The 60,354-nt window shown below is 36.5% G+C and overlaps 3 protein-coding genes across 3 annotated transcripts; all 3 read right to left on the bottom strand.

Annotated features, from left to right (window-relative positions):
- Window positions 1–5,516: 5,516 nt before the first annotated feature.
- LOC130470198 (uncharacterized) lies at window positions 5,517–6,686 on the bottom strand. Its single transcript, XM_056839838.1, has 3 exons — window positions 6,560–6,686; window positions 6,234–6,424; window positions 5,517–5,552 (listed from the first exon to the last, which is right to left on the bottom strand). Exons 1-3 carry the CDS (start codon window positions 6,684–6,686, stop codon window positions 5,517–5,519), a joined length of 354 nt encoding a protein of 117 aa, XP_056695816.1.
- A 458-nt stretch (window positions 6,687–7,144) lies between these two features.
- On the bottom strand, window positions 7,145–19,099 carry LOC130470197 (uncharacterized). The gene is made up of 12 exons (XM_056839837.1): window positions 18,722–19,099; window positions 18,329–18,604; window positions 18,119–18,241; window positions 12,652–12,713; window positions 12,445–12,526; window positions 11,085–11,150; window positions 10,902–10,967; window positions 10,705–10,780; window positions 10,542–10,606; window positions 10,373–10,465; window positions 10,191–10,271; window positions 7,145–7,485 (listed from the first exon to the last, which is right to left on the bottom strand). The coding sequence occupies exons 1-12, from the start codon at window positions 19,043–19,045 to the stop codon at window positions 7,285–7,287; spliced, it is 1,515 nt and encodes a 504-aa protein (XP_056695815.1). The 5' UTR covers window positions 19,046–19,099; the 3' UTR covers window positions 7,145–7,284.
- Window positions 19,100–29,657: 10,558 nt separating this feature from the next.
- Window positions 29,658–45,629, bottom strand: LOC110801235 (uncharacterized). Its single transcript, XM_056839836.1, has 5 exons — window positions 45,512–45,629; window positions 30,561–30,879; window positions 30,232–30,462; window positions 29,810–30,106; window positions 29,658–29,732 (listed from the first exon to the last, which is right to left on the bottom strand). Exons 2-5 carry the CDS (start codon window positions 30,861–30,863, stop codon window positions 29,658–29,660), a joined length of 906 nt encoding a protein of 301 aa, XP_056695814.1. The 5' UTR covers window positions 30,864–30,879; window positions 45,512–45,629.
- Window positions 45,630–60,354: the final 14,725 nt, after the last annotated feature.

Here is a 60,354-nt window from a genome sequence, read left to right as displayed (position 1 = left end):
GGAGTGGGAACATACGTGGAGAGGAGGAAGAAGAAGAGAAATGGAATTTTTCTCTTTCAAGGGCATTTTTGTAATTTCACAAGATTAGGCCAAAATTCTGAAAGTTGGTTTCTGTTTTTAGGAAATTAATTAGAATAGAAATGTTTAATTAAAACTAAGATTCGAGATAATCTTTTATAAAAATATCGTTAACGAAAAAAAATAAATTTAGTTTTCGAATAGAATAAGAACGTTTCGAAATTATTAAAAATCCGAAATAATTAACGAAATAACTAAAATAAATAGCTTAAGCTCGTAACTTTGAAATTAAATCATGGAATCTGAAAAATAATAAATCGTGTAATAATATTAAAAATTCAAGTGAAGTAAACTTCGTTAATTAAAATAAAGATCAAAATTAGGATTAAAAACGATTTTAAGCTAAGTACAAATCATTAAGCATAATTAATCGAGTTTTAAAAATTCGGGGTATTACATTGGGAAACCCTAAAGCTCGAAGTTGAGCTTAAGCGAAGCTTTCAGACCGTTGATATTAAAAAAATACTGGTTAAACCGCAAAGAGCATTTACAGTGCGGTTTGGTATGAGAATTACCAAATAATTGCACCAAATATGACTGCGAACTCCTAAAAGTATGACAATTCTTTCTAAAAAAACACAAAAATTAAAGTGTGTTACCCTAATTATGAAATGGAGTACGTTGTAGAGTAAGATTAGCGCTAGTATAAGCTAAGACGTTCACGTCATCTTTTTTATTAATTTTTTTCAATTAATCAGATTCTTGTTGAGACCCTTTCAGACTTACTTAATTTTTCCACTTCACCCCTCGTACTCATTCAAGACTCCTCAAACTTATGGAAATAATAAAATAAAAAAGAATAAATAATAATAATTAAGATTGAGTATACTGTTTAAACGTCTTAAGTAGAGTCTTGGAATTCCAAAGACTCTTGCTCAGACTTTTGTCATACTCTTCCACTTAAATGTGAGGTCTTAAGTTATTGCTCAGACTATTGCTCAGACTACCGCTAATGTAAGACTCACATATTCGAATTTCCCTCCACCATTTGTAATTTGTAATGCCCTCGTGTCTCATTCGGAAAAGAAAAAAAAAAGAAAAAAAAAAAGAAAAAAGTCACGGATTACAAATTTTACTGCTGAACCTATTGGTTGTGCACGTTTAACAAAAAATTGCAGTAATTAACACCTAAATACAGAATTCTAATCAAAAGATTAATAATTGTCGGTATGGGCCGGGTTGCCTGGTGTTGCTTTACAGTAGTCTAATACAATAAGAATATAAACAAGCAAATCACAAGGGAGATTTATTTTATTTTATCTTTAATAAAGAAGTAATTATGATGAGTCTTTGAATTGGAATCCAGGGTAATTAAGGGTTCAAATATACAATTACAAGACTACTTTAATAGTTTACTTTTTACTTAAACAAGTCCTTAATTATTGTTGCTACCCAGAAACACCTAGACAACCTTTCCAGAGAGGGAATCCCACTTATTTTGTTATAGCAAGTTTTGTAGCATTGCATTCTTATAGCCTTCTTATAGGTCACTTTTTATATCTTTATAGGCCGAAGTTGCTCTTAAAAAACCAACATATTCTATGTTGTTACTCCCTCCGTATTTTTTTAAGAGATACACTTGCCTTTTCCGGCCGTATTTATTTAAGAGATACACTTGCCATTTTTAGTAACTTATCAACCCCGCCATCTAATTAAATAATACATCTAATATACTCTATCACCCACCATCCTATTAAACAAATATTTTCATTAATCCACCCCACCCTCCACCCACCAAAATGACATGGTCCCCACATATTTAATTATTAAAATATCTATCCAACCCCACTTGCTTTATTATTTTATTTCATTCAATTATTCTTCTTAATACCCGTGCCCGACCAAGTGTATCTCTTAAAAAAATACGGAGGGAGTACCTATAAGTAAGATGCTCTTTTTGCCCCTAGGTTTGGTCCAGCCCAGCACGAAAAAAGTACGGCCCTACACGAACACGGTAAAAGTGCGAACTGGTATGAGCATGTATTCGTGTATTAGTGGGTTGTGGGCCGTATTTTTTAAGGAAAAACACAACAGATGCGCGACACGATCTGACCCGACACGACAAAACACGCTAAATTCAGTAAAACTACACATAGGAACAACGACACGTTGGTTTGGGCCTCTTTTTTTAAACTCGGCGGAGCCTGATATGTTGTAAGTGGGCTTGGCGTGAGCGATGGCCGTTTAGGCCATGACCCGTGACTCGACCTGAAGCACAACCCAACCCGACTCACAACTATCTTTAAGAGTCACTAGTAGAAAAAACCCTTATTACAGCGGGCTTTTAGACCCCTGTTGCAGCGTACATCGTATGCTGCAACTGGGGGGCCTGCAACAAGTCTGAACTTGTTGCAGCGTACAATGTTCGCTGCTAAAAGGTGTTTTTTGCAGCGTACATATGTATGTACGCTGCAACAAGTGCCAAAAAATTGGCAAAAATTTGGACTTGTTGCAGCGTACATATATATGTACGCTGCAAAAGACTCAACTTTTTGCAGCGTACATTTATTTGTACGCTGCAACAAGTCTGAATTACTCAACTTTTTGCAGCGTACATTTATTTGTACGCTGCAACAAGTCTGAATTTTTGCGAAATTTTTTTCCCTTGTTGCAGCGTACAACATATATGTACGCTGCAAAAAAGCACTTTTGGCGGGAAAATTCTAATTTTGTTTAGGGATACCTAGAGTGCCTTGCACCAAATATAGAAACCTGTCAAAACAATAATAGAATAACGCAACCTGTATAACAAATATAAAAACAACAACTGGAGTTTTGTATATATCCCAAAACCAAAAGTGCACATACCGATACATTTAAATATATTTACGTTCCAATTTCAACGTACGCATACATTTTAACATAAAAGATTGTTCTATAACATCTAAACCAACACGATCAAGCGCCCTCAGGTCAATAATAAATACTTGGTGGTAAAAAACTTCGCCCATTGCTCACGAACCACATCAATTTCCTCACTAGCATAAGGCGCAGTCCTCGGAGTATAGACCTTACAAAAACAAAAATTTGATGGAGCATTAGATCGATTAAATGCAAATGAAATGTCACATTTTAACATTCAAGCAACTAATGACAATGTATTAATAGTCTAGAATACGAATCAATTAGTTACTTACCTCATCTAGCCGGCCTTCATAGTCATGTTGTAACGTGACTATCTCTAACATGAACTTCATAACGTAATAGCCACACTCAGTTCCGCCGATTTGTTGAGCACACTGATTAAGAAACATAATACTTTATCTTGCAAGGCCAATAGTTAATAAAAACAAAGCAAAAAGCTAATTAAGAAACATGTTATACCTCTATATGAATGGGTTTACACGACTTAAAACTCGTTTTATTCGGACAATGCCCACCATTGCACTTGTACACTTGGTATGCCCTAGAAAATTAACGAAACATGGGTACTCATGAATATGATTTTGGCTTAGGTTTCTTAAAGACTAATGTAATTTGTAAGCAAAAGAACTTACAAACTCAAGATTCCCCATGCATAATCTGTTCGACGTGGATCTCTAGCAGAATCGAAAATATATACATAACCTCTACGTAGGTCCATCACGTATAAATTCCAATAATTTCTGTATAATTTATAAATGATATATTAAATATTTAATAACAATAATAATTAATATTTTATATGAAACTTATATAATATAACACACTTACTCTTGATTATATGGGATTAAAAACCAATTAGTTAGGTTAGGATTACCCATCTTCTCCTTTTCAATTTCAGCTTGGAAAATCTTTTTCAAATACATTGTTGGCGCTCCAGGGTCGGCCTTGATTCTAGTGCTTGACATAATCTCGGGACAAATGAACGAAATCCGAGACATTTCAAATGATTTGGCATGATCGTGCAATAAACACCTACAAAATAAACAAGATTACACTATTAAGATCGATAAAGAGAAAAAACTTCAAAGAAATAATAGTTATATTAACAACAATAAAACATTTAATTACAATATGTAGACTTGGATCGCTGAAATGTTTAAGCACGCCCCGCGAAGGAACTCTCCTATATCAGACGCAGTTATGTATGTTTCTTGATCAAAATCCGAGTGCCAAACTGAGGCCGCCAATGGGATGGTAGTATTATCATATATATCATCAGGCGCCGAAGTCATGATAAACTGCAAGTATTTGCATGACGGGCCAAGACCTTGAATTGCATCGTGTACAAGTCCCGCTTTCTTGCTTTTGGTGGTTGATTCTTGTGTTTTACGATCACAACTACCCACGACCTCTAAGTTGGACTTAGGCTTAGAATTCGACTTCTTTGGATGCGAAAATTCCTATAACAATAGTCAATTAACATTAGTCATGTAATAAGAATCAAATGAGTCCTTAGGTTCTTTAGTTCAAAGTTGGGAGCGAAAATGTCATTTTAGCTCTATATATGACCTATAACGACCCAACGAGCCTTAAATGTGCATAAATAGGTTCGAATGAGTTTTAGAAACTTAAAACTATGCATATTAGTCATGTAAGAAGAATCAAATGAGTCCTTAGGTTCTTTAGTTCAAACACTACAAAAAAACGCGGCACATTGTGACGCTTTCTGGGTCAAATTGCGACGGAAAATTGTGTCGCAATTTCACATAGCGACGCTTTGAGAGAGGGTCGCTATTTTCATTGCCGCTATTTACCGACGCTTTAGAGCGTCACAATTTGCAAAATATCTATGTATTTCGCCGCCACTATTTGGGATATAGGGACTCTATAGATAGTCGCAATATTTAGACTGCAAAAAGCGTCACTATTTGCACGCTTATAGACACATTTCTCAGCCACTATAAACCATATAGAGACGCTTTAGACACCCGAAATATATAGACTCTCATTAGAGTCCCTATATGTTTACTTTCGTTCAAGTTCTCCTCATTCCCTCCAAAATAATTTAGACCCTTTGGAGCGTCACAATTTGCATCATATTATTTTTCATATATACATAATAATTTAGACACTTTGGAGCGTCACAATTTGCATCATATTTTTTTTCATATATATATATATATACATAAATTAATCTAAAATCATGAATTATCTATAAAAATATATATCGACCATAGATAATCATAATCAAATACAAGTATTAACTTACTACGTACATTATCTTAAAGCAATATATATATATATATATATATATATATATATATATATATATATATATATATATATATAACGTCATGCTATGATATACATTAAATTAATTAGCAGAGTCTAGTCAAACTGGAATAAAAGCGATATTTTAAAACAAAAATAACTTTCTAACTGGCATTATCATTTTTTCTACAAGATAGTCCAAAACTAAATAAAAACAACTTCCTGGCTACGAACAAACTAATTACCAAGTAAACCTATCTTTATGCTAGCGTAGCTTCAAGATAACGTGTTCATCTCTTGATCTACATTTTACTATTACCACTTGAATCATCAATAATCTGCAAAGAAAATTTAATATGTCAAATATATATACAAAGCATGATGAACATATTTTAAAATCAAGGGAAAATTAACAGTAATCCTAACCAGGCTTGATCCTAACTACTAGAGGACTTCTCAAAATAATACTAACTATTAATCGCCCCTTCCCAAATAGTTCTAAGCTTGTAGCATGTGGCTTTGGTGGTTCAGCTATTAATCTCTAGGCAGCAACACAAGTCTCAGAATATTTCAGCAGATAGTCTAGAAAACCAAATAGGTTTGGTCAGATGGAAAAACGATATCTTAGAGAAATTTTACATTTTATAAGCTAATAACAGTACAAGGGAGCACTACAAGCAATCAAAAGGATTTTAAGCAGGTTGGTAGGCTGACAATTTAAACCAAATAGACAATGTAGAAAAGGACTGTTACCAGGATGATAACTCCTTTGGTCTATTAAGTTGATGTACACATGCCTCTGATGGAGACTTGGAATGTACAAGCCGCTGAAACTTGTCCGACAATTCTTGATAAGGTTGAATCTCTGATGGGTGTACACGAAGAATTGCAGTCTTTTAGTGCTCCATCTTTACTTCTGAACAATTTAGGTTCTCCTGATTTCATTGAAATATGCAAATAAAAATTACAGCTGAAAATATAACAAACGTTTCTGCAACCCAAGAACTTATACAACATACTTCAATTGCTGAAATTGCTGCTTCCCTGCAGATCGAAGATATGTCAGCACCAGTACAACCTTCAGTGAGATGAGCCAGCTCGCTTACATCAACATCAAAACCGCAAGGCATTTTACGCAAATGAACATGAAATACGTCAACACGATCTGTTTCACTAGGGGGTCCAACATATAGGAGTCGATCAAACCACCCTGTTCAATAACCGGGTCCAAAATCAGGAAAATATTTAAGAAGTTGGTAACATGCAGGATAAAGAAAAAAAAAAAGTAAATTTAACCAAAAAAATTACTCATATTTGTGTATCAGAGAGAGCCGCAGAAGATCACCTGGTCTAAGAAGGGCAGGATCAATCTTGTCAGGACGATTTGTAGCAGCAATAACAGTAACATTAACTCTTCCATGTAGACCTAGAAGAAAGCAGGTCTTCTTAGGGTTCCAGACATCATATGACATGAATAAGAAAAAACATTTTCGGACCATACATAAGTCTAGTTTGCTTCACTTTTAATTGACACAATTTCCATCATTGCACCATGCCACCACTTAACATGAGGGGGCCTTAAATATACTCCAAGATTGTAGATATCTTCACATGGTTCTTTCAAGTTCACTAATAGATATTGAGTGTAAAATAAGGAAACAATCCAGTTCCAATAAGAATGCAAACCCAAAGGAAAACTGAAGAAAGGCGTAAGGGTACAGATTAAAGAAAGCAACAAAACAGCAAGAAGACAACAGAGGGTAAATAGCTAAAACAGCTTTACGACAAAGTAACACTTCCAATCTATTAAATAATGATACTGCTACTAGACCCACAAATAGCTTACCATCCAATTCAACCAAAAGTTGACTCATGACCCTATCTGCAACTGAAACACCATCACTTTCCTTTCCACGGATGACAACAAGATTGTCTATTTCATCAAAAAATATAACTGATGGCGCGTTAGCTCTTGCTTTGGCAAAAAGAGATCTAACAGCCTTCTCAGATTCATCAACCCACTTGCTGAATAACTCTGGACACTTGACAGCCAGAAAATTCAGTCCTGCCTCAGAAGCTACAGGACGGGCCATGAGCGTTTTGCTGCATCCAGGGGGGACCAAACAACAACACTCCTGTTGGTGGGCAGGTTCCAATTCGCTCGAATGCATCCTGGTGCTTTTGAGGCCACTCAACAGCTTCCATCAATTGTGCCTTCACTTCCCATGTCCACCCATCTTCCCACTTGACCCAAGGGATCTCAAGAGTTACCTGCAGAAGAAGAATGTAAAAAAGGAAAGAGATTAAACCATACTTCATACAATACTTTGGGGGTTGAATTATAAAGACCAAAAGAGATTGATTGTAAAAATGTATATGATTTAGACTCACATGACCTTCTTTCTGCTAAAAGCAGCAGGCAGCTCCCTCGACCATTACTCAACTTTCTCTCTCATAACAACCCCATGGTACTATAGAATTTTACCGGCGCATAAATCATATTATATAATTTTACCATCGCATAAACCATCCACACTTTTTGGTTTACGTTAATAAACAAGCACAAATACATAAATGCTTTCTCTCGAGCTATGTACCCCTCTCCATTGGTTTTCCATTCGAGGGAACTTGGAGGCCTGCACGGTATTGGTACAGACTGGAAAGAAAGACGACCTGATTGTGGTAGATAACACTGGCCTCACTCCAGCGCAATTGGCTGCTGAAAAGAATCACAGACAAGTTGCCTTTTTCCTTGTACGCCTTGCATTCTAAACTGGTTTCCTTACGTGTGAATTACATTTTGATATGGTGAAAATCTTCTTCATACATTCTAATGTTATGTTTATAGGAGTCGTTGATTGCAGATGAGCTATTTGAATTTTATTCTTTCTAGTAGGTCGTTGACTCTTCTAAAAATCATGTTATCTTCTCTATATCATTATTAGCCAAGGCTATGCAATGGTGTGTCAATTTGGTGAATTCAACTCGTTTTTCTGTTTGCTAGTTGCACTATCAAGGATTCCTGAATCTGTTGAATTCAAATTAAAATTTGTTTGGGATTTCAGTAATTGTTGTTTTGTTCAAGTCCCATGTGTATCAGGATTGGTTTGTTTAAAAACTTAGAGGTGCTAAGAAAGTAAGAAGAGCTGAAAACGTGTACTTGTGTACCAGGAGTTGGTTTCCTAATTAGATTAGGTTTAGTCTTCTTATTTCAGAATCTTTTTAGGGACTAGGTATTAGATATGTAATTTGTTAAGGAGGTAGTGAGGTACTAGGACAGTTTATTAAGATTATTTCAGCTCTTTGCTTGTAATTTTCAGATTTTGAGATAAATATTCAGGAAATTTTTCAAAAATTCTTTTGTGGAAGGAGAGACTTTTAACTAAAGAGTCTGTTGTAAATCGGTGAGTAAAACAAGATTAAATACACTTGTGGGCCAGTGAAAACACTGAAAATTAGATCAGGTAGATTAATTGCATTTAGTGAGTGAAGCTCATATAATCAATCTAAACCCTTTCTAATTTGTACCTTAGGGGAGTAAAGCCTTTGAATTCCTAGGGTTTTGGCAGTTGAGTAAAGATTGTTATAGATCTAACAGCCTTCTCAGATTCTGCAATGTTCAGGTCAGCTGTCAACATGGCTGCTAAAACTTTTGATTTACATGGAACTTCAGGTTGTAGGTTTCTGCTAGTTGTTAAGCTACATCACCTGGGGGGGGTCGGACTTTCCTGTGAATTGGTCAGGTGCTATGCATATTGATCTGCTATTTTCTCAAATTTTTGTTGGCCACAATACCATATTGATCTGCTATTTTCTGGCTCCTACCAACCTTGTTTAGGTATAGAGTTTTACTTTGCAATTCATTTATTTTTCTGATCGATCTGTATGTTTCTTCTTGCAATTCTGTTTTGTGAGTCGTCAGTATTGTAATTCATTTATTTTGCTGATCGATCTGTAACTCTGTAAGAAAGGATTGAGATGTTTCTTGTGAAACAAAAAGGCTTTGTTAGTGGATCAACTGCAATGCTTTCTCATGGTTGATGTATTTTTCCATGACCTTAGAATCCAGATGGGAGTAGTATAAAGTGAACATGCTTGAAATATTCTGATAAAACTTAGTGAAGTAGAAGTTCTAGTAATTCAAGAAGAGTACAGAGGAAAGATAACTTGACTTATCAAATTTATTTGTCGGAGGTTGTGAAACGTCTATCAGAACAAACACAATTGGATGGAGGTTGGAGTGGAGTATGTGGTTGATCTTTATTGTCAAAATGGTATTTGGCTGGGAGGTGGGTTTTGATGGGAAACCATTGTGGATTTTGACCATGATATTTTCCTTATATAGGTAGTAGAAATACATTTGGTGATGGTAGGCATTGTTAGTTGTTATTTTATCTTTTGTGTAGGATATGAGAATTTAGTGCTTCAAATTAGGCTGGACATAGAGTGAAGAAACCACTAGCTGATCTGCATTGTGGCGGTCTGTGTGTCCGTGTGTCCCGGTCCAAATTTCGAGTGACATAGGTTGTGGTTTGGAACAGGGATAACTTTTGGAAAAGTGTTTATCACTTTTGGCTAAAGCTAATGAAAGCTCAAGAACTCAAATTTCTGATCTGATGAACATTTTTTTTTGTGTTGTTGGTCAAGTGAATTAATCAATTCTCTTTAAGTAGCGCAACTCGCCTCTGCCCTTGCTTATTTAATCAGATAAACAAATTGAGTCAGATTTGGCTCATTGGTTTAGTGATCAGTAAGACAAAGTACTGTTAAATTATGAAATCTAAAGAACATTATATATAGTATTTTGTTGGCCCGTATATGATGTGATTTGTTAATGTGTGTGAGTTGTCATATACGAAGTATTTAACAAAATGAGTTGAGAAAACCCTATAAGATTAGGGAGTTGTGTTAAGACTTATGGATTCACAAATTTGACACAATCAGCTGATAACATATAACAAGGGTAGAAGTCTTACCGTTACAGAACGTAGATACCTCTTTTGAAACAAGTCAAACATATTAGCTTTGGGCATCTTTTCGAGTTCTTCTATGTAATCCTGTCAATTGAAAGTCGTAATGTGCAAATATGAGTAGGCCACTTCAGTGCTTGAGTATAATAATAGTCAAATTGAAAGAACCAGCTTAGAACAACTAGTACTTGAATCTCAGCAGCCTCATGGGTTATATCTGCATCCTTGCCACGAAGTTTCTGAAATGCAGCTTCAAACTCCTTTTGAGATCCTATTTTCGCCTGTATTTACTTCGATTTGATATGATTGTTCCAATTGAATTTTATACCTAATTTTGAAATGATTCTGTATGCTTACCATCCATCTTGGAGATTCTGGAATGAAGCATAAACCCAAAAGCAGAACAGCACATGGAACAAGTCCTGCATTATATGGCTAGTAAGTCTCTTGCTACAAAGTCTAAGATTTTTGTTTTAAGTAATCAAACTCAGCAATGAACTCCTTTTCCCTAATTCTTTACCAGTTAATGCTAAAGTCCTCCATGATAAAACTATCCCTATTATAAACGCCACTGAGACGCCAGTACAGATCATGACCTACAATAGGAGAAAATAGTGTAAGTCTATGCAAAAACCGTAATAATATCATTATTAAAATTTGATATGGTAACTGCAAGAATTTTTAGTAAAACATGAAGTACAACAGTTACAAAAATACCTGGTTTAATGTTGTAAGTGCTCCTCGGAGATTTACAGGTGATATTTCCGCAATGTAAACAGGTACCTGTTGATTTTACCATATCATGTTGGCTAGCACTTCAATGTAAAGCTGCAAAAATGTGGCCATTGAACAGAGTTTTTTTGTCTAGAAAGATGGCATATAACTCCAAAGCATACATACCACATAGGAGAAGGCACCCATTCCATATCCTCCTGCTAGTCTTCCTATATCCAATGCTAAAGAACCCTGGTTAATTTACGAGAAATTTATAGATAATTTATTTCTTTGAAACAGAAATTCAGTACGGATTAAAGAGGTTAATAATATTTGAAGCTGAACCTTGGAAAAATATATGGAAAACCATCCTCCCACACAGAAAGCAGAATACAACTAGTTTTGGGATGTTTTCTAATTATTTTTGTGATTTTAAAGGAACTTTTCGAGGAAATTTGGGCTTTTCTTGAGGTAATTACAACTCATTGCATAACGTCATACTGAGGTAATTACATCTCATTGCAGAACGTCATACTGGGAAAATAAATGTACCTTAACTAGCAGTAGCATCTAAGTCTAATGAAATTACCTAATATCTAGAGTCTAATCTCTTGTTAACTGATTACTTTGCTTTTGTATTACTAGTTAAGGTAAATTTATTTTCCCAGTATTCACAAATATTGCAGAGTCTAGTTATATACAGCTTACCTATTGTGGGTTAGGATAACCTATCAAAACAACAATATGCATTTATATTCAGTCAGAAATCACCAAATGCAAGAAAAATCTTGGGAAATTCAACCATATAAGATGTTATAAACAGGAGTAAAATATAAAAAATCACATCCAATGAAACCACCCACAAACTAATCGGTTTGATTAATAAGAGGTCGGAGGGGGAATACCCAAAACAAATTCACGGGCCATAGTATTGGCTTTAGTAGCTAGCAACGTTGAAATTGAGAAAGATAGTAAAGCCTAAACCTTCACAGGATGCATTTGCAAAAGCACAATTGGCAATAAGAACATAAATGTAGAGGCAACCCGGATAACAACACAACATACCGCACAACAGTCTGCAGTTACCAACACCACCGCAATCGCAGAAGCTCATCAACAAAAATCCCACCCAAAACAGAGAATAAAAATTAAAGGGGTGGAAATTTAAGCTACGGTTCTATGAAAAACTCGGCCAACGCAAATCACAACTGTGCAAGTGAATTATTATTGATGATTTTGTAAAAGCATTGAAATTTAAACAGCAATTAAACAACAACATCAGCATCTCTGTTGTAATAAGCAGAAATATAAAACAACTAGAATCTATATGCAATATAAATGACTAAGAAAACCAATAGAAATTAAAAAGTAATTAAAATACAGCCTTGATCGAAACTAACTACATATTAACCCTAAATTAAAACATAAAAACAATATGTTGAATTCTTGCATAAATCTGTTAAATTGCAAGAAAATTACTATCAGTATGAATTAAAAAAAATCAAACACACAAATTCCGCAGATAAAAGTAAAAAAATAAACAAACCTTCAAGAATTTCTTGATTGAATTGGGCGAATCTATCTGAAAAAACAAACTAGCTGTAATTCTACAACCCACGAACGAATTTCTCCAGAAAAAAACACTAATTTATAGATGCTTGAGATGGTTTTGTTTGGGCAATTATGAAGACGAATTAACCAGCTGGGATTTCAATCCTTAAATATTGAGAGGAATGAGATTATTGCTACAAACTGTGGACGAATTTGAGGATTTACCGACGAAATTGAGGGGATTCCGAAAGCTTGAGCGATTCTCTAGGAATGTTTCAGAGAGCAGTTGATTGTTGAGAGTAGAGAGCAGTTGATTGTTGAGAGTGAGGGTTTAGTCGGTTGTTTGAGGGAGAAAATCGTGGAGCAGGGCGTGGGAGCAGGGCGTGGGAACAGAGTTAGGCGGGATATCTTTTTGGCGAAAATATTTGGCGAAAATATTTGGCGAAATATTAACACGTGGGTTTCACGTGTTTTTTATGGTAAATAACGACGCTTTAGTGTGTCGTAATATATTGCGACCCTCTAAACCGCCGCAATTTGCAAAGTAGTATTCGCGCCCCCAAAATCCTTGCGACCCTTTGTTACACCGTCACAATTATTCCGTCTACATATGTATCATTTTCCTGTAGTGAAAGTTGGGAGTGAAAATGTCATTTTAGCTCAATATATGACCTATAACGACCCAACGAGCCTTAAATGTGCATAAATAGGTTCGAATGAGTTTTAGAAACTTAAAACTATGCATATTAGTCATGTAATAAGAATCAAATGAGTCCTTAGGTTCTTTAGTTCAAAGTTGGGAGCGAAAATGTCATTTTAGCTCTATATATGACCTATAACGACCAACGAGCCTTAAATGTGCATAAATAGGTTCGAATGAGTTTTAGAAACTTAAAACTATGCATATTAGTCATGTAATAAGAATCAAATGAGTCCTTAGGTTCTTTAGTTCAAAGTTGGGAGCGAAAATGTCATTTTAGCTCTATATATGACCTATAACGACCAACGAGCCTTAAATGTGCATAAATAGGTTCGAATGAGTTTTAGAAACTTAAAACTATGCATATTAGTCATGTAATAAGAATCAAATGAGTCCTTAGGTTCTTTAGTTCAAAGTTGGGAGCGAAAATGTCATTTTAGCTCTATATATGACCTATAACGACCCAACGAGCCTTAAATGTGCATAAATAGGTTCGAATGAGTTTTAGAAACTTAAAACTATGCCTATTAGTCATGTAATAAGAATCAAATGAGTCCTTAGGTTCTTTAGTTCAAAGTTGGGAGCGAAAATGTCATTTTAGCTCAATATATGACCTATAACGACCCAACGAGCCTTAAATGTGCATAAATAGGTTCGAATGAGTTTTAGAAACTTAAAACTATGCATATTAGTCATGTAATAAGAATCAAATGAGTCCTTAGGTTCTTTAGTTCAAAGTTGGGAGCGAAAATGTCATTTTAGCTCAATATATGACCTATAACGACCCAACGAGCCTTAAATGTGCATAAATAGGTTCGAATGAGTTTTAGAAACTTAAAACTATGCATATTAGTCATGTAATAAGAATCAAATGAGTCCTTAGGTTCTTTAGTTCAAAGTTGGGAGCGAAAATGTCATTTTAGCTCTATATATGACCTATAACGACCAACGAGCCTTAAATGTGCATAAATAGGTTCGAATGAGTTTTAGAAACTTAAAACTATGCATATTAGTCATGTAATAAGAATCAAATGAGTCCTTAGGTTCTTTAGTTCAAAGTTGGGAGCGAAAATGTCATTTTAGCTCAATATATGACCTATAACGACCCAACGAGCCTTAAATGTGCATAAATAGGTTCGAATGAGTTTTAGAAACTTAAAACTATGCATATTAGTCATGTAATAAGAATCAAATGAGTCCTTAGGTTCTTTAGTTCAAAGTTGGGAGCGAAAATGTCATTTTAGCTCTATATATGACCTATAACGACCCAACGAGCCTTAAATGTGCATAAATAGGTTCGAATGAGTTTTAGAAACTTAAAACTATGCATATTAGTCATGTAATCAGAATCAAATGAGTCCTTAGGTTCTTTAGTTCAAAGTTGGGAGCGAAAATGTCATTTTAGCTCAATATATGACCTATAACGACCCAACGAGCCTTAAATGTGCATAAATAGGTTCGAATGAGTTTTAGAAACTTAAAACTATGCATATTAGTCATGTAATAAGAATCAAATGAGTCCTTAGGTTCTTTAGTTCAAAGTTGGGAGCGAAAATGTCATTTTAGCTCTATATATGACCTATAACGACCCAACGAGCCTTAAATGTGCATAAATAGGTTCGAATGAGTTTTAGAAACTTAAAACTATGCCTATTAGTCATGTAATAAGAATCAAATGAGTCCTTAGGTTCTTTAGTTCAAAGTTGGGAGCGAAAATGTCATTTTAGCTCAATATATGACCTATAACGACCCAACGAGCCTTAAATGTGCATAAATAGGTTCGAATGAGTTTTAGAAACTTAAAACTATGCATATTAGTCATGTAATAAGAATCAAATGAGTCCTTAGGTTCTTTAGTTCAAAGTTGGGAGCGAAAATGTCATTTTAGCTCAATATATGACCTATAACGACCCAACGAGCCTTAAATGTGCATAAATAGGTTCGAATGAGTTTTAGAAACTTAAAACTATGCATATTAGTCATGTAATAAGAATCAAATGAGTCCTTAGGTTCTTTAGTTCAAAGTTGGGAGCGAAAATGTCATTTTAGCTCTATATATGACCTATAACGACCAACGAGCCTTAAATGTGCATAAATAGGTTCGAATGAGTTTTAGAAACTTAAAACTATGCATATTAGTCATGTAATAAGAATCAAATGAGTCCTTAGGTTCTTTAGTTCAAAGTTGGGAGCGAAAATGTCATTTTAGCTCTATATATGACCTATAACGACCAACGAGCCTTAAATGTGCATAAATAGGTTCGAATGAGTTTTAGAAACTTAAAACTATGCATATTAGTCATGTAATAAGAATCAAATGAGTCCTTAGGTTCTTTAGTTCAAAGTTGGGAGCGAAAATGTCATTTTAGCTCTATATATGACCTATAACGACCCAACGAGCCTTAAATGTGCATAAATAGGTTCGAATGAGTTTTAGAAACTTAAAACTATGCCTATTAGTCATGTAATAAGAATCAAATGAGTCCTTAGGTTCTTTAGTTCAAAGTTGGGAGCGAAAATGTCATTTTAGCTCAATATATGACCTATAACGACCCAACGAGCCTTAAATGTGCATAAATAGGTTCGAATGAGTTTTAGAAACTTAAAACTATGCATATTAGTCATGTAATAAGAATCAAATGAGTCCTTAGGTTCTTTAGTTCAAAGTTGGGAGCGAAAATGTCATTTTAGCTCTATATATGACCTATAACGACCCAACGAGCCTTAAATGTGCATAAATAGGTTCGAATGAGTTTTAGAAACTTAAAACTATGCATATTAGTCATGTAATAAGAATCAAATGAGTCCTTAGGTTCTTTAGTTCAAAGTTGGGAGCGAAAATGTCATTTTAGCTCAATATATGACCTATAACGACCCAACGAGCCTTAAATGTGCATAAATAGGTTCGAATGAGTTTTAGAAACTTAAAACTATGCATATTAGTCATGTAATAAGAATCAAATGAGTCCTTAGGTTCTTTAGTTCAAAGTTGGGAGCGAAAATGTCATTTTAGCTCTATATATGACCTATAACGACCCAATGAGCCTTAAATGTGCATAAATAGGTTCGAATGAGTTTTAGAAACTTAAAACTATGCATATTAGTCATGTAATAAGAATCAAATGAGTCCTTAGGTTCTTTAGTTCAAAGTTGGGAGCGAAAATGTCATTTTAGCTCTATATATGACCTATAACGACCCAACGAACCTTAAATGTGCATAAATAGGTTCGAATGAGATTTAGAAACTTAAAACTATGCATATTAGTCGTGTAATAAGAATCAAATGAGTCCTTAGGTTCTTTAGTTCAAAGTTGGGAGCGAAAATGTCATTTTAGCTCAATATATGACCTATAACGACCCAACGAGCCTTAAATGTGCATAAATAGGTTCGAATGAGTTTTAGAAACTTAAAACTATGCATATTAGTCATGTAATAAGAATCAAATGAGTCCTTAGGTTCTTTAGTTCAAAGTTGGGAGCGGAAATGTCATTTTAGCTCTATATATGACCTATAACGACCAACGAGCCTTAAATGTGCATAAATAGGTTCGAATGAGTTTTAGAAACTTAAAAATATGCATATTAGTCATGTAATAAGAATCAAATGAGTCCTTAGGTTCTTTAGTTCAAAGTTGGGAGCGAAAATGTCATTTTAGCTCTATATATGACCTATAACGACCAACGAGCCTTAAATGTGCATAAATAGGTTCGAATGAGTTTTAGAAACTTAAAACTATGCATATTAGTCATGTAATAAGAATCAAATGAGTCCTTAGGTTCTTTAGTTCAAAGTTGGGAGCGAAAATGTCATTTTAGCTCTATATATGACCTATAACGACCCAACGAGCCTTAAATGTGCATAAATAGGTTCGAATGAGTTTTAGAAACTTAAAACTATGCCTATTAGTCATGTAATAAGAATCAAATGAGTCCTTAGGTTCTTTAGTTCAAAGTTGGGAGCGAAAATGTCATTTTAGCTCTATATATGACCTATCACGACCCAACGAGCCTTAAATGTGCATAAATAGGTTCGAATGAGTTTTAGAAACTTAAAACTATGCATATTAGTCATGTAATAAGAATCAAATGAGTCCTTAGGTTCTTTAGTTCAAAGTTGGGAGCGAAAATGTCATTTTAGCTCTATATATGACCTATAACGACCCAACGAGCCTTAAATGTGCATAAATAGGTTCGAATGAGTTTTAGAAACTTAAAACTATGCATATTAGTCATGTAATAAGAATCAAATGAGTCCTTAGGTTCTTTAGTTCAAAGTTGGGAGCGAAAATGTCATTTTAGCTCAATATATGACCTATAACGACCCAACGAGCCTTAAATGTGCATAAATAGGTTCGAATGAGTTTTAGAAACTTAAAACTATGCATATTAGTCATGTAATAAGAATCAAATGAGTCCTTAGGTTCTTTAGTTCAAAGTTGGGAGCGAAAATGTCATTTTAGCTCTATATATGACCTATAACGACCCAACGAGCCTTAAATGTGCATAAATAGGTTCGAATGAGTTTTAGAAACTTAAAACTATGCATATTAGTCATGTAATAAGAATCAAATGAGTCCTTAGGTTCTTTAGTTCAAAGTTGGGAGCGAAAATGTCATTTTAGCTCTATATATGACCTATAACGACCCAACGAACCTTAAATGTGCATAAATAGGTTCGAATGAGATTTAGAAACTTAAAACTATGCATATTAGTCGTGTAATAAGAATCAAATGAGTCCTTAGGTTCTTTAGTTCAAAGTTGGGAGCGGAAATGTCATTTTAGCTCTATATATGACCTATAACAACCCAACGAACCTTAAATGTGCATAAATAGGTTCGAATGAGATTTAGAAACTTAAAACTATGCATATTAGTCATGTAACAAGAATCAAATGAGTCCTTAGGTTCTTTAGTTCAAAGTTGGGAGCGGAAATGTCATTTTAGGTTCGAATGAGTTTTAGAGGGTTTACCTTGGATGCTAAGTCTGTTGTCTTCTTTTGGGCCGCTAATACCGTTGTCTTTTTCTTGGAGCTACCATCCCTCTCTTTAGAAACATTAGACTTGGACTTCTTTTTAGGAGGTGAAGTACAATCCTTTAAAATTCAACAAAAACAAGAGTAGGTAAGATGTCGAATGTGCTTGCGTGAACATATACATTCTAAACAATAAAACATATATACCTCGACGTCTTCGAAAATCACTAAGTGTATGGGCCATTGCACAAAACTACCCAGAGCACCGCCTAAGTTAGTGAAACCATCTCCTGTAGGTACCGGAAGAATATCATCAACATGTCCGTCGTAAACAAAATCAACTTGGACTTTATAGTGACCAGGCTTCATCGATGTAAAATGTTGGGGCAATGCACCATCTGAGGGTTGTACCATACCATCCGCCACGACAATGTTGTTGCCTGAAACTTTATCCTCAAGGGCAAGACGACATGGAGTCCTTTCCTTCATAAACAAAGGTTTCAATGCAACTTTGTAAGTGATACAGATTATTAAGTAAATGTCAACTAAAAACATAAAAGGATCAAGCAACTATGTTAAAAAAGAGTGACTACGTCGTACCTTTAGCTCGCGTGGTTGCGGCACTAAGATGTGACGAGTGGTTCTTGTAGCACTAACATCAAGGTCAACTCTGGCAGAATCATTTAAGTGGAGGTCATCAAGTATCGGGGTAGAAATGGAGTTTAGTTGTCCTGTTTTTAACAAGGTGCTTAGTTGCTTTTGGAGGGCCTCTGCCACCCTTTTCTCTACCCTTTTCTCTAATTCACCTTCAAACTCCTTTTTCACAGAAGCTCTGATTGATTCGTAATTTTCTGATGAAGCTTCACCATGGTCACTTCTACTATGTCGAATACACGGACCGAAAGCCTTTTTGATACCAACCATGCCACCTGTTCCCTTGACACGCCCACGATGATCTTTTTTCCCTATAGCTTTAGTGAGGGCTGATGGAAATAATGCCCTTGGTCCAAGTATGCATTCTATGTTAAGTCTAATAAATGCGGTTCAGTATTAATTAACAAGTTAATAATTCAGTGAGATCAAGTGAGCTGAATGCCTAGCTAGAGGCCGCTTCAGTTCAAGTGGAATTAATGATATTAATCCACAGCTTACTCTTGACTGAACCCGTAGGGTCACACAAATAGTACGTAAACGGATCAATTATTTAATGGCATTAAATACTCTATCTATGGATATTCGGAATCAACGGATCTTGGTTTCAGTGGGAGCTGAGATCGTCACAGGCAAGAAATGAATACTCCGGAAACGATGATATTACCGGAAACGGAAATATGGATCGTATCGGAAATATAAATATTATCCAAGTCGTAGATGTTGCCGGAAACGGAAACATGGTACGTATCGGAAAATATTATCGGAAATGGAAATATTACCAGAATCGGAAATATTGCCGGAAACGGAAATATTGTCAGAATCGGAAATATTATCGGAATCGGAAAATAATTCCGGAAACGGAAATATTAAATATTTGTTCGAAACGGAAATTAATTCCGGAATCGGAAATGTTAAATATTGTTCGTATCGGAAATGAATTCCGGAATCGGAAATTTAATCGGAAGCGTATCATACGAATAAGCATCGGACGAGGCCTGCCGGACGAGGGCCCAGCACGAAGCCAGGCCATCGCCCAGCAAGCCAAGCGCGCCACACAAACAGCCACGCCAGGCCCAGCGCAAGGCCAGGCCCAGCAGGCCGTGGCAGCGCGCACAGCGCGCGCAGCGCGCGCGGGTGCTTGTGTGGGCTTGTGGCTCGCGCAGGCCTCGCTGCGTGGGCTGCTGCTTGCACGCACGCATGGGCGGCCCATCGTGGCTGCCGTGTGTGTGTGCGTAAGTGTTTGTGTTCGTGCACGTTTCCTAAAACGTGCAGAGTTCGGTTAATGATTAAATTCCTAATTCTATTTGATAAATTAATTAAATTAGAGTTCTTGTAGGATTCTAGGTTTAATTAATTTGTATCTGAATAGGATTCCAATTCCCTTTCCATAACCCTATAAATATGTGGCCTGGGTTCACAATTTAGAACGAGTTTAAAAAAGTATTCAAAGTGAGTTTTTGAGAGAAAAATTCAGCCACACATCTTGCTCAAAAGTGCCGAAAATTCTAGTACCTTAAGGGCGATTCTAGTTGGTCAATCTTAAGGCGGATCCGGACGTGCTGTGGACTATCTACGGAGGGACGACACTTGGAGTCCTAAAGACTTGTTCTTCTTCGGTTCGGGCGCAGCTAGGGAGGGCACGCAACAAAGAGTATGCATCTAAATTATGCTATATGATTATGTGTAAATAATATATAATCCTGGGTTAATGGTTGTTTCCGCATGATTTATGTAATATCATATGTATCATAACCTAACAGTGGTATCACGAGCCCCTTATTATTTTCATAATCTAAATTGCATGAACATGGTTAAATATTACAAATTTGCAAGAATTAAAAGGGGTGATTAATTTTCGTAATTGTTAATTAATTGCAAATTGCGTTTATTTAATTATACGTACGCAGTTTTTCGGCAGTTTCTTCGTTACTCATCCAAATCGAGTGATTTTTGTGTCAATTCCGCATGTAAAAGGCATTCTAAAATTTTGACAAAAAAAGTATTATTCTGCCGAACCCAGAATTCTCAAATTCGAAGCCTAACTATGACTTTTCGAAGGTTTTAGTTTTTCGAATGCAAAATTTCGTAAATTTAAGATGTTGAATTAAATATTTGCGATTCTTGTTGATAAATCTTGAATTTTTGATTGACCTACTGCATATGTTTAACAAGTTTGAATGCCTAGCCTTGTTAATTATGCAATCTAATTTGTAATTATGATTAATTTGTTGAAAATTAGAATAATTTAGAATTAATTTGATTTTCATAATTAATTATAATTTAATTAGAAACCTATGATTAAAAACCACCATAAAAATTGTAAATTTATGATAAATTTTAAAGTTTTATGACCTAGACTTGAATCCATGTAAATCGGAAATCAATTGGATAATAAATTTTCGATTTTTCGCCCTAAAATTATGAAATTAATAATATTTATTAATTTGTCATTAATTTTATAAATTTTAAATTTTTTTTATGCGATTCGTTCATATAACTTGCACGCACAAAGCAATGGACGCTTCGTGTTACCCTTAAGGGGTGTTGTATAATGCGGGCATGCGACGACGAGCAAGGGAGCTCGTCGCCCGTGCGGCACGAATGCAATGAGCAAGGGCGTAGTGCACGAGCACCAGGCAGCAGCCCTGCCTTGTGTCGTGGGCCACAAGCAATGGACGAATGGGCATGGGCGAAGGGCGAGCCAAGGCAGTCGCGTGTGGGCAGCAAGCGAGCTGCGCCACAACGCGCACTGCCTCGCGCAAGAGCGCGCAGCCTCGCGCGCAGCGAGCGCAAGCTCGCGTGCCACGAGCGCTGCGCCCAGCGTTGCTCGCGCGCACAGCGAGGGATGTCGCGCGCCCAGCGAGCGATGGCTCGCGCGCACAGCGAGCGATGTCGCGCGCCCAGCGAGCGATGGCTCGCGCGCACAGCGAGCGATGTCGCGCGCCCAGCGAGCGATGTCGCGCGCCCAGCGAGCGATGGCTCGCGCGCACAGCGAGCGCTGGCGAGCGCGCACTGCGAGCGATGGCTCGCGTGCGACGAGTGCTGGCGCGCGCGCAGCAAGCACCACAGCGTGCGATGGCTTGCGATGGAGATGCAGCAGCTATGCGACAAGCGCATGGGCTGCGCGCATATGGCCAGCAATGGCTGTATGCGTGCGGCCCATGGGCGTGCAACGCGTAGGGTGTTTGCGTTACGATTAGATCGCTTTGAATGTTTAATTTGAAAATTTCAGTTCACGTAATTTTAATTAATTTTAAAATTAATAATTTAAATTAGTTTCTTGGATTTTAATTTTGAATATTGTAATTATAATAAATGTTATTTATTCTAATTATTTTACTAAAATTAAAATCATGAATTAATTTAAATACGACTGAAATTAAATTAAACTTTTGGATTCAATTATAAATTCATATGAGCTTTAAATTTTAATTAAATTTGTATGTTTCCGGTTAGACTAGAAATACATTTTTATGTTTAAAATTAGTAAAGCATATGAATTTATTGGTTTAAGTGGGAGCACTTTTTAGTCATAAACTCTTGATTAGGTCTACAAATCCTTAAGGTTAAAACAACTTGATTAGAATTAATAAGGACTGAATAATTGGTAGATTATTGGTGCCCTTGATTAATTGCTGCAAATATTTACGTGATGCATAATGTGTTTTACTAACCAGCTATGTGGGCCATTCATGATAATGAATGGGTGAATGGTATATATGTTGTATATGTACTGTTTTGCAGGTTATGAAGTGACTAGTATGGCCCAAATAGGATAGAAAAATATGGTCTGCGTACCATTAATTTGAATGTAATTGGTCTAAAGTACCAAAGTTATTTTTCAATTCAAATATGGTCTGCGAACCATCAAATAGTTGTAATTAGTTATAGCTTATCCTATTTGAAGAAAATGGTGCCTCCCACGGAGATTTTCAAGACGGACTTTGAAGTCAAAGCTTCAAGATGAAGTCGGGCCATACTAGATCACATTTAATCTTATGCATGTTTTAAGTTATTTATTGCTTTTAAATATGTCTTAAAATGCATGAGATCAAAAGCTTGATTATGTTGCATGATTAAGGATTTTAGTTCACTTAAAATCTAACCAACATAGTAAGAGCCTTAAGTTCCAAACTTAAAAATTGAGTTAAAAGGTGCCATGCCAAAATATACACTTGCTTGGATATCCTTTACATCAATCTAGTAATAGTTTTCGCTCAGCGAGGTGTTACTTATTGGTCCTAAAGGGGCAAGGTACACAAACAATTGTGAGTACATGTTAGTTTTGGTGAAACTCAACGATATAAGTAAGGAGTCCTTTTATGTCGTGGCAAAATCGATAGGTTTACCTAATAAGTTCTTAGACGTACCTATCAACCAAGAATAGTTTCTAGACTATTAGCAAAAGGCTTTTGCTTACCTAAGATGTTCTAGGATTAAGTCGACAAACTGTGCTTAGTTCTTCAATGATTTTAGGATCTTGGAATCATTTTATTCACACCTGCCGGAACACATAATTTGAATAAAATGCTTAATAAACATTGAATTATGCATGTATGCTAGAATTTAAAGTTTATTAAGAGAAACTGTGAATGGTTATTTATTTGTTTATTCTTTTCAATTGTAGTTTTTAATATGGCAAACAACAATTCATTCAACATTCTATCAATTCTCGAAAAGGAGAAGTTGGACGGGAAAAACTTCCTTGACTGGCAAAGGAACTTGCAAATAGTTCTTATGCAGGAAGAAAAGGAGTATGTCCTAGATGAGGCGATGCCCGAAGCTGCAGGCGACGGGGTCACTCAGGCAGCCCTCAATCGTTGGATTGATGCCAACAAGGATGTGAAATGTCTAATGCTCGCCACCATGAGTACGGATCTGCAGAAAACGTTCATCAACTCAGATGCTTTCACAATCATCAGTGAGTTGAAGAACATGTTCCAAGATCTGGCTCGAGTCGAAAGATTCGAGACTCATAGGCAAATTCTTGAGACCAAGCTTAAGAAAGGCGAGCCCGTAAGTCCACATGTTCTCAAAATGATTGGACTCATTGAGAATATGAGTCGGCTGGATCAGCAATTTTCTCAGGAAATGGCTATAGACACCATCCTCCATTCTCTTCATAGCGGGTATGATCAGTTCAAACTGAACTACAGTATGAATAGTCTGGACAAAACGCTCACTGAGCTTCACGGTATGCTGAAGACCGCTGAAAAAACGCTCAAAAGTGATAAGCAGGATGTGCTTATGGTGCGTGGGGGCAAGTTCAAGAAATCTGGAAAGAAGAGGAATGCTAAGAAAGGTGGTAACAAGGCCAGCCCAACTAAGCAAACTGGCGCCAAATCTGCAAAGAGGAAGGTCAGTCAACCCACTTCTGAATCCGAATGCTTCTACTGCAAGAAGAAGGGGCATTGGAAGAGAGATTGCTTGAAGCTAAAGGAAGATCAGAAGAACGGAACAGTCGTTCCATCTTCAGGTATTTTCGTTATAGACTGTATACTTGCTAATTCAACTTCTTGGGTATTAGATACAGGTTGTGGCTCACACTTATGTTCCAATCCACAGGGACTAAGAAGAAGTAGAAAGTTAAGCAAGGGTGAAGTCGACCTACGAGTGGGAAATGGAGCACGGATTGCTGCATTAGCTGTAGGAACTTACTATTTGTCGTTGCCCTCCGGGCTAGTTTTGGAACTGGAAGAATGTTTCCATGTTCCAAGTCTTACTAAAAACATCATTTCAGTTTCTTGCTTAGATGCTAAGGGATTTTCCTTTTTAATAAAAGACAATAGTTGTTCGTTTTATTTTAAAGAGATGTTTTATGGATCTGCTAGATTAGTCAATGGACTTTATTTATTAGATCACGACAAACAAGTATATAACATAAATACCAAAAAGGCCAAAAAAGGATGATTCAGATCTCACCTATCTGTGGCATTGTCGATTAGGCCATATAAACTTGAAACGCTTAGAAAGACTTCAAAAGGAAGGAATTCTAGAGCCATTTGACTTAGAGGATTATGGTAAATGCGAATCATGTTTACTTGGCAAAATGACAAAGCAACCTTTCTCTAAAGTTGGAGAAAGAGCAAATGAACTATTGGGTTTAATCCATACAGATGTATGTGGACCAATGAGTACAAATGCTAGAGGTGGTTTCAGCTACTTTATCACTTTCACTGATGACTTCAGTAGGTATGGTTATGTCTACCTAATGAAGCATAAGTCTGAATCCTTTGACAAATTCAAGGAATTTCAGAGTGAAGTAGAGAATCAATTAGGCAAGAAGATTAAAGCACTGCGGTCTGATAGAGGCGGTGAATATCTGAGCTATGAATTTGATGACCATCTGAAAGAATGTGGAATTCTATCAGAGTTGACTCCTCTTGGAACACCACAATGGAACGGTGTGTCGGAACGGAGGAACAGAACCTTGCTAGACATGGTCAGGTCAATGATGGGTCAGGCCGAACTTCCATTAGAATTTTGGGGACATGCACTAAATACAGCTGCACCCACTATAAATAGAGCTCCGTCTAAAGCTGTCGAAAAGACTCCATACGAATTATGGTTTGGAAAGCCTCCAAATGTGTCTTTTCTTAAGATTTGGGGATGTGAAGTATACGTCAAACGATTAATTTTAGACAAACTTCATCCAAAATCTGACAAATGTATCCTTGTGGGCTATCCAAAGGAAACAAAGGGGTATTACTTCTACAATACATCTGAGAACAAAGTGTTTGTTGCTCGAGATGGTGTCTTTTTGGAGAAAGATCACATTTCCAAAATGACAAGTGGGAGAAAAATAGACCTCGAAGAAATTCGAGTCGAACAACAAACTCTAGAGAATGCTCAAGATGACATTCAGGATGAAACTCAGAGATCTTTAGAAGAATCTGGTGAGAATCATGGTCAATCTAGAAATGTTGCCCCGCGTAGATCGCAAAGATATAGATCTCAACCGGAAAGGTACTTAGGTATTTTGACGAACGAGAGCTATGACGTTCTATTACTTGAAAGTGATGAACCTGCGACTTACAAACAAGCTATGACGAGCCCTAGCTCCAAGCAATGGCAAGAAGCCATGCAATCTGAATTAGACTCCATGTCTGAAAACCAAGTATGGGATTTGGTCGATTTGCCAGATGGCTACCAAGCTATTGGAAGCAAATGGGTTTTCAAACTGAAAAAGGACAAGGATGGGAAACTTGAAGTTTTCAAAGCTAGATTGGTTGCAAAAGGTTACAGGCAAGACCACGGTGTGGATTACGATGAAACCTTTTCACCAGTTGCAATGCTAAAGTCTATTCGAATAATGTTAGCAATCGCTGCATATTACGATTACGAAATATGGCAGATGGATGTCAAAACTGCTTTCTTAAACGGCGTTTTAACAGACACTGTGTTTATGACACAGCCTGAAGGTTTTGAGGATCCAAAGAATGCTAAAAAGGTATGCAAGCTAAAGAAGTCAATCTACGGATTGAAGCAGGCATCCAGGAGCTGGAATATACGTTTTGATGAAGCAGTCAGTGACTTTGGTTTCATCAAGAACGCAGACGAATCTTGTGTATACAAGAAGGTCAGTGGGAGCAAAATTGCTTTCCTAGTATTATATGTCGACGACATATTACTTATCGGAAATGACATTCCTATGTTGAACTCTGTCAAGATTTGGCTTGGGAAATGTTTTTCGATGAAGGATCTAGGAGAAGCACAGTACATATTGGGCATCAAGATTTACAGAGATAGATCTAAAAGGATGATTGGACTTAGTCAAAGCACTTATATCAATAAGGTGCTTGATAGGTTCAAGATGGCGGACTCCAAGCGAGGCTACCTACCCATGTCTCATGGAATGACTCTAAGCAAGACTCAGTGCCCAAAAACACTTGATGAGCGTAGACGAATGAATGGGATTCCATATGCATCATTAATTGGTTCAATAATGTATGCTATGATATGTACACGCCCGGATGTTGCGTACGCACTCAGTGCTACGAGCAGATACCAGTCAGACCCAGGAGAGGCGCATTGGACTGCTGCCAAGAACATTCTGAAGTACCTGAAAAGGCACAAAGATGACTTCCTGGTCTATGGTGGAGATGATGAATTAATTGTTAAAGGCTATACGGACGCAAGTTTCCAAACCGACAAAGATGATTTCAGATCACAGTCTGGGTTTGTCTTCTGCCTCAACGGAGGAGCAGTAAGCTGGAAAAGTGCTAAGCAAAGCACCATTGCGGATTCTACAACTGAAGCGGAGTACATTGCTGCACATGAAGCAGCAAAGGAAGCTATATGGCTAAGGAAGTTCATAGGTGAACTTGGTGTAGTCCCCTCCATTAAAGGACCAATAGCCCTGTATTGTGATAATAACGGAGCTATTGCACAGGCAAAAGAGCCTAGACACCACCAGAGAGTCAAGCATGTACTTCGTAGATTTCACCTTCTACGAGAGTTCGTTGAAAGAAAAGAAGTCGAGATAAGCAAAATTGGAACTGATGACAACATATCAGATCCATTAACTAAACCTCTGCCGCAGGCGAAGCACAACTCGCACACTGCAGCTATGGGAATCAAGCATATTGGAGAATGGCTTTGATGTCTCTGTTTAATGTTTTAAAGTTTTAGAGTTTAAATCTTTGTAAAACATTATTGGTTAATCATTCACAATAAATGAAAAGAATTCATTTTTCCATTTAATTTGTGGTTTATTAAATGATGAGTCCCTTCAATTTGACGATATATTCAAGATAGACTGTCAGGACCAGTCCCGTGACTAAGAAATGTCTATCAAGTGAACTTGAAAGTCAAAAGTTGAAAATAGTCCCTAGTCGGAGTTTTCTATAAAATTGGACGCATAGAAAACGTTAGACGATTAGAATGCAAGATGACTAGTAGTTCTGTTTCTTGAACTATGTGGACATGGCAATGTCATAATCATTTGCATAGATACTTACTTTGGGAAGACTAGTATCGGACAAGACCTATGAAACTTTACTGTAAGAGATGAAAATCTGTCATAAGTAAATTTCATTAAATTATTAGACACTAAATCCTCAATACCTGAGTGATTTGAGATTACTTGTTTGAGAACTGGTTGCTTTGGCGTTGACCAACCGTCGCACCGTAAAAGGAGGCTATAAAGGCAACGCTCAGGTAATCACCTATCAAACGAAGCCTAATCTCAAGATCGCAAGATTGGGATTGTCCTCCCATAAATCGGGATGAGATGCTTAAAAGTTGTACAAGGCCACTCGGAGAGCTAGAAACTGTGAAATGCATGGCCGTGCTCGGATGAATCATAGGATATGATTATCTGTTTATTTGATCAGTTGAACTCTGAAACCGAGGAACACCTCTGGACATAATAAGGATGACAACTCTTACCTTATGTTCAAGAGCAAGCATCGAGCGACAAAGGAATTAGGAAATGCACACTTGTCCCTAAGGACAAGTGGGAGACTGAAGGAAATAATGCCCTTGGTCCAAGTATGCATTCTATGTTAAGTCTAATAAATGCGGTTCAGTATTAATTAACAAGTTAATAATTCAGTGAGATCAAGTGAGCTGAATGCCTAGCTAGAGGCCGCTTCAGTTCAAGTGGAATTAATGATATTAATCCACAGCTTACTCTTGACTGAACCCGTAGGGTCACACAAATAGTACGTAAACGGATCAAGTATTTAATGGCATTAAATACTCTATCTATGGATATTCGGAATCGATGGATCTTGGTTTCAGTGGGAGCTGAGATCGTCACAGGCAAGAAATGAATACTCCGGAAACGATGATATTACCGGAAACGGAAATATGGATCGTATCGGAAATATAAATATTATCCAAGTCGTAGATGTTGCCGGAAACGGAAACATGGTACGTATCGGAAAATATTATCGGAAATGGAAATATTACCAGAATCGGAAATATTGCCGGAAACGGAAATATTGTCAGAATCGGAAATATTACCGGAATCGGAAAATAATTCCGGAAACGGAAATATTAAATATTTGTTCGAAACGGAAATTAATTCCGGAATCGGAAATGTTAAATATTGTTCGTATCGGAAATGAATTCCGGAATCGGAAATTTAATCGGAAGCGTATCATACGAATAAGCATCGGACGAGGCCTGCCGGACGAGGGCCCAGCACGAAGCCAGGCCATCGCCCAGCAAGCCAAGCGCGCCACACAAACAGCCACGCCAGGCCCAGCGCAAGGCCAGGCCCAGCAGGCCGTGGCAGCGCGCACAGCGCGCGCAGCGCGCGCGGGTGCTTGCGTGGGCTTGTGGCTCGCGCAGGCCTCGCTGCGTGGGCTGCTGCTCGCACGCACGCATGGGCGGCCCATCGTGGCTGCCGTGTGTGTGTGCGTAAGTGTTTGTGTTCGTGCACGTTTCCTAAAACGTGCAGAGTTCGGTTAATGATTAAATTCCTAATTCTATTTGATAAATTAATTAAATTAGAGTTCTTGTAGGATTCTAGGTTTAATTAATTTGTATCTGAATAGGATTCCAATTCCCTTTCCATAACCCTATAAATATGTGGCCTGGGTTCACAATTTAGAACGAGTTTAAAAAAGTATTCAAAGTGAGTTTTTGAGAGAAAAATTCAGCCACACATCTTGCTCAAAAGTGCCGAAAATTCTAGTACCTTAAGGGCGATTCTAGTTGGTCAATCTTAAGGCGGATCCGGACGTGCTGTGGACTATCTGCGGAGGGACGACACTTGGAGTCCTAAAGACTTGTTCTTGTTCGGTTCGGGCGCAGCTAGGGAGGGCACGCAACAAAGAGTATGCATCTAAATTATGCTATATGATTATGTGTAAATAATATGTAATCCTGGGTTAATGGTTGTTTCCGCATGATTTATGTAATATCATATGTATCATAACCTAACAAGGGCATCCTCACCCTGTTCGAAAGAAAGATTTCCTTTTTCCTCTTCTGCGATGTACTCTAACTGCCAATTAGGAAAGTAAAATTACTTTATATTCTCTAATCAAAGCAAGTAAATATTAATTAATTATCACTACTTACAGCTTTTGTTGCGATTTCAACAACTTCTGTATCGTTCGGGTCAATTTCCCACTTTCCCTCTTTATTTTGTACTTGATGGGCCAAAATCCACTCCTTTGATCTGTATTTTCTAACTCTATTAACATTTGAGGTCACTGATGAGTTCACCGAGGAGCTACTCGAGATAGGTAAAGCTGCATCTGGTGGAAGTCGTCCATCCTTTATCCAATCTAGTCGCTTTCTATTATAACCCTTTTGGCCGGTGCGATGTGGGTTCTTGTTGCATGATGCACTTTTCCTCGCCTTTTCACTACGAAGCTGTCAAAGACAACATAAAAAGATGGAAATAAATGTTTTTTCTGATAACTTTTTGTCCTAGAACCAATGTCAGTTTGCTACATGAAAAACTCTTTAAGGACAAGTTAAAGAAATATTATCATTACCAATGACTCTGGCAGGAAATAATGTTTAACAAAAGTCTTCCAATCATCCTCTGTGATATGGTTGTAGACATCCCAAGGCATCTTGTTTGTTTGATTTTTTGGCTTCTTTTCCTTCATAGTTATCCATCGGCGCACCAACTTGCTCTTGAAACAACTAAATCGTTTCGCCACACAAGAATGAAAATATTTCTCCCTCGAATGATTAGAATCATCAGTAATGTGGAACATAAGCTGTTAATAATTAAAAAAAGTTAGATTATAAAAATAGTATTTAAATCAAATTAAATAATCCCTAAAATATACAAATCAAGTTAATATTTTCTGCTTACCTTAGTCTCCTCCCAAAACCCCTTCTTGGTTTGCTCATCTACCTTTGGATATAATGGGACGTTAATATTAATTCTAGTAGCACAACTCCCAACTTGCTTCCCGTATTCATGAGACCATTGTCCATCGGGGACATTATATACATTATACTCAAGGAACATAGGCTTAGCGACTTTAACACCTTTTGACGGACCACGGCCTTTAATGGTCTTTGTAATCGTACTAACATCTTGTGATTCGTCACCCGTTGTGGGAGTCTTGCCACCTTCTGATTCATGCCTAACAACAATTTGGTTTTCATTCATCGTACCTATGTTGTTCCTGCATCAAGTAAAACATACAGAAGGGTGGTTACAAAATGTGCGCGCAGCAGCAAATCAGTGCACTAGCATACAGAAGGATATCAGATCAGTGCAGATATCACAGATCAGATCAGCACTGATCAGTGCAGATCAGATCAGCACTGATCTGCACTGATCAGATCTGCACAGATCAGTGCAGAACAGATCAGCACAGATCTGATCTGCACTGATCTGTGCTGATCTGCACTGATCTGATCTGCACTGATCTGTGCTGACCTGATCTGCAATGTTCTTTGTCATTCTTGGTGTGTTTGTTGAGGCAATATGAGAATGCAGGGCAGCTAACTCATTCTATAAACAAGTTCTATTAATCTAGTATAGTACGGAGTAGTATGTAAGTTAGATCGTAAAATGAAATTACTTGATTGAGTTTCACTTAAACTCAAGCAACAATGATTAAGAAACTTAATGAGGAAATCTGACAATCTCACTTCTCTTATATCATGAAATCATATACTCATATGAGATAAGTCTAGAAAACACCACTTATGCTAAAATGAGGCATTTTCGCTCCCAGCTATGAACTAACGAACATAAGGACTCATTTTAACCTTTTAAATGATTAATATGATTAATTTTAACTTTCCAAGACTCGATCCGATCTATTTATTCACATTAGAGACTTGTTTGGTCGTTGTGGTTCATATTTATGATAAAATGAGGCATTTTTGCTCCCAACTATGAACTAAAGAACCTAAGAACTCATTTTTAAGCTAATATGACACTTTCGCTCCCAACTTTGAACTAACAAACCTAAACACTCATTTTAATCCTTTTAAATGATTAATATGATTAGTTTTAACTTTCCTAGACTGAATCCAATCAATTTATGCCATTTGAGACTTGTTTGGTCGTTATGGTTCATATTTATGCTAAAATAAGACATTTTCGCTCCCAACTTTGAACTAACAAACCTAAACACTCATTTTAATCCTATTACATGACTAATATGCATAGTTTTAAGTTTCTAAAACTCATTCCAACCTATTTATGCACATTTAAGGCTCGTTGGGTCGTTATAGGTCATATATAGAGCTAAAATGACATTTCCGCTCCCAACTTTGAACTAAAGAACCTAAACACTCATTTTAATCCTATTACATGACTAATATGCATAGTTTTAAGTTTCTAAAACTCATTCCAACCTATTTATGCACATTTAAGGCTCGTTGGGTCGTTATAGGTCATATATAGAGCTAAAATGACATTTCTGCTCCCAACTTTGAACTAAAGAACCTAAGGACTCATTTGATTCTTATTACACGACTAATATGCATAGTTTTAAGTTTCTAAAACTCATTCCAACCTATTTATGCACATTTAAGGCTCGTTGGGTCGTTATAGGTCATATATAGAGCTAAAATGACATTTTCGCTCCCAACTTTGAACTAAAGAACCTAAACACTCATTTTAATCCTATTACATGACTAATATGCATAGTTTTAAGTTTCTAAAACTCATTCCAACCTATTTATGCACATTTATGGCTCGTTGGGTCGTTATAGGTCATATATAGAGCTAAAATGACATTTTCGCTCCCAACTTTGAACTAAAGAACCTAATGACTCATTTTATTCTTATTACATGACTAATATGCATAGTTTTAAGTTTCTAAAACTCATTCCAACCTATTTATGCACATTTATGGCTCGTTGGGTCGTTATAGGTTATATATAGAGCTAAAATGACATTTTCGCTCCCAACTTTGAACTAAAGAACCTAATGACTCATTTCATTCTTATTACATGACTAATATGCATAGTTTTAAGTTTCTAAAACTCATTCCAACCTATTTATGCACATTTATGGCTCGTTGGGTCGTTATATGTCATATATAGAGCTAAAATGACATTTCCGCTCCCAACTTTGAACTAAAGAATCTAAACACTCATTTTAATCCTTTTAAATGATTAGTATGATTAGTTTTAACTTACCTAGACTCAATCCAATCAATTTATGCCATTTGAGACTTGTTTGGTCGTTATGGTTCATATTTATGCTAATTTAGTCAACTAAGGTTAATTTAGGTCAATTTATTCAACTAAGGTCAATTTAAGCCCGCTCGTTTTGATTTAGGTCATTCTAGCTCAAGATTAGGAGACATGTTAATTAGCGCAACACTAGGAGAAAACGCACAACTCACCAAAAGTAAATAAGAATTAAAGATGTGGAATGCACTGATCTGTGCAGATCAGATCAGCACAGATCAGTGCTGATCAGATCAGCACTGATCTGTGCTGATCTGTTCTGCACTGATCTGTGCTGATCTGATCTGCACAGATCAGTGCAGATCAGATCAGCACTGATCTGTGCTGATATGTTCTGCACTGATCAGATCTGCAGAACAGAACAGCACAGATCAGTGCTGATCTGATTTGCACTGATCTGTGCAGATCAGATCAGCACAGATCAGTGCAGAACAGATCAGCACAGATCAGTGCTACCCTCATCTGATCTGCACTGATCTGTGCTGATCTGATCTGCAATGTTCTTTGTCATTCTTGGTGTGTTTGTTGAGGCAATATGAGAATGCAGGGCTGTTAGGTTATGATACATATGATAATACATAAATCATGCGGAAACAACCATTAAGCCAGAAATACATATTATTTACATATAATCATATAGCATAATTTAGATGCATACTCTTTGTTGCGTGCCTTCCCTAGCTGCGCCCGAACCGAACAAGAACAAGTCTTTAGGACTCCAAGTGTCGTCCCTCCGTAGATAGTCCACAGCACGTCCGGATCCGCCTTAAGATTGACCAACTAGAATCTCCCTTAAGGTACTAGAATTTTCGGCACTATTGAGCAAGGAATGTGACTGAATTTTTCTCTCAAAACTCACTTTGAATACTTGAATTAATCTCTGAAAATATGTGACCCTAGGCACGTATTTATAGAGTTATGGAAAGGGAATTGGAATCCTAGTAGGATACGAATTAATTAAACTTAGAATCCTACAAGAACTCTAATTAATTAATTTATCCTTTTAGGAATAGGAATTTAATCATATACTAATTCTAATAGTTTTAGGAATCATGCATGAACACAAACTCACACACACACGGCAGCCACAAGGGCCGCCCATGCGCGTGCGTGCGAGCAGCATCCCACGCAGCGAGGCCCACGCAGCCGTGGCCTTGGCGCACGCTGGGCCTGCCTTGCGGTAGGCCTGGGCGCTGCCTTGGCTGGGCTTTTGGCGCGTGTTTGGCTTGCTGGGCGATGGCCCGACTTCGTGCTGGGCCTTCGTCCGGCAGGCCTCGTCCGATGCTAATTCGTACGATACGATTCCGATTAAATTCCCGGTTCCGGAATTCATTTCCGATACGAACAATATTTAATATTTCCGATTCCGGAATCAATTTCCGTTTCGAACAAATATTCAATATTTCCGTTTCCGGAATTATTTTCCGATTCCGATAATATTTCCGATTCTGACAATATTTCCGTTTCCGGCAATATTTCCGATTCTGGTAATATTTCCATTTCCGATAATATTTTCCGATACGTACCATGTTTCCGTTTCCGGCAACATCTACGACTTGGATAATATTTATATTTCCGATACGATCCATATTTCCGTTTCCGGCAATATCATCGTTTCCGGAGTATTCATTTCTTGCCTGTGACGATCTCAGCTCCCACTGAAACCAAGATCCGTCGATTCCGAATATCCATAGATGGAGTATCTAATGCCATTAAATACTTGATCCGTTTACGTACTATTTGTGTGACCCTACGGGTTCAGTCAAGAGTAAGCTGTGGATTAATATCATTAATTCCACTTGAACTGAAGCGGCCTCTAGCTAGGCATTCAGCTCACTTGATCTCACTGAATTATTAACTTGTTAATTAATACTGAACCGCATTTATTAGACTTAACATAGAATGCATACTTGGACCAAGGGCATTATTTCCTTCAGTCTCCCACTTGTCCTTAGGGACAAGTGTGCATTTCCTAATTCCTTTATCGCTCGATGCTTGCTCTTGAACATAAGGTAAGAGTTGTCATCCTTATTATGTCCAGAGGTGTTCCTCGGTTTCAGAGTTCAACTGATCAAATAAACAGATAATCATAGCCTATGATTCATCCGAGCACGGCCATGCATTTCACAGTTTCTAGCTCTCCGAGTGGCCTTGTACAACTTTTAAGCATCTCATCCCGATTTATGGGAGGACAATCCCAATCTAGCGATCTTGAGATTAGACTTCGTTTGATAGGTGATTACCTGAGCGTTGCCTTTATAGCCTCCTTTTACGGTGCGACGGTTGGTCAACGTCAAAGCAACCAGTTCTCAAACAAGTAATCTCAAATCACTCAGGTATTGAGGATTTAGTGTCTAATAATTTAATGAAATTTACTTATGACAGATTTTCATCTCTTACAGTAAAGTTTCATAGGTCTTGTCCGATACTAGTCTTCCCAAAGTAAGTATATATGCAAATGATTATGACATTGCCATGTCCACATAGTTCAAGAAACAGAACTACTAGTCATCTTGCATTCTAGTCGTCTAACGTTTTCTATGCGTCCAATTTTATAGAAAACTCCGACTAGGGACCATTTTCAACCTTTGACATTCAAGTTCACTTGATAGACATTTCTTAGTCACAGGACTGGTCCTGACAGTCTATCTTGAATATATCGTCAAATTGAAGGGACTCATCATTTAATAAACCACAAATTAAATGGAAAAATGAATTCTTTTCATTTATTGTGAATGATTAACCAATAATGTTTTACAAAGATTTAAACTCTAAAACTTTAAAACATTAAACAGAGACATCAAAGCCATTCTCCAATATGCTTGATTCCCATAGCTGCAGTGTGCGAGTTGTGCTTCGCCTGCGGCAGAGGTTTAGTTAATGGATCTGATATGTTGTCATCAGTTCCAATTTTGCTTATCTCGACTTCTTTTCTTTCAACGAACTCTCGTAGAAGGTGAAATATACGAAGTACATGCTTGACTCTCTGGTGGTGTCTAGGCTCTTTTGCCTGTGCAATAGCTCCGTTATTGTCACAATACAGGGCTATTGGTCCTTTAATGGAGGGGACTACACCAAGTTCACCTATGAACTTCCTTAGCCATATAGCTTCCTTTGCTGCTTCATGTGCAGCAATGTACTCCGCTTCAGTTGTAGAATCCGCAATGGTGCTTTGCTTAGCACTTTTCCAGCTTACTGCTCCTCCGTTGAGGCAGAAGACAAACCCAGACTGTGATCTGAAATCATCTTTGTCGGTTTGGAAACTTGCGTCCGTATAGCCTTTAACAATTAATTCATCATCTCCACCATAGACCAGGAAGTCATCTTTGTGCCTTTTCAGGTACTTCAGAATGTTCTTGGCAGCAGTCCAATGCGCCTCTCCTGGGTCTGACTGGTATCTGCTCGTAGCACTGAGTGCGTACGCAACATCCGGGCATGTACATATCATAGCATACATTATTGAACCAATCAATGATGCATATGGAATCCCATTCATTCGTCTACGCTCATCAAGTGTTTTTGGGCACTGAGTCTTGCTTAGAGTCATTCCATGAGACATGGGTAGGTAGCCTCGCTTGGAGTCCGCCATCTTGAACCTATCAAGCACCTTATTGATATAAGTGCTTTGACTAAGTCCAATCATCCTTTTAGATCTATCTCTGTAAATCTTGATGCCCAATATGTACTGTGCTTCTCCTAGATCCTTCATCGAAAAACATTTCCCAAGCCAAATCTTGACAGAGTTCAACATAGGAATGTCATTTCCGATAAGTAATATGTCGTCGACATATAATACTAGGAAAGCAATTTTGCTCCCACTGACCTTCTTGTATACACAAGATTCGTCCGCGTTCTTGATGAAACCAAAGTCCTTGACTGCTTCATCAAAACGTATGTTCCAGCTCTTGGATGCCTGCTTCAATCCGTAGATTGATTTCTTTAGCTTGCATACCTTTTTAGCATTCTTTGGATCCTCAAAACCTTCAGGCTGTGTCATAAACACAGTTTCTGTTAAAACGCCGTTTAAGAAAGCAGTTTTGACATCCATCTGCCATATTTCGTAATCGTAATATGCAGCGATTGCTAACATTATCCAAATAGACTTTAGCATTGCAACTGGTGAAAAGGTTTCATCATAATCCACACCGTGGACTTGCCTGTAACCTTTTGCAACCAATCTAGCTTTGAAAACTTCAAGTTTCCCATCCTTGTCCTTTTTCAGTTTGAAAACCCATTTGCTTCCAATGGCTTGGTAGCCATCTGGCAAATCGACCAAATCCCATACTTGGTTTTCAGACATGGAGTCTAATTCAGATTGCATGGCTTCTTGCCATTGCTTGGAGCTAGGGCTCGTCATAGCTTGTTTGTAAGTCGCAGGTTCATCACTTTCAAGTAATAGAACCTCATAGCTCTCGCTCGTCAAAATACCTAAGTACCTTTCCGGTTGAGATCTATATCTTTGCGATCTACGCGGGGTAACATTTCTAGATTGACCATGATTCTCACCAGATTCTTCTAAAGATCTCTGAGTTTCATCCTGAATGTCATCTTGAGCATTCTCTAGAGTTTGTTGTTCGACTCGAATTTCTTCGAGGTCTACTTTTCTCCCACTTGTCATTTTGGAAATGTGATCTTTCTCCAAAAAGACACCATCTCGAGCAACAAACACTTTGTTCTCAGATGTATTGTAGAAGTAATACCCCTTTGTTTCCTTTGGATAGCCCACAAGGATACATTTGTCAGATTTTAGATGAAGTTTGTCTGAAATTAATCGTTTGACGTATACTTCACATCCCCAAATCTTAAGAAAAGACACATTTGGAGGCTTTCCAAACCATAATTCGTATGGAGTCTTTTCGACAGCTTTAGACGGAGCTCTATTTATAGTGAGTGCAGCTGTATTTAGTGCATGTCCCCAAAATTCTAATGGAAGTTCGGCCTGACCCATCATTGACCTGACCATGTCTAGCAAGGTTCTGTTCCTCCGTTCTGATACACCGTTCCATTGTGGTGTTCCAGGAGGAGTCAATTCTGATAGAATTCCACATTCTTTCAGATGGTCATCAAATTCATAGCTCAGATATTCACCGCCTCTATCAGACCGCAGTGTCTTAATCTTCTTGCCTAATTGATTCTCTACTTCACTCTGAAATTCCTTGAATTTGTCAAAGGATTCAGACTTATGCTTCATTAGGTAGACATAACCATACCTACTGAAGTCATCAGTGAAAGTGATAAAGTAGCTGAAACCACCTCTAGCATTTGTACTCATTGGTCCACATACATCTGTATGGATTAAACCCAATAGTTCATTTGCTCTTTCTCCAACCTTAGAGAAAGGTTGCTTTGTCATTTTGCCAAGTAAACATGATTCGCATTTACCATAAACCTCTAAGTCAAATGGTTCTAGAATTCCTTCCTTTTGAAGTCTTTCTAAGCGTTTCAAGTTTATATGGCCTAATCGACAATGCCACAGATAGGTGAGATCTGAATCATCCTTTTTGGCCTTTTTGGTATTTATGTTATATACTTGTTTGTCGTGATCTAATAAATAAAGTCCATTGACTAATCTAGCAGATCCATAAAACATCTCTTTAAAATAAAACGAACAACTATTGTCTTTTATTAAAAAGGAAAATCCCTTAGCATCTAAGCAAGAAACTGAAATGATGTTTTTAGTAAGACTTGGAACATGGAAACAATCTTCCAGTTCCAAAACTAGCCCGGAGGGCAACGACAAATAGTAAGTTCCTACAGCTAATGCAGCAATCCGTGCTCCATTTCCCACTCGTAGGTCGACTTCACCCTTGCTTAACTTTCTACTTCTTCTTAGTCCCTGTGGATTGGAACATAAGTGTGAGCCACAACCTGTATCTAATACCCAAGAAGTTGAATTAGCAAGTATACAGTCTATAACGAAAATACCTGAAGATGGAACGACTGTTCCGTTCTTCTGATCTTCCTTTAGCTTCAAGCAATCTCTCTTCCAATGCCCCTTCTTCTTGCAGTAGAAGCATTCGGATTCAGAAGTGGGTTGACTGACCTTCCTCTTTACAGATTTGGCGCCAGTTTGCTTAGTTGGGCTGGCCTTGTTGCCACCTTTCTTAGCATTCCTCTTCTTTCCAGATTTCTTGAACTTGCTCCCACGCACCATAAGCACATCCTGCTTATCACTTTTGAGCGTCTTTTCAGCGGTTTTCAGCATACCGTGAAGCTCAGTGAGCGTTTTGTCCAGACTATTCATACTGTAGTTCAGTTTGAACTGATCATACCCGCTATGAAGAGAATGGAGGATGGTGTCTATAGCCATTTCCTGAGAAAACTGCTGATCCAGCCGACTCATATTCTCAATGAGTCCAATCATTTTGAGAACATGTGGAATTACGGGCTCGCCTTTCTTAAGCTTGGTCTCAAGAATTTGCCTATGAGTCTCGAATCTTTCGACTCGAGCCAGATCTTGGAACATGTTCTTCAACTCACTGATGATTGTGAAAGCATCTGAGTTGATGAACGTTTTCTGCAGATCCGCACTCATGGTGGCGAGCATTAGACATTTCACATCCTTGTTGGCATCAATCCAACGATTGAGGGCTGCCTGAGTGACCCCGTCGTCTGCGGCTTCGGGCATCGCCTCATCTAGGACATACTCCTTTTCTTCCTGCATAAGAACTATTTGCAAGTTCCTTTGCCAGTCAAGGAAGTTTTTCCCGTTCAACTTCTCCTTTTCGAGAATTGATCGAATGTTGAATGAATTGTTGTTTGCCATATTAAAAACTACAATTGAAAAGAATAAACAAATAAATAATCATTCACAGTTTCTCTTAATAAACTTAAATTCTAGCATACATGCATAATTCAATGTTTATTAAGCATTTTATTCAAGTTATGTGTTCCGGCAGGTGTGAATAAAATGATTCCAAGATCCTAAAATCATTGAAGAACTAAGCACAGTTTGTCGACTTAATCCTAGAACATCTTAGGTAAGCAAAAGCCTTTTGCTAATAGTCTAGAAACTATTCTTGGTTGATAGGTACGTCTAAGAACTTATTAGGTAAACCTATCGATTTTGCCACGACATAAAAGGACTCCTTACTTATATCGTTGAGTTTCACCAAAACTAACATGTACTCACAATTATTTGTGTACCTTGCCCCTTTAGGACCAATAAGTAACACCTCGCTGAGCGAAAACTATTACTAGATTGATGTAAAGGATATCCAAGCAAGTGTATATTTTGGCATGGCACCTTTTAACTCAATTTTTAAGTTTGGAACTTAAGGCTCTTACTATGTTGGTTAGATTTTAAGTGAACTAAAATCCTTAATCATGCAACATAATCAAGCTTTTGATCTCATGCATTTTAAGACATATTTAAAAGCAATAAATAACTTAAAACATTCATAAGATAAATGTGATCTAGTATGGCCCGACTTCATCTTGAAGCTTTGACTTCAAAGTCCGTCTTGAAAATCTCCGTGGGAGGCACCATTTTCTTCAAATAGGATAAGCTATAACTAATTACAACTATTTGATGGTACGCAGACCATATTTGAATTAAAAAATAACTTTGGTACTTTAGACCAATTACATTCAAATTAATGGTACGCAGACCATATTTTCTATCCTATTTGGGCCATACTAGTCACTCCATAACCTGCAAAACAGTACATATACAATATATACCATTCACCCATTCATTATCATGAATGGCCCACATAGCTGGTTAGTAAAACACATTATGCATCACGTAAACATTTGCAGCAATTAATCAAGGGCACCAATAATCTACCAATTATTCAGTCCTTATTAATTCTAATCAAGTTGTTTTAACCTTTAAGGATTTGTAGACCTAATCAAGAGTTTATGACTAAAAGGGCTCCCACTTAAACCAATAAATTCATATGCTTTACTAATTTTAAACATAAAAATGTATTTCTAGTCTAACCGGAAACATACAAATTTAATTAAAATTTAAAGCTCATATAAATTTATAATTGAATCCAAAAGTTTAATATAATTTCAGTCGTATTTAAATTAATTCATGATTTTAATTTTAGTAAAATAATTAGAATAAATAAAATTTATTATAATTACAATATTCAAAATTAAAATCCAAGAAAATAATTTAAATTATTAATTTTAAAATTAATTAAAATTACGTAAACTGAAAAATTTCAAATTAAACATTCAAAACGATCTAATCGCAACGCAAACACCCTACGCATCGCACGCCCATGGGCCGCACGCACACAGCCATCGCTGGCCATGTGCGCGCAGCCCATGCGCTCGTCGCATAGCTGCTGCATCTCCATCGCAAGCCATCGCACGCTGTGGTGCTTGCTGCGCGCGCGCCAGCGCTCGACGCACGCGAGCCATCGCTCGCTGTGCGCGCGAGCCATTGCTCGTTGTGCGCGCGACATCGTTTGCCATGCGCGCGAGCCATCGCGCGCGATCAACGCTGGGCGCAGCGCTCGTGGCACGCGAGCTTGCGCTCGCTGCGCGCTCTTGCGCGAGGCAGTGCGCGTCGTGGCGCAGCTCGCTTGCTGCCCACACGCGACTGCCTTGGCTTGCCTTTCGCCCATGCCCATTCGTCCATAGCTCGTGGCCCACGACACAAGGCAGGGCTGCTGCCTTGTGCTCGTGCACCATGCCTTGCTCATTGCATTCGTGCCGCACGGGCGACGAGCTCCCTTGCTCGTCGTCGCATGCCCGCACTATACAACACCCCTTAAGGGTAACACGAAGCGTTCATTGCTTTGTGCGTGCAAGTTTTATGAACGAATCGCATAAAAATTTAAAATTTATATTTAAAATTAATGAAAAATTAATAAATAATATTAATTTCATAATTTTAGGGCGAAAAAATCGAAAATTTATTATTCAATTGATTTCCGATTATTATGGATTCAAGTCTAGGTCATAAAAATTCAAAATTTATCATAAATTTACAATTTTTATGGTGGTTTTTAATCATAGGTTTCTAATTAAATTATAATTAATTATGAAAATCAAATTAATTCTAAATTATTCTAATTTTCAACAAATTAATCATAATTACAAATTAGATTGCATAATTAACAAGGCTAGGCATTCAAACTTGTTAAACATATACAGTAGGTCAATCAAAAATTCAAGATTTATCAACAAGAATCGCAAATATTTAATTTAACATCTTAAATTTACGAAATTTTGCATTCGAAAAACTAAAACCTTCGAAAAGTCATAGTTAGGCTTCGAATTTGAGAATTCTGGGTTCGGCAGAAAAATACTAGTTTTGTCAAAATTTTAGAATGCCTTTTACATGCGGAATTGACACAAAAATCACTCGATTTGGATGAGTAACGAAGAAACTGCCGAAAAACTGCGTACGTATAATTAAATAAACGCAATTTGCAATTAATTAACAATTACGAAAATTAATCACCCCTTTTAATTCTTGCAAATTTGTAATATTTAACCATGTTCATGCAATTTAGATTATGAAAATAATAAGGGGCTCGTGATACCACTGTTAGGTTATGATACATATGATAATACATAAATCATGCGGAAACAACCATTAAGCCAGGAATACATATTATTTACACATAATCATATAGCATAATTTAGATGCATACTCTTTGTTGCGTGCCTTCCCTAGCTGCGCCCGAACCGAACAAGAACAAGTCTTTAGGACTCCAAGTGTCGTCCCTCCGTAGATAGTCCACAGCACGTCCGGATCCGCCTTAAGATTGACCAACTAGAATCGCCCTTAAGGTACTAGAATTTTCGGCACTATTGAGCAAGGAATGTGACTGAATTTTTCTCTCAAAACTCACTTTGAATACTTGAATTAATCTCTGAAAATATGTGACCCTAGGCACGTATTTATAGAGTTATGGAAAGGGAATTGGAATCCTAGTAGGATACGAATTAATTAAACTTAGAATCCTACAAGAACTCTAATTAATTAATTTATCCTTTTAGGAATAGGAATTTAATCATATACTAATTCTAATAGTTTTAGGAATCATGCATGAACACAAACTCACAGACACACGGCAGCCACAAGGGCCGCCCATGCGCGTGCGTGCGAGCAGCAGCCCACGCAGCGAGGCCCACGCAGCCGTGGCCTTGGCGCGCGCTGGGCCTGCCTTGCGGTAGGCCTGGGCGCTGCCTTGGCTGGGCTTGTGGCGCGCGTTTGGCTTGCTGGGCGATGGCCCGACTTCGTGCTGGGCCTTCGTCCGGCAGGCCTCGTCCGATGCTAATTCGTACGATACGATTCCGATTAAATTCCCGGTTCCGGAATTCATTTCCGATACGAACAATATTTAATATTTCCGATTCCGGAATCAATTTCCGTTTCGAACAAATATTCAATATTTCCGTTTCCGGAATTATTTTCCGATTCCGATAATATTTCCGATTCTGACAATATTTCCGTTTCCGGCAATATTTCCGATTCTGGTAATATTTCCATTTCCGATAATATTTTCCGATACGTACCATGTTTCCGTTTCCGGCAACATCTACGACTTGGATAATATTTATATTTCCGATACGATCCATATTTCCGTTTCCGGCAATATCATCGTTTCCGGAGTATTCATTTCTTGCCTGTGACGATCTCAGCTCCCACTGAAACCAAGATCCGTCGATTCCGAATATCCATAGATGGAGTATCTAATGCCATTAAATACTTGATCCGTTTACGTACTATTTGTGTGACCCTACGGGTTCAGTCAAGAGTAAGCTGTGGATTAATATCATTAATTCCACTTGAACTGAAGCGGCCTCTAGCTAGGCATTCAGCTCACTTGATCTCACTGAATTATTAACTTGTTAATTAATACTGAACCGCATTTATTAGACTTAACATAGAATGCATACTTGGACCAAGGGCATTATTTCCTTCAAGGGCAGCTAACTCATTCTATAAACAAGTTCTATTAATCTAGTATAGTACGGAGTAGTATGTAAGTTAGATCGTAAAATGAAATTACTTGATTGAGTTTCACTTAAACTCAAGCAACAATGATTAAGAAACTTAATGAGGAAATCTGACAATCTCACTTCTCTTATATCATGAAATCATATACTCATATGAGATAAGTCTAGAAAACACCACTTATGCTAAAATGAGGCATTTTCGCTCCCAGCTATGAACTAACGAACATAAGGACTCATTTTAACCTTTTAAATGATTAATATGATTAATTTTAACTTTCCAAGACTCGATCCGATCTATTTATTCACATTAGAGACTTGTTTGGTCGTTGTGGTTCATATTTATGATAAAATGAGGCATTTTTGCTCCCAACTATGAACTAAAGAACCTAAGAACTCATTTTTAGGCTAATATGACACTTTCGCTCCCAACTTTGAACTAACAAACCTAAACACTCATTTTAATCCTTTTAAATGATTAATATGATTAGTTTTAACTTTCCTAGACTGAATCCAATCAATTTATGCCATTTGAGACTTGTTTGGTCGTTATGGTTCATATTTATGCTAAAATAAGACATTTTCGCTCCCAACTTTGAACTAACAAACCTAAACACTCATTTTAATCCTATTACATGACTAATATGCATAGTTTTAAGTTTCTAAAACTCATTCCAACCTATTTATGCACATTTAAGGCTCGTTGGGTCGTTATAGGTCATATATAGAGCTAAAATGACATTTCCGCTCCCAACTTTGAACTAAAGAACCTAAACACTCATTTTAATCCTATTACATGACTAATATGCATAGTTTTAAGTTTCTAAAACTCATTCCAACCTATTTATGCACATTTAAGGCTCGTTGGGTCGTTATAGGTCATATATAGAGCTAAAATGACATTTCTGCTCCCAACTTTGAACTAAAGAACCTAAGGACTCATTTGATTCTTATTACACGACTAATATGCATAGTTTTAAGTTTCTAAAACTCATTCCAACCTATTTATGCACATTTAAGGCTCGTTGGGTCGTTATAGGTCATATATAGAGCTAAAATGACATTTTCGCTCCCAACTTTGAACTAAAGAACCTAAACACTCATTTTAATCCTATTACATGACTAATATGCATAGTTTTAAGTTTCTAAAACTCATTCCAACCTATTTATGCACATTTATGGCTCGTTGGGTCGTTATAGGTCATATATAGAGCTAAAATGACATTTTCGCTCCCAACTTTGAACTAAAGAACCTAATGACTCATTTTATTCTTATTACATGACTAATATGCATAGTTTTAAGTTTCTAAAACTCATTCCAACCTATTTATGCACATTTATGGCTCGTTGGGTCGTTATATGTCATATATAGAGCTAAAATGACATTTCCGCTCCCAACTTTGAACTAAAGAACCTAAACACTCATTTTAATCCTTTTAAATGATTAATATGATTAGTTTTAACTTACCTAGACTCAATCCAATCAATTTATGCCATTTGAGACTTGTTTGGTAGTTGTGGTTCATATTTATGCTAATTTAGTCAACTAAGGTCAATTTAGGTCAATTTATTCAACTAAGGTCAATTTAGGCCCGCTCGTTTTGATTTAGGTCATTCTAGCTCAAGATTAGGAGACATGTTAATTAGCGCAACACTAGGAGAAAACGCACAACTCACCAAAAGTAAATACGTGCGTTATTTTCCGATTCTGAGAACTTCTGAAAAGACACAAATCACCGAAAGCTTCTGAAAATTTCTGACTCGGGGATCTCAAGTCATCTGCACAGAAAGTTAGAAAACTTATGTCAGGAACAAAAGTAAGATGTGGAAGTACAGTAAGAATTAAAGAAAGCTAGAAAAGTATAATCATGAACACAATGGAAGTATAAAATAAGAATTAAAGATGTGGAAGTACAAACTACACCTTCCTAAATGCTAGAAAAGATACATTTAATCTGATATTCAGTTAGCTAGAATTACCTATTCCCAGAAGCCAACTCATCTTATTCATTTACGGTTTATAACCCAAATTCCTTCCCTATGATCTGTACGCATATGATTAGTATTATTTGCATCTTCCTCCTCCGGTAACGGTTGAACAGCCGTTGGTAACAGGGGTGTTTCATCGTACTTGTCATACTCATCTTCATCCACAACATCATCAATACCCAGAATATTTCTCTTGCCTTGGGCAACTGCACGCCATATAGGATCAACATTGTCTACCACATAGAAAATTTGCTTAGCTTGTGATGCTAGAATGAATGGCTCGTCACTATCACTTAATCGATCAAAGTTAACCAATGTTAAACCAGGAAAAATTTCATCTTGTTTCACCCCATTATGGTTGTTGGCCCACTTGCACCGGAATACAGGGATCGTAAATTTGTTGTAATCAAGCTCCCATATTTCTTCGATAACACCATAATATGATTGTGTCGCATCAACCGGTCTTCTATCCTTGGCGCTTGCATAGACCCTAGATGCTGCAACATGCTTCACTCCACTATTCTGCACCACACTCTTTTCATCTTGTCTTCTAGTGTAGAATGTGAACCCATTGATATCATACCCTTCATAAGACAGAACACATAGTCGAGGACCTCGAGCTAACCACTGGACCATTTCAGAAACATCTAAATTTTTTTTCATTTCCTCGGCTACTTCCTTCTTAAACCAATCAACAAATGTGCGATTATGTTCTTGCATCAACGCTCTTTCCTTCAACTTAGGATTCTTTTGTTGCAATTCTAGCAAATGCTTATCTATGTAAGGATTGACCTCGGTAAGATGCTGCAACACACAAAGATGTGCCTTATTCTTCCTTTCAGATGGAGGCGAGATCACATTTTTACCAATTACCCCATGCCCTTCAAGCCTCCCTGCATGACGAGATTTTGGAAGACCTATTTGCTCAAGCCTTGTTAAGAATTCAGCTACATATTGAGATATCTCTTCCTCAAGGACTCCCCGAATGATACTACCCTCCGGCCTTGCCCGATTCTTTGTTTTGTCCTTTAAATGCCCAAAAAATCTCTCAAAAGGATACATCCATCTTAAGAACACCGGACCACATAACTTGATTTCTCGAACTAAATGGACAATTAAGTGCACCATAATATCAAAGAAAGATGGTGGAAAGTACATTTCAAATCGACACAAAGTTTCAACAATATCATTGTGCAAAGAATCTAATTTCTCCGGATCAATCACTTTAGCACATATAGAATTGAAAAACACACAAAGTTTTGTTATAACATGTCTCACGTGTTTCGGCAATATCCCACGAAGTGCAATTGGCAAAAACACATTAATCATTACATGGCAATCATGAGACTTCATACCAACCAACCTAAGGTCCGAGAGAGATACTAGGCGCTTTACATTCGACGAATATCCCGAGGGAACCTTAATTCCATGTAAGCACTCACAAAACTGCTTCTTCTCCTTTCTTGACATTGTGTAACACGCTGGAGGCAGATAAGTCTTAGTACCACCCGCACCAGATTTTTCAACAGGCCACAAATCTGGTCGAATATTCCTCTTTTTCATATCTTTCCGCACATTCTCATTGTCCTTAGTCTTTCCAGGCATGTTTAGCAAAGTTCCAATGATAGCATCGCACACATTTTTCTCAATGTGCATTACATCGAGACAATGCCTAACCGACAAATCTCTCCAGTAGGGAAGATCCCATAATGGAGATACTTTCTTCCACAAAACACCCTTTTTAGACTTGGACTTGTAGCACTTGGCGTATTTGGTTTCAACATTTTTTATTCGTTCATAAACCTGTGATCCTGTCAAAGGCGTACGAGCTACTCTTTCCTCGGTGAACCCATTGAATTCTTTCTTCTTCTTACGATAAGGGTGATATTGACTGAGGTGCTTCCTGAAATCTGGGTAAACATTTTTCTTGAAATTATGCAACCATGTGGGCTTCATGTCCTCTTCACATATAGGGCATGCTTGTTCTCCTTTGGTTTTGTATCCAGACAAGTTTCCATATGCCGGAAAATCATTTATGGTACAAAAAACCATAGCTCGCAATGTAAAGCTTGAATTGGTGTGTGCATCGAACATTGAAACACCTTCATTCCACAATAATTTCAAATCATCTATGAGTGGAGCCAGGTACACATCTATGTCATTTCCAGGTTGCTTAGGCCCCGAGATGAGGAGTGATAACATGATATGCTTCCACTTCATACACAGCCATGGAGGAAGATTATAAATTGCTAGAAGAACCGGCTATGTGCTATGTTGACTGCTTAGAGTTCCATATGGATTCACACCATCTGCACATAAAGCAAGCCTTAGATTTCTAACCTCCTTACCAAATTCAGGATATTTCTTATCAATATTTCTCCATTGAACAGAATCTGCAGGATGTCGAAGGAGTCCATCTTTCTTCCTCACTTCCGCATGCCACCTTAAGTTTTTTGCTTGTTTCTTCAATGAAAACATACGCTCAAACCTAGGTATGATTGGAAGATACCACAAAGACTTAGCAGGCGGGCCCCTCTTAGCTGAATTTGCCCCTTTGCGTTTGTAACGAGATGCGCCGCATGTTGGACACTCATCCAAATGTTCATGCTCTTTTCTGTAAAGCATACAATCATTTGGGCAAGCATCTATCTTGTCGACCTCTAAGCCTAAGGGACACATCAATTTCCTGGCATAATAGGTAGAGGTGGGGATATCATTCCCTTCCGGCAAAAATTCACCTACCCACTCCAATAAGGTGTCAAAGTGTTCATCTCTCCAACCACCTTTACATTTGAGGTTGTAAAGTATTGACACACATTCCAACTTGCTGAATTTTGTACAACCGGGATACAATGGAGTTTCAGCAGCCTTTGATACTTGTTCGAACATCTGAGGTCGTTCGTCCAAGTGATCTTTTAGCCCATCCATCATCTCATTTATTTCATCATCTTCTTCCTCATCATCATCCGTCTCATTATTCTCATAAATATCATCATCACTCTCATTACTCTGAACATCAAATTCATGGACACTAGAACTTGGACGATCAGGTATTGTTTCACCATGCCAAAACCAAACATGGTAATCTTGCTTAAACCCACGGCGAAATAAATGATCCTCAATTTCATCAATGTCACCTAACCGCTTGATATTGTTACAATCACGGCAGGGACAATAGATTTTTTCGGCTTTTGTACTCCGTTGGTGTGCTAAAGCACATCTAATGAACTCTGCGACCCCACTCAAGTATTCTGCCGTAGTATGGTCACCATACATCCAACGACGACTCATTACTAATAACAACAACAAAAGGTTCCACACATAAACACATATATTAAGAAGTCACAAAATCATTAAGAAGTTCCGCAAATCTTTGGTTACATCATTTAAGTTTATCAATGCTTCACTGAAGTGATATTAGAAGTCCAAAAACAGTCCTAATAAGTAAAACGGAATGGATACTTAAGCATAGAATACTAATGTACACGTTTTATTATTACACTTACTATACTTATCCAAATTTTATTTATCGTAAAAATGATATGCACTTACTGTACTATTGATTTCAACTTTCAAAAGAGGAAAAGAGAAATTTTATGAAGATAATTAGATATATCAATACCTTATGCAATTGTTGAAATTCGAACAAGCGCGATGATAGATTATGCTGGCAATACGATCATCGCCCCTCTCTTCAACCATATGCGTATCTACCCATCTTCACAATTAACTGCAAATTAAAGAAATAATTGAAAAACAGCCAAAAAAATCAAAATAAAAACGAAAATCAAAACGAAAATCAAAACGAAAATCAAAAACGAAAATCAAAACGAAAATCAAAACGAAAATCAAAAACGAAAATCAAAAACAATAATCAAAACGAAAATCAAAAACTAAAATTGAACCCTAATCTGAAAACGAAAAATAAAAAACAAAAATAAAAATTGAACACACCATACCGAAACCACCGGAACCACGACGCCGAGCAACCACCGGAACCACGACGCGACGGGGAGATGTTGAACCCCCGGCCGACCAAGAATATATCTTTCAGTGACAGGCCGCGCGAGAATTGAACGGGATGGGGGAGATGAGGCGAGAACACCACACACCGGCGAAGACAGCGACGCAGGGCTGAGCAACGCTTGGGTTCGACGGCGACGCAGGGCTGAGTTCGACGGCGACGCAGATATTTGTTTAAGGGAAAAAGCTTGGAGCTAGCAGAGAAGGAACAACGTAAGTTTGAGCCCGCTCGTTTGAGCGCGGTTTGTTGCAACCTAGGAAAGTAAAATTTTTTGAAACGCGGACTTGTTGCAGCGGGCAATAACATGTGCGCTGCAATAACGTCGGGTTGTTGCTGCGGGCTTTTATTTTGTACGCTGCAACAAACGCATTTGTTGCGAACAACTAAAATGTACGCTGCGATAACCCTTTAAAGGGTTTGACCCGCGTTGACCGACTGGTTGTTGAAGCGTATTTATACATGTACGCTGCAACAAGGGGGCTGCAACAGGGTTTTTTCTACTAGTGAGTACTTATTGTACGAGGTGCTTCCTTGCGCCTAACTTAATACGACATACTTTTGGAACTAAGGATCTCGAAGCCCAATGGCCTAAGAGTCCAAAACCATGAGACCTAATATTGGTCCATGACCTAAAGCCTACAAAACACTGTAATTACTTCTTTAATGGGAAAAGTAAAGGGGGATACTATACTTTCTTTCTCTGTATTATATTCGAGACACTATTTTTAAAGAATCAACCAATATACATGCTCTTATATCTTTCAAAAAAAAAAATATACATGCTCTTATATCTACAATTTTAGAGTTTTCGGGATGTCTTCTTTATTCTAATGAGTAATAATGGTTCATGAATTGTAACCAACTTTCCCAAATTCCCTTTTGGTAAGTTTAAGTGATAAAAAAAAATGAAGGAATGAAACGTACTCTGGTACGAAGTATTATACTACTACTTCCGATTTATTCTACGATTTCCACTTTAACCCATTTCATAATGCTTTTATATTGTGATTCATAATGTTTTTGGACATCGATATTTATTGTCTTATCCTTTCTTATTCCCACACCATTTTCAAATTTCAACTAACTTTCTCTTACTTTATTTAATCTTACTTTATTTAATTTTTTCCTTTTGCAAATAAAGGTAATAATGTACTCCCTCCGTTTCTAAATAAGTGTCACATTTCCATTTTTGGCGTTCCCTTATAAGTGTCACATTTCTATTTTTGAACATGTACTCTTCCCACTTTTCCATACACTTTTCACACTTTTTCATACACTTTTCCCACTTTTCTATAAATCATAATTACTTTTACTTACACATTCTACACTTTTCCACTTTTCAATCCCCACATACACTTTTATTTGTACTTTATTCAATTAAACAATTATCTACTTTATCCTTTTCCAAAAAAAAAACATTCCCAATCATTAACTCTTACACACTTTACAATTTTATTAATTACCGTGCCCGAGCCCAAATATGACACTTATTTAGGAACGGAGGGAGTAATATGTTAACCAAATGAGGAACGAAATTCCATTACAAGTTTACAACTACACAAATAAAGGTAATATATCCAATACTTAATTCATTTTTATCTTACAGTCTCTCTCTTATGTAATGTACACATATTTTATTATACGCATTCACTTTTTTAATACTCTCTCACTTATTTACCTTAATATTTATGTAAATAGTAACGTAAAAATCATTATAAAACAAAAATAACATAAATGATTAATCTTGAGTTGTTAGCTTTTGTCTTTAGACTAATGGTGTAATTAACCCCATAGTTGTGATTAAGACTTCGATATTATTGTTGTATTGGATTAATTACTTGGATGACTACCGAACGCATTCTCAAATCCCTAACAACACAATGCTCATTATACACCCTTGTCCATAATTTACGGGAGGTGATAAATCCAAGGAAATTTTTACTTCGTCCAAGAAAATCCACACTTTTTCAAAGTTGATTTCCTTGGAAGAAGTAAATTCTTCCCTGGATTTATCATTTCCCATAATCTACGTAATATTGAATAAATCATGGATAAATTAGAGTTGTTGGATTTTAATGATAACCTGGTTGACCATGATATAATCTTAACAAAATTGAGTCTTATTTATCGCATTTTAATTGCCTAATTAAGGTCGATTGATTTGTTGGAAAGCTTTTAAGCAATTTTGGAAAACGACAGAGTTTAGTTAAATTATTACATCATCTTTTAGGCACGCGTCTTACATTAACAAAACATTAATTCGTTGCTTTTAACGGTCAAAGGTGGAAATTCTAGTTTGTTTATGTTAAACATAAATTATTCCTTAATTATACTTTACAAAAATTATAACGGTCCAATCAACTGCACGAAGCTGCGTAAGGCAACTCCAGCGAATTTTTATTTTTATTTTTATTTTTTTTCGAATGAGTTACGAGAGAAATATAAATTACAAATTGTGGCGGGTGAATCCGTACCTGAGACTTAGAGCAACATCAACGCTAAGTCTTAAGATTTGAATTTTGCTGACATGTCATATGACTCAGCTAATCTTAAAATTACATATATCAATTTGTAGCATTGAAGTGAGATAGTCTTAACAAAATCTTAAATGGTGCCTTGAAAAACTAAGACTCAACTTAAGACTCAATGTGTGAGTTAAATAAAAATAATAATTAAAGATGTTATATTATTTGAGATGTTGTAAATGAGTTTGAGGGGTGAAGAGCTAAATTTGGATGAGTCTAAAGAAGCCTTAACAAAATTTAATTAATTAAATATTAGTGGAAAACTGACATGGCATATGAAAAAAATCTTAAGAGAAGACCCCCTTGTTGTTGCTCTTATTGTACACAGACTCTCAGTTTTAACCACTAGCCCAAAATATCATTGAACTTCCAGCTAATATGTTATACACATCGACACATGTGGTACTCGATACTAATTATGATTTATGATGCGTTCTCTTTCCCTTAACAAAAGAAAGTTTAGCTGTCAAAAACAAAAGAAAGTTTCAGATTTGAGAAGTTTGAATAAGTTACAATTAGGTCTTATCAGGCCAATAAGTTTCAAACGGATTTAAGTTTCAATCATGTCTTATACGGAGTTAGTTAACTCTTTTGCAATCAGATCTGATTAGGTTCACTAAGTTCAAATCAAGTGAATCAGGTTTAACCAGTTTCAATAAATTGGGGGTTTATCAAACGAAAAGATTGCACCCTCAGGATCAGTTATATTTTGTCTGAATTTATCTAAACTTATTTTATGTGAAGAAAATATATTTTGTCTGAAATAAACGTATTTGTGTGTGAAAATGTCTGAAAAAACTTATTGTTTCTAAACTTATCTTATATGAATTTAACATAACTTATCTGAACTTATCTAAACTAATTTTGTCTAAAATAAGTCAAAATAAGTCCTAACATAACTATTTCTAGTGAAACTTGAATACTTGATTGGATTTGGTAACATGTAATACTTGATTGGATTTGGTAACCTGTTACATGTTACTTTGGGAGTGAAAAGTAAAGAATGTAACTCCGAATTTTTTCTCAAGTCTCTTTTGCATTAAGATTTAAAAGCAAAATCTGTAGCAAAAGGGGTAATAGGCTAGTCTAACTAAGCAAGGTACATTTTAAGGCTTCAAATTATCTTACGTTTTTGGTTTTGATCCTCTTAAGGTTGTAGGGTACCTTCCTTGCAAGAAGGGATGAAGGGATGAAGGGAATACACTAAACTTAAGATTGCAATTTTGGTACTGATCAAAGGTTGTCATATAGTCTGTTGTACGATTAATTTCGTGATAGGCATGACGTAAAGTGTAACTGTCAGAATGTGTTATTTGATGACAGTTGGGAGGAAGATAGACGATACCCCTCCGTTTCAAAATATATTTCTTAGTTGGGTTTTCATGTTTTAAACTCATAACTAGTTTTTGATCCCCAGCGATGCCACGGGTCATTACATGAAAAAAACATATTTATGCTGGAGTACATAAAAAGAACGTGATTAGATGCTTCTATTATTTTTCTTTCTTTACTATTTTGCCATTTATTATATTTTGGTTGGAAAGAAAGAAATCAAATATGACATATACTTTGTTGGATAAGTCTTTATTGTTTGAAACTTGAGGTTTAGGGCTTGAGTCTTATATAAACAATTTTTCTATTTTTTTTAATTGTATGTAAATGCAGGGAGTAAGATTCTTTAGAGAGGGAAGAGAGAGAGAGTGTCACGTGGCGGATGAACTTGATTACAAACGTCTTTTAATATATAGTATAGATAGATGAATCCATTTTAATGGTAACTTATTACGGAGTACGAAGTATGTAGTGCCACACTAATGGATGATGCTAGGGATACACATGGTGTACACTAGCATCTTACACACCACCAATAAAATCATACCAACTCATTTTTCTAAGATTCCCTTCAAATGAAATTTTCAATTTGAATTTCAAACTCAGTTTTAAAATTCTAATTTTGAAATTCAAATATCTTTTACATTTCCAACAAATAATAATTAATTCCCAAAAAAAAAAAAAAAAAGAGGAGAGAGAAAACATTTTTTTCAATCTCCCTTTCACGTTTCTCTGGAATATCTCTTGTTCTTCCTTCTTGTTGTTCTTCGTTTTTTTTTTTCAATGGATTCAAGATTTTTTCTGGTTTATTATTTTTTACATTTGGTCTTGTTCTTATGGATGTTATACGGTATTTTTTACAATGGGTTTTTTCCCGGGCTCGTGAAGAGGGGCAGCACCACCGTAGATTAATTGTTCTTGTTGTTATGCATGTTCTTGGTTTCAATTAATTGGCGGATGACTTTTACCGGCGGCGGAAAAGCGGCGGCGGTGGTGGTTTATCTTGCTTTTCCTTGTGGTTGTTCGTGTTCTTCGTAGTTAATTTGGGATTTTTGGGTTTTCTGTCTTTTCAATTTGATTCATTGAAATAATTTAATATGTTATTCTGATTTTAGTTATTTTGGGATTTCACTTAATGTGGGATTCTAGTTAAATTGGGATTTAGGAGTTTTTCCGACTTTAGGCTGTTCTTGTTGTTCCTCTTGCTGTTCTTGTTCATTAATTTGGCCGGATGAATGGTGGCCTCTGTCGGCGGCGGAAACGATGGCTTTTAGCGATGGCGACTTCTAGGGTTATCGAATACCTGTAAAGCCAAAAAAAATTCAAGGGGATGACTATAATTTTTACGGGATCATTTCAAATTTTCAGAAAATCATAAAGAAATAGATACGAAGTATTAATTCAGGGTTATGGAAATCAAAAACCTTTATATAGGATCATTTTCTCTACGAGAAAAGGAAAAGAGGAACTGAAGTTACTTGTTAAAAATATTTATGATGTAATTGTTGATGTGCTGATACCCCTTGCTATATTGGTCATTGCAATGAATAAGTTTCTTAGTAATTATGAGTGTAGCTGGGTTCGATTCCCAGTAAGGCCAACTTTTTTTTTCAATATATTGACTTTAATTTTACGAAATTCATTTTTACACAATAAAAAACCTTTATGTGGGATCATTGTATCTAAGATATAATCAAAAGGGTAACTGATATTACTTATTAAAAAGACATAGATTAAGTACAAATATGATATAATTGTTGATGTGCTGATACCCCTTGCTACAATGGTCACTACAAAGAATAAAGTTCCCTAGTCTGATTACGCGTACCTGTGTTCGAATCCCTGTAAAGCCAATTTTTTTTCATTATTATGACTATAATTTTACGGGATTATTTAAATTTTAAGTGAATCATCTTTTTTATTTATTTTTAGTTTAAGGAATTAAATACGGAGTATGAATTCAGTGTTTATGGGATTAAAATACCTTTATATGGGATCAATTGTTCAAAAACTTGTTCAAAAAGACAATTGTTCAAAAAGACATAGGTTAAGTACTAATATGATGTACTTATTGATGTGCTGATACCCCTTGCTATAATGGTCACTACAATGAATAAAGTTCCCTAGTTTCGATTATGAGTACCTGCGTTCGAATCCCAGTAAGTCCAATTTTTTTTCAATATTATGACTCTAATTTTACGAGATCATTTCAATTTTAAGAGAATCATAAGGCGATTTATTTTTAGTTTAAGGAAATAGATACGGAGTATGAAATTCAGTATTCACAAAATCAAAAACCTTTATATGGGATCATTTTACATATGAGAAAATGTAGATGGGACCGAAGAAATTTATTTTACATATGGGAAAATGTTAAATTAATTTTAAGTATATTTATGATGAAAAAGTTGATGTGCTGATACCCCCTTGCTATAATGGTTAATGCAATAGTTACGTTTCTTCGCAATTATGAGAACCTGCGTTCGAATCCCAGTAAGTCCAATTTTTTTTCAATATTATGACTTTAATTTTACAAGATCATTTAAATTTTAAGAAAATCATAAGGCAATTTTTTTTAGTTTAAGGAAATAGATACGGATCTACGAGAAAATCAAAAGGGGAACTGAAGTAACTTGTTAAAATCACTGTAAGGCCAAGTACCCATTTAGATGTGCTGATACCCCTTGCTGTATTAGGTTACAACAAGATGTGTTGTCTCCCGTGTTCAAAATCTTGAAAGAGCAAATAACAATTTCATCGTTTTTTTTAATAAAAATCTGTCAAGCCACGCACACATTTGGTAAGTATTCGACACGAAGAAGACCCGGCCGACCCGAGATGCTTATCAATTTTCACTTCTACACTGAATAGATTAAAACAAGTATATTTTCCTTCCTACATGCATGTCCATTATCATTTTCTAATTAGATAATCAAAGAAAAATCTAAACCCCAAACATAAAAATAATCATTTTTACGAACCAACAGAATCTTAAACATATATGTTCATTTATGTTTATATCTCTAGATGGTTCATTTTTTTCATTTCAGGGAATCATTTATATCTATATAAAGAAAAAATGAACCATCTAGAGAATCTTAAACATATAAAGAAAAACCCTAGACCCTAAACATATATGTTTATTTATGTCTATAAAAACACAAACATAAGAGATCCTATAAAAATATAAATTATTCCAGGTATAAAATAAAACTAATAATATTTTCGAAGGTTATAATAGTAATTTCCATAAATCAACATAATCTTTTTAAAGCAAGACATCCACTTCCACAAACAGAACAATAGTGAGGCGATATTACCCAAGAATTGCAAATTCAATCAAGCATCAACCGGATACTAGTATTCTCAATCAGGTAAATCTAAGTAATTTAAATTATTTTTGATAGTTTTTTCAATTTTATGGGGTTAGTGTTCGTTGATTCATGTAACCCCAAATGCATTGCAGATTCGCAATTGCAAAATGGCTAAGGTGAATGTAGCAAATTTTACATTTTGGCATGGTGGTAAGGTTATATTTTGGCCAAAATTACAATACAAAGATGGGGAATCCATAAATGTGAAAATGTATGAAACTCAGTTCGCAGTTGACAGTGTGGTAGCCATGATTCGTGGGATGGGTTATGATGATTTCAAAATCAGATATGTCCCTTCAATGGGTTGTTTGCCCACCGAATTAGTTGATGTAGTGGATATGGACGATTTCAAGAAATTGAAGGAAGTGGCATTCTCAATAGGTTATATTAACATAATCGTGGTCAAGAATGTTATGAACGCGGCTGTAACGCAACCCTTAGTGTGTGATGAACAAGAGACGAAACCACAACGACCACCTGGTGTGCAGGTCTCAAACCAGGTACGGTTTATCGCTCTATATCTTAATATTGATTCTTCAAAATAAGATTTTGATATTTATTAATATCATATGATACAATAAATATTGGTTTTTATTAATAACCTAAGGTACAAAATAAAGTACTGATATTTATGATTAGCATATGTGTCCCTTACATTTAATATGGAATACATGTTTTGACTTTTTTGTAAAATTGAATTGATAATTGCAACAGTGTGCTATTAAAGAAAATGGTATACGTCGGTTTGTTGAACTCATTGGAAATTTGATTCCAACACAGCGAACATGGGTTGAAGAAATGGGGTTTAACAATTTGCTCAACTTGTCTATTACTAATATTGATCCGAGCTTTGCAAATTGGATTGCATCGAGGTTTGATCCTGTGATCTCTATGCTTAAAATAAGGGAGAACCTGTCAGTTTGTATAGATGGTGAAATGGTTGGATGGGTATTAGGCGTTCCGGGTGGCAATTATTTCTTTGACGTGTCGAAGGCCTCCCGTCAAGACTACAAGGATTGGAAATTGCAATATATGGAGGAAACAGTAAATGGTTCCATCGACGAATCAAGACTTTTCGATAAAGTATGTTCGGAGAAATCTAACAAGACCATGTTTAAGCAACACTTTCTACTCTACACACTGGGTGTGTTGTTATGTCCAATACGGAAGAGCGGTCTAATAAGTTCAGTGCATATTTACGTACTGGACAAAGCTAGAAAAGCTTACGACTACAATTGGGGTAAGTACGTAATAGAGTGGCTTATCAAAGACTTATCTAAAATTCACAAAAAGATAGAGGGGCGGATGTTTTGCACATTGCTATTGGCGGTGAGTATCTATACAACTCATTATTGTATGTTACATGTTAGAACAGTAGATAATGTACATCTTTATGTTTACAGCTCATATACTTAGACAGGATCACACATGCTAGGAAAGTAGAATGGAACCCGAATGGATGCAGAATTTGCTGCTGGAAACAGGATGATGTTGATATGGCAATAAAGTCAGACCTTCAATCTAAGGGTCATTATGGAAAAGCAAAGGTATATTCTTATATACTCAGAATTTGTATAAAAACATGAAATATTTCCCATGTGTTAACCTTCATCTTACTCATTTCCTTGTACAGGCTGTTGAAGGTGTAGTTTATGGGAGCCCTTACCCAGCTGCATGAGAAGATAGTAGTAGTGAATACACTTGTTTATGTAATATGTAGTAGAATAAATTGTAAAAAATTTCAAGTGTGTTATGTGTATTGGATATGTAGTAGAGTTAATAGTTTCAAAGTGTGCTACGTGTATTGGATGTGTTAAATTGTAGTTGTAGCTATAAAAATGATGTTGTAGTACGTTTATAAATTACTATAACTTATGTTATTATAAAATATTTTTGTTTCTTTGATTGAATGTTGTTATAAGATTAAATCTGAATTTTGTTTAATAATAGACTCATTATATAAGTGAAAGAATTATTTACGATTTCAAAGTATCATTTTATCAAATGAAAACATTTGTTTGGTCCTATAAAAGGTCCTGTGGAATTTAACAAAATCATTTTTATAAAAAGAAAACAGTTGTTTAGTAATTAAAAATGTCATGTAAGATTTCACAGGATCATTTCTTTAACATTCATTAAATCTCCAACGGTAAACTAATCCTTTATTAATTCCCATTTGAAAGCTCACTCCAACGGTAAACTTTGTAATCCTTTAAATACAAATCTTTCACAGGACACTTTCGACTTCAAAAGTATCACTTCCCTTTTTTCAGATTTCACTGTCCACATGACTGTAATCAAAGAGTTGTCACAAATGGAAGATTCATCTTCAACAAATACCTCTAACCTCAGTGCCAAACGAATTGCTGGGTTCATCCTATGCGATCACAACCTGCCAGCCAAGCTTCAAGTGTGCAAAAAAACAAACAATGTCGGACGCAAATTCTATTGTTGTTCAAATTGGAAGGTAACTCCTAAACAAAATAAGTTATAGAGTTTTATTTAACTTACTCAACTATAGTCATATACTAAAATATTCTTGGATTAGGACGAAAATTGTGGATTTTTCTGTTGGGCAGATGATGTTAACCAACTCGAAGCTCATATGTTAAAGGATGAAGTCGCACAACTAAGGGAACAATGCTTGGTTTTGAACTTCGAGGCTGAGAAACTAAAGGTTAAAAATAGGTTGCTAAATGAAAAGGTTGTCGAGATGAAGACAAGTAATGACATATTACTACACAAGCTGTCCAAGAACGAAGAATCAACTATGAAGCTGATTTTATGTTGCTTTTTCTTTATTGCGTTGTGTCTATTTTGGGTGTTTTCCCGGTAAAATTAATCACCCCTTTTTAGTTCATCACGCGGGGTTACAATTGGTAGTAGGTAATTTAAGGTTTGTGATCGCAATATGCTTAATATGTATTATTTCTATGATTTTAATATATGTATGATTTCTATGATTTTAATATATGTATTATTTCTATGATTTTAATATATGTAGGATCTAGGCAATTTTAAGGCGATTTTTTTATGTTTAAGGAAATAGATACGGAGTATGAAATTCAGTTTTACAGATATAAAAAACCTTTATATGGGATCATTGTATCTACGATATAATCAAAAGGGTAACTGAAATTACTAATTAAAAAGACATAGATGAAGTACAAATATGATGTAATTGTTGATGTGCTGATACCCCTTGCTATAATGGTTACTTGAACGCTTAGAGTTCCCTAGTTTCGATTATGAGTACCTGCGTTCGAATCCCAGTAA

This window comes from Spinacia oleracea, chromosome 3 (assembly GCF_020520425.1).
Source record: "Spinacia oleracea cultivar Varoflay chromosome 3, BTI_SOV_V1, whole genome shotgun sequence".
NCBI lineage: Eukaryota > Viridiplantae > Streptophyta > Magnoliopsida > Caryophyllales > Amaranthaceae > Spinacia > Spinacia oleracea.
The sequence above is the reverse complement of the archived record's forward strand: the minus strand, read 5'-3'. Positions and strand labels throughout refer to the sequence as shown.

Excerpts from the sequence above, each read along its gene's own strand:
- LOC130470198 (XM_056839838.1), bottom strand. The coding sequence starts at position 6,686 with ATGTCATATGATGTCTGGAACCCTAAGAAGACCTGCTTTCTTCTAGGT. Across the intron at positions 6,425-6,559 it reads TCCTGCCCTTCTTAGACCAG|GGTGGTTTGATCGACTCCTA; the intron begins GTGATCTTCTGC and ends GTTATTGAACAG. Across the intron at positions 5,553-6,233 it reads CAGCAATTTCAGCAATTGAA|ATTATTGATGATTCAAGTGG; the intron begins GTATGTTGTATA and ends TTTTCTTTGCAG.
- LOC130470197 (XM_056839837.1), bottom strand. The coding sequence starts at position 19,045 with ATGGTTGGTATCAAAAAGGCTTTCGGTCCGTGTATTCGACATAGTAGA. Across the intron at positions 18,605-18,721 it reads CGCAACCACGCGAGCTAAAG|GAAAGGACTCCATGTCGTCT; the intron begins GTACGACGTAGT and ends TTGTTTATGAAG. Across the intron at positions 12,714-18,118 it reads CAACAGACTTAGCATCCAAG|AGAATCGCTCAAGCTTTCGG; the intron begins GTAAACCCTCTA and ends AAACATTCCTAG.
- LOC110801235 (XM_056839836.1), bottom strand. The coding sequence starts at position 30,863 with ATGAATGAAAACCAAATTGTTGTTAGGCATGAATCAGAAGGTGGCAAG. Across the intron at positions 30,463-30,560 it reads GGTTTTGGGAGGAGACTAAG|CTTATGTTCCACATTACTGA; the intron begins GTAAGCAGAAAA and ends AATTATTAACAG. Across the intron at positions 29,733-29,809 it reads TTGAAATCGCAACAAAAGCT|TTAGAGTACATCGCAGAAGA; the intron begins GTAAGTAGTGAT and ends CCTAATTGGCAG.